The following is a 72,089-nucleotide window of genomic DNA, read 5'->3' as shown; positions in this document are numbered from 1 at the left end:
GCCCCAGGGTCCCAGGTTCGATTCCGGCTTGGGTCACTGTCGTGCGGAGTCTGCACGTCCTCCCCGTGTGTGCGTGGGTTTCCTCCGGGTGCTCCGGTTTCCTCCCACAGTCCAAAGATGTGCGGGTTAGGTGGATTGGCCATGCTAAATTGCCCTTAGTGTCCAAAATTGCCCTTAGTGTTGGGTGGGGTTACTGGGTTATGGGGATAGGGTGGAGGTGTTGACCTTGGGTAGGGTGCTCTTTCCAAGAGCCGGTGCAGACACGATGGGCCGAATGGCCTCCTTCTGCACTGTAAATTCTATGTAAATTCTATGAAAGTCTGCGTGGTTTCACATAAACCAGCTTAAGGCTTATGGCTCGCAGAACAACCATACACACCACATCGTGCTCGCAGCAGCAGACGAGCACGCCCCGTCCACAGATGCCGTTTTCCTACCCCCCCTCCCAGCCAGTCCAGCCCATCCTCAGACACGACTTCAACTCCACCCCCACAGGCACGACTCCGCCTCTCCCTTCCTTCAACCAGCAGCGACAGCGACAGTGATACCGACAGCAATGACGACAGCCACAGCACACCACGTTATAATTATACCCCCGCACCAGGCCCACTCCCAGCGAATCCAAGCATGATTCCAGCGATCCCTTCGAAATCACATACATTAAAGCCCCGATCCAGACCCACCGCCCGACGATTACGGATTACAACCTAACAACTCCAACCTCGACACACGATTCTGGCACCGAGACAATTCGTTCAGGCTCATCCGGAATGATGAGATGGACTCCAATTCACCCCAAGTAGCTTTAGCCAACTACTCCAGTCAAGAGTATGGCAGCCGGGAGAAGATGATGACTTAGAGTCCGACTCCCACCAAACGAATCCCTTTGCGACCCTGTTCGCTACTGAACAATGAGGTGTCCAGATGATGGAAAAAAGGAACCGATGGAGAAATACGGTGTCTTTCTGATGGAACCTGCACAATGTTTTGTTGTATGTTTGTTCGTTTAATGTACATGTTTGTTGTGTGTAAATTTGGACGTTTTTTGAAAGTTTTTCATGGCCCCACGCCACCACCCCTTTGATGCCCAATGCCTGTTAGAGGAACTAGTTTGTTGACAGACAACCGTTCAGAGGAACTAGTTTGTCGACAGAACACCACTCATAGCTACTCTCCTGATTCGATCACGAGAGGCAGCCCCCCACGACGACCACATTCTTACCCGTTCTTGTCGGTCGCTCAGGCAGTGGAGAAATGGCACTGGTCCCCGCCCTGCCTGAGGACCCCCTTTGGTCAGCTACGCTCAGGTAGAGCACATACGGCACTGATCACCGTCCTACCAGGGGATTCCACCCATTTCTTACCCGCCGCGGCCCATACGCACCCCATTTTAGCACTTTCAGTTCAAAATTGTTTTGTTTGTTTTTGGCGACCCTTAGGTTGCTTCCGTATGCTATTTACATCCTCAAACACTAGGATGGTAGATCGGACAGGCTGCAAGACAGCTCGTACTATGTCAGTATTTTTCTCGGATGTCTTGTCCCAAATATTTGGTTTAAAAGAAAATTTTTTAAATGAGGGAGTCACAGATGGTGACCAATTATAATGGGTAATTGGCAACAAAGGACAGACAGACATACGAGATCTTAAGCAAGATAATAACATATATTATGCTTGGGTCCATAGAACTCCGGAACCTCAGGAACCCCAGAGGAAGAAAAAGAAGAAGACAGAAAGACGGAAAGGTGAAGACAACCTTCATGTTCACCTGGATCTTAGCGGGATCCCTTCAGGTGCGCGCAGACGCTATCTCTCTGACCCCTATCACACAGGCCGTGAATGATTCCCACCCCTGCCATACACAGAACCCCAAGATAGTTAGCCCGAAGACAGTTAACGATACCGCGACCTGGTGTGATAAGTTTATCACCTGGTATTCACTATCCTACATAGTAGAAGCACTCTTAGTACTGGCGATACTTTGCAGTGTCGTGCAGACACTTAGAATCAGAAAATGGCGAAGGAGAGCCTACTGCTCTCGCACCCCGGTATATACGTTAGGTCCCCTATTTTTGGACTTCACCAAACCCCCGAACCCCTTGACATGAATTAAAGTGCATCCGCTCCTCTTTATGTGTGTTTTGTTCAATAAAGAAATGTAAACCTCTGTGTCTGACTGCCAGGCCAGAGACATTTGTGTTGCTGCTATTTTGTACATTTAAAGTGTTGTAGATTATTTTTGATTGTTTGAGTAAGGATAGTTTATTGAGGATAGTTAGAGGTTCCAGTTTTTTTTATTTTGTAATGCATGCCTGAATGTCATAGCACCCCGTAGAGTTTTATACTGATGTATGTAAGTAAAATGATTTTAGGTAAAGAATTGCGCTTCATAGGATAGGGCAGTATAGAGCCCATGAACTGCTTACAGGTGCCCCGCTTGGTCAGAGAACGAAGACGACGCAGTAATGTGATCCTTCACGCTTCGCATTGAGGATCACAAGGAGGGGGTGTAGCCATCTGGGATGGCCACTTCCCGATTACAAAATGGACACTTTGCAAAGATTGCAGGGAAAATGGACAATACTAAGAAAGCAAGCAGGTGCAAGGTTTGTCTATTGATTGGAGCCATAGCTCCCAGACAAGACCGATACTGCAAACCATTTCCATACTAATGAGCCATCCCCGGGAACAAAAAGCTAACATTTAAGTAAACAATACCAAGACAGACACCCCCAGAGGAGACCAGAACAAAGCAGGCCAATGGCCACCTACGACACGCCCAGCAATCAGGGCACCCACCCCTCTATTGGAGGAAATCGATCGGAACGATTGGGAAATGGCCTAATTAATTGGGGCCAAGTTCCAGGCCCGCCCAAAAGCGCGCGAAGCCCCTTTTGGGTAGAAGAAGAATCCCCCAAGAGAGAATCTCTCTCCTGTGGCTCCGGCTCTCAACAAGGAGAGACCTGCCCAACAGCAGCATCAGAACAAGTAAGTCCAAGGGCTACGCACGCTACGAGACAGACGCTCCTAGCTGTTATTCCATACCAATTCGACCCCAGTAGCCACAGAACCGAACAACGGCCATTGTTCCTCTGACTGAGTGGGCGCCCGAAGCTAGGTATAGGCTTTAGCAGTCGTGATAGTTTAGTTTGTAGAGTTTTATGCGTGAGTATATTTGACTGTGTGTGTAAATAAATGAGCATTGAGTTTGAACTTACTAACTGGTGTATCGAGTCTTTGATCAGTATTGGTTTTGAACCTTGTGGCGGTATCGAAAGATACCTGGCGACTCTAGACGAACGTAATTAGAATTAAGAAAGGCGACCATATTGGCCGCCATCTTCAGAGCCAAATTAAGAGAAACACAATTAGCAACAGGACTCAGTCCACGGCCGCCCTGTTGGGGAAGGGGGAATCAAGTACCAGGTGGGTCCTTATGGGCAGCTGGGCGGCGATCGAGTGGGTCAGATGGAGTGGCGCGGGGCAGATCAGTGGGACCTTGTTTGTTGGTCCAGGTCCGCCGGCTGCGTCCGCCATCGCTTTCGGCGCGGCGGCTGGAGGCCACCGCCATGCAAATGCGCAGACTTGGAACCAGAAGTGTGGGGGCCCGTATCCAGAGCCAAAGCTGCGTGAAGCTCCCCGGGTCCCTGCCAGCCCCATGCAGGTAAATTATTTGCTCTTTATTTTTTTCAGGAAAGTCTGAAGTGAAACGTTAGCGTTTTTACACCGGCGTGTGGACATAGCCCCATTTTTGGAGAATCCTTATCTTTGGCGTTGCACTTCAGGTATTATTTGGCTTTTTATTAATAGAATGACACTATAACACTCCCTCAGTGACTCATGCATTTTTCCAGCAGAAAGTCATTATGATAAAGAAAGAATTATTTTACATCTCTCAGGGCATTCCATGGCACTTCATATTCAATGACTCACTTATTTAAGTCAGTTATTGTATGCATCAATTAAAAGATTAAACAAAATATTGTGTACTTGTGGTGATGTATCCAGACAATTAAAAGCTATATTCTCAATACTAATGCTTCTCTTTGCAATTGGAGAAACGCATTGATGAGGCAACCACACCTTCCAAAGCAATTTAGCTAAATACAATAGGAACATTGTGGTAACAACGTTTAGAAGTGGAAAATTAAATCATGGTTAGGTTTAACCAAATACCAAAAGATACTCAAATATCCAACGAGGAGTACAGTGAAATGTTAAGTTTAACCCACTAGTGAGAAACTATCTTACCACTTGCTGCAAAGGACGGACAATCAACTTCAAAGGCTGATTCAATAATAATATTCCGTAGCAAAGAAATAGATCATCTGATTCCATGTTGTTATGAACTGGTAAAACGTGAATATTGACCTAAAACATTCATTCAATATGCTGAAACCCTAAGACCCGAGGAAGCAGCAGGTAATCTGTGGCAAATTAAGAAACCTACATGGAAAACAATACACTCAGCTTTAATAATACAAAAGTAATTGGGTAACACAAAAATTATTTGCCTTTTTTTTTGATAAGAAACATTATTTTAGAACCTATATATTTGCACTTGTAACCATCATCATTGGTACATTCCATGTCGTTCCTCTCCATGCTAACCTCTTTATATTTTTATCCCTTGTATATATGTGTGTCAATTTCTTTTAGTTTCCATACTTAGTTCAGTGCATTATTTCTTGATTGAAAAGGTGGGAAAGTAATTTATTCCTGTGCTCTCGACATAGACATAGAAGTTACAGTGCAGGAGGAGGCCATTCGGCCCATCGAATCTGCACCGGCCCTTGGAAAGAGCACCCTACTTAAGCCCAAGCCTCCACCCTATACCCACAACCCGGTAACCCCACCTAACCTTTTTCTGGACACGAAGGGCAATTTAGCATGGCCAATTCACCTAACGTGCACATATTTGGACTACGGGAGGAAACCGGAGCACCCGGAAGAAACCCACGCAGACACGGGGAGAACGTGCAGATTCCGCCCAGACAGTGACCCAAGCTGGGAATCTAACCCGGGACCCTGGAACTGTGAGGCAACTGTGCTAACCACTGTGCTACTGTGCTGCCCTTGCTCTGCTAATGTGTCTCATATCCAATCATCGGAACATGTCAGATTCTTATGCCTTCTCTCTGCTATTTATCTGTAAGCAGCACACTTTCCCCAATTGCATGGCATAAGGACATGCAGCTGGTATAATGTGCACAAATCGACATATATGAGAATTACCCCCTTTTTACAACCTTACCATAGATTCATTCATCGATAATCCATCCTTGAAAGCTTGTAGGTCGCTTTCACCAATGTTCAGGAAAATGGAGAACAAATATTCAGCATGCTGTCACAGTGCAGATTGGCTGAAAGCAGGAGTGTGAAATGTAAAGTCGCTGCTTTATTAATTCAGATGCTGCTGCCACATTTAAATTATGAAAACATGAAGACATCTACGTTTGAATTCGGAACTCACAAAACATACCCAAGTATAATTGAATTTGCTTTTAACAGCAGCTTACTGAATGGTATCCAAGTGTAACAGAAATCAACTAACCCCCTTCACAATGTCATGCGATGAGCCATTAGCCCATTGCACAAACAGAACTGGCCTGCAATGACTCATCTGGGTTTTGTTAAAAAATCACGTCTCTGGATTCTCATAAATTCAGATATCCATGGGCACACTTTGACCGCAGCTGCTGGTCTGAGGCGAGTAGGATAATGGATCTGAGGTAAGGTCACAGACCTGAAAGGTTAATTCTCCACAGATGCTGCCAGACCTAGTGAGGATTTCCAGCATTCTCTTTTCTTATTTCAGATTTCCAACATACGCAGTATTTTGCTTTCGTATTACTGATTTCTTGCTCCACTCACTCATCATCCAATCCTGTGGCTGCTACTTCCACTCTCCATTCAGTAGCTTCCTGCAGTGTGCCTGTACTTTGTAAACACAATTGCAAATTTTCAGCAAAGGCTGAGTCACAAAATCCGATGAAAGACAGAACTGAAACATTTGCGCCATTCCTCTCCACCAAGATCTGCAGAATATTTTGGTATATTTGAAAAAAACATTTTCTCTTCTAAGTCCTTTGTTGGCATTGTGAAATTTTATTTCTTTCTTTGCCAGTACCAGAAAATGTGTAATTCCTTGGCCATTGTATTTATAGGGAGGGATCAGGGATGTCGGTGGCCGGGGGAGGGGTGGGAAGCTGGGTTCTAGGGAAACCTGGAAATCCAGGAATGCTGAGATTATGCTAATGCGAAGCTGGTGGGAAAGTAAACTGTCAGGGGAACACAGAGAACACAGAGGCTACAAAAGGACATGGATTAAGAGAGTGGAAAACAAGGTGCCCGATGGAGTACAATGTGGGGAAGTGTGACGTTCTTCACTTTGATAGCGAAAATAGAAAGGCAAATATTTTTAAAAGGTGGCTGGTCAGATTGGGATAGGTGCTTGATGACTGGGGCAGACTTGATGGGCCGAAGGGCCTCTTTCTGTGCACTATGACTCTTATTATTGATGCTCAGAAAGATTTTAAATAGATATTTAAAGTAGAAAATAGTTAACAAAGTTGGTCCTATGGAAAGAGCATCTGCAAAATGAAAAAAAATGAAAATCGCTTATTGTCACGAGTAGGCTTCAATGAAGTTACTGTGAAAAGCCCCTAGTCGCCACATTCCGGCGCCTGTTCGCAGAGGCTGGTACGGGAATGGAACCATGCTGCTGGCCTGCCTCAGTCTGCTTTAAAAGCCAGCGGTTTAGCCCAGTGAGCTAAACCAGCCCCTTAGTTAACGTTTAATGGTGGAAAATAAGGAGTTGGCAGATGAACTGAATCAGTATGTGACATTGGCCTTCACTGCAGCGGATACAAGAAACTTCCGAGAAACAGCTGGAAATCAGGTATTGGAAGGGAGGGAGGAACTCAAGAGAGTTACAGTCACCAGGGAAGTGGTACTTAGCAAATTGTTGGAACTGGCGGTTGACAGGTCCCCACGTCCTGACCAATTTCACATCCTAGCTTCAAAAAATACGTGGCTGGTTAGATAGTTGATGTGTTGGTTCTAATTTTCCAAAATTCGCTAGATTCAGGGAAGGTTCCATTAGATTGGAAAATAGCAAACGTAACTTTTATTTGAAAGGGAGGGAAACTGAAAGCAGGAACAGGCCAGTTGGCATGACATCTGTCACAGGGAAAATATTAGAAGCTATTATTAACGATGTTATAACGGGGCATTAATAATAATAAAAAATAATAATCTTTATTGTCACAAGAAGGCTTACATTAACACTGCAATGAAGTTACTATGAAGAGCCTCTAGTCGTCCACATCCCAGCCCCTGTTTGGGTACACAGAGGGAGAGTTCAGAATGTCCAAATTACTTAACAGCACGTCTTTCGGGACTTGTGGGAGGAAACCAGAGCAACTGGAGAAAACCCATGCAGACACGGGGAGAATGTGCGGACTCCGCACAGACAGTGACCCAAGCCGGTAATCAAACTTGGGACCCTGGCACTGTGAAGATACAGTGCTGTGCTACCGTGCACTTAGTTAAATTGAAGGAAATCAGGCAGAGTCAACATGGTTTTGTGAAAGGGAAATAGTGGTTAACCAATTTATTGGAGTTATTTGAAGAAGACACAGGTACTGTGATAAAAGGAGATCCAGTGGATGTACTGCCTTTAGATTTTCAGAAGACATTTGATAAGATGCCACATCAAAGGCTGTTGCAGAAAATAAAAGCTCATGGTGCAGGTGTAACATATTGGCAAAGATAGAAGCTTGGCTAGCCAGCAGGAAGCAGAGAGTAGACATAAATGGTGCATTTTTGGCTGGCAGGATATGGCGAGTGGTGTGAACAGGGATCAGTGCTGGGGCCTCAACTTCTGACAATTTATATAAATGATTTGGAAGAAGGGACCGATGGTAGAGTCACTGCATTCACTGATGACATAACAGTAAGCAGGAAAATAAGTTGTGAAGTGGACTTGAGGCTGGCAAAAGATAAAGATAGACCAGGTGAGTGAGAAAAATTCTACCATATGGAGCATAATGTGGAGAAATGTGAGGTTGTTCCTTTTTGCAGGATGAATAAAAAAGAAGCATAACATCTAGATAGTGAGAGATTGCAGAGCTCTGGGATGCAGAGGGATCTGGATATCCTAGTGCATGAATCATAAAAGGTGCAATAAGTAATTAGCAAAATTATTGTTTATTGCAAGGGGAATTGAATACAAGAGTAGTGAGGTTATACTTCAATTGTTTAAAACACCGGTAGTCCGGGAGGTAGCATTACATCAGAAATCCGCAGTCCGTTGAATTGACAGGGCACTGGTGAGATCACATCTGGAGTACTGTGTACGTTATTGGTCTCCTTCGTTAAGGAAATAGGTAAATGCATTAGAAGCAGTTCAGAGAACGTTTACTAGATTAATATCTGGAATGGACGGATTGTCTTATGACAAAACGTTGGACAGGTTAGGCTTGTATCCGCTGGAGTTATGTAATAAAATAAAGTCGCCATAGTCCCAGATGACCTGAGGCTGCTTTCCCCGTTGAGGGGGAGAGCTGACTGGTGATTTAACCTGAGGATCACCACACCTCAGGCTAGGGACAAGGTTGGGGAGACGGGGCCTTCATGAATAACCTCAGCCGGTACGGAAATTGAACTTGACCTATTGGCCTTGCTCTGCATCATGAACCAGCTGTCCAGCCAACTGAGCTAAAGCAGAATAAGAGGCAACATGGCTGAAACATATATGATCTTGAGGAGTGGATGTGGAGAGAATGTTTCCTCTTATGTGAGAACTTGGGCTTACTGTTTCAAAATAAGGATCATTTAAGACAGAGATGAGGAAATCCTTTTTTCATAGGGTTAAGAGATTTTAAAATTATCTTCATCAAAAGGTGGTTAAAGCAGAGTCTTTGAGTAAGGCAGCGGTAGATAGATTTTTGATAAGCGTAAGGGTGAAAGGCTATCAGGGGTATGCAGGAATGTGAAGTTGAGGTTAAAATTAAGTCAGCCATGACCTTTTGCATGGCAGAGCAAGCTCGAGGGAGTGAGTGGCCTATATCTGCTCCAAATTTGCATGTTTGTATATATGTAAATGTGGGTGCATTAATACAAAGAAAACATCGTTAGCATGCAGATACAGCAAACAATTAGGAAAATAAATGGCATGTTGGCCTTTATTGCAGGGGATTGGAGTACGTTTAAGAAAGTCTTGCTATAATTGTATAGGTCTTTGTTGCGACTACACCTGGAGTGCTGAGTGCAGTTTGGCCTCCACGTTTAAGGAGGGATATATCTGCATTGGAGGTAATGCAGCGAAGATTCACTAAATTAGTTCCTGGGGTGATGAGAGGCTGTCCTATGGTGATGAGGGGCTGAGCAAATTGGGCCTATACTCTCTGGAGTTTAGAAGATAGCGAGGTGATCTCATTGAAGCATACAATGTCTTGAAGGGGCTTAGGGAAGACATAAATAGCTTGTTTCCCCAACTGGGAAATCTAGAACATGAGAAACCACAGCCTTAGGATAAGGGGTTGATCCTTTAAAACAGAGATACTAAGAAACTCCTTCACTCAAAGGGTTCTGAAACTTTGGAATTATCAACCTTCAGGGTTGTCCATGCACCATCGTTGAATATACCCAAGATTGAAGTCGATAGATTTTTGGTCTTTTGGGAAATCGAGGAATATGGAGAGCGGGTAGGCAATTGGAAATGAGGCAGAAGATCAGCCATGATCGTATTGAATAACAGGACAGGATCGAGGGGCTGAATGGTCTAGTCTTACATCTATTTCTTCCGTTCTTATGAATTTAGCAGCAGGATCTCATTATCATTTTAAAAAATTCTGTCTCTCAAATTGATAGGGTGGCTGGTGGACGGATGGGATTGGCCACTATCAGGGATTGATGGAGCCAGACCATGGCATTTGGAAACTATCGGGGCATAGTGCGAGGTGGGGCTTGTGGCATAGGAGTTCGCAGAGAGGGAAAGATTTTGATCTGGTTGGAGGGAATTGGAATATTGTTGGGAGGAAGGCAAAGATTGCAGGGTACACCATATGGACTGCAGCGGTTCAAGGTGGCGACTCACCACCACCTTCTCAAAGACAATTAGGGATGGACAATAAATTCTGAGTGAGTCAACGATTCCAACATCCCATAAATGAACATAAAAATAAGAGGGGTGGGCAGGTTGGACTGGCGATCGGGAACGAGGGAGTCATTGCGGGGTGGGGGCAGGGGAGACTCAGGATCACTGGTTGGGTGGAGAGGGTCGGCAGATTGCTCAGAGGGGGTAAAGATCATTGGCAGGTTTGCATGTGCCTGACAAGAGAAGCTATAAAAGTATTTGTCTGCTTGGTTTGACAGCTCTCGTCCCCATTTCACTTCCGGGTTTCCCGAGTCCTGGGAAACTTAGCTAGCCAGTGTCAAATTTAAGTCAGGCTCCCAACTAAAACGTGGGAATGAGATTTAAATATTATTAGGAACGGTCTCACGGTAGACATGTCATGAAAAATGGCAGCAGGCGATAAGTGCCAGGTTACGGTCGCTTTAAGGGATTTTAAAATTTTGATTCCCTTCCTGATCCTTTCCCATCCATCATGAGGGTTTAAATTTCCACCCCCACCTCCCTGTCTCTCTCAATTTTTTTCTTTAATCAACATACTTGGAAAAAAACAACTAAAAATAAAAGCCAGAAACAAAAAAAATAAAGACGGTCACAAACCATCTGATTTACATTGCCTCCTCTCTTTTTTGTTGTTGCTGATGCTTGCACTTTTGGCCTTGATCGGTCACTTCAGTTGTCAATTTAAAATATGAGCCTGAGTACCAGGAGGCAATGCCATTGTGATACTGTCACTGGGCTAATAATCCAGTAACCAAGGGTCTGGAGACCCGGGTTCGAATCCCACCACGGCAGATGTTAAAATTTGAATTCAAGAAAAATCCGAAATGAAAATAATGATGCTATTGTTGTAAAAAACCCATTTGGTTCACGAATGTAATTTAGGAGAAGGAAATTTCCCATCGCAACCTGGTTTGGGCTACATGTGACTCTTACGTGATTAAACTCAGACAAATACTCTGAATTGGCCTGGCAACCACTCAGGGCAATTGGGAATAGGCCCATATCCCACGAACAAATAAAAAATACAAACTTAATTCAGGCCAGCTGCCAACAATAAAGAAATAAAAGTCTTCCACTGCGAGACTGTTGGAATTTAGGAAGAAATCTGCATGAAATTTTAAGTCATGCTGTTAAGAATAAAAAACTTGTACATAATCCTAATGAGGCCATACAGTTTAAAAAAAGGAATTGTAACTGAGAAGCAGCACCGATTAGATATGACAGGGGTTCACGTGCCAAACACGAATGAGAGATCAAAAATAAATAGAAGCAAGAATGGGCCTTAGTTCTGAAGATATATCATTCTTTGGGCAAGTCAGCTCTAATTGGCTCACTTTTTTGTTTCACTTTCATTTTGTGGCATGGTGGCGCAGTGGTTGAACAGAAACCTTACGGTGCCAGGGACCCAGGTTTGATTTCGACCTTGGGTGACTGTCTATGTGGAGTTTGCACTTTCTCCCCATGTCCGTTTTCCTCCCACAGTCCAAAGATGTGCAGACTCGATAGGCTGAATGGCCTCCTTCTGCACTGTAGGGATTTTATGATTTAAAAAACATGTAATTGTATTTTCACAATTTATTGCTACAGGGAGTCGGCACACAGTGCACAATGTTACCCCTAACATTTGGTTGGCATACTTGTCATTGGTAATCAGTTTGTGATATTTGTACTATTGTTGGAACTGTTTAGATGTCAATTCTGGATTGAATCTCAATTAAATTCTGTATTTAATACAACGTTTTACCCATGTGAGTGCTTGACCCAATGATATAGAGACAAACATCAGAGACAAAATTCAAAACAAGGACTTGCCCACTTGGATCAACCAAGTGTCAATTAAATTGCCTTTTTAAGAAGAAAACGTTTAGAAAGAGAAGTGATTGTCAGTCTACGATAGCGTAGTGAATTACGTGGGGCTTGGCTCTTGAGTATTTCACAGGATGCCCTTCCCCCCCTTCAACAATGAACATTCAACTGTGGCTGACTCAAGGTGACAAATGCATCTTTTGATATTATACCAGGAAGATGGGTTTAGGGTGTGGTACATCTAACTAAAAATAAAATATCCTCATTGAAATGACTCAGTGATTGACAGGAAATATTCAACAAGGATTTCTATGATGCATTAAATGAAAAATGACTGACTCATTTGTCACATTTGCAGTTCAGCCAATGCATCGTATCATTGAAATTAATGTACAGCAACTTTGAGCACTGCAATAGGAGGTGCACTCTTTAATCAAAATATCATAACATTTGAATTTTACACTCAACTCTGAATGGGCCGCTGTTAATAATATGTTCTATGTCTGTGGTAGTTTTAAAGGATAGGCTTGCAGACCTCAAAGGTATCTTCTGTACTCATAGTCCCTAATCTTCTAGCCTCCAGAGTGTAACATTCAAATTTTGAAGATGCTCTTTTTAATTCTTTCCCGTAACTAAGATATCGAGCTGGATTATTCCCCCCCCCCCCCCCCCCCCCCCCGCCCCCCGCACCCTCACCTGCCGCAAGATCGCCACGGACAGGACACGGACAATGGAAACGTCCAGTGTCCTCGGGCGGGATTCCCCAGTCGCCAGGCGGGCGCAGCCGGAGAACCCTACCCATTGTCTCGGTAGCACTGGACTCCTTCTAGTCCACTTAGAATGTGATCAATGGCACGTTGGAACAATGCAGGTGTGAACATGGTGCCAAATAGAAGTCTTCCATATTTAAATAGCTCTATGTGTGCCACGATTATCAAATGTTGTTGTGAACCTGGATCTACATTTATCTGGGGGTAAGATATGATCAATTTTACTGAAATGTTGGCCTCCAGCCAACCCAGTAAATAAATCATGAATTAAAGGCAGAGGGTACTGCTCTGCACACAGTATCCGATTGATAGTGGCTTTAAAATCACCACACATGCTTACCAAACCATCGTTCTTCATCATGGGTACTATGGGTGTGCCCCAATCACTTACATTAACGGGTTCAAGGGCTCCTGTCTTGACCAGCCTCTCTAATTCCATCTCGACCTTAGGCCTGATGGTGCACGGCACTGACCTAGCCCATAAGCATCTTGCTTGGCCTTCGTCCTTTATCTTTAGCTTGACTGGGATCTCGATCATGCTTCCCAGCTCTCATTAAAGATGATGGCATGTTTCTTCAAAATCTTTAGTCTTTTAGATCTCTTTCGGGCGCTGACATGAAATTCACCCCGGCCCAGTTTAAGTTGATTCTCTCCAGCCAGGTTCTCAACATTAAGGCTGAGTAGTTACCTTTAACGACATGCAGGTAAAGGTTTGCAGTGTGTCTGTTTTGCTGCACATTTACCTCGACACCGCCCCTCAATACTTTCCCAGTATAGGTTTTAAGTGTTATCTTTGAGGGTTTTAAGGTGATATGTTGTAGTTTCTCTTGTTAAACTGCTTCTGGTACCAATGAAATGGCTGCATGAATGTCCACCTCCATTTTCAATGGTTGTCCGTTCAGTAAAGCAGTGACCCAATAACAGTTTGTTGTGCCTGCCATGGCCAGTACGTTCAACAACAATGGTTTGTCATCTGACTGTGACTCTTCTCCTTTTCAGCACCCTTTTTTGTATCACGTAGATCCTTTTCCCTCATTTGGTTTTCCATTTGATACACTTGGTTCTTGCATTTTATAGTTCTGGTTTGGAACGTGTGTTTCTTTCTCCGACATGCACGTTTGATGTGCCCCTTTTTACCACAATTTCTGCACTTTGCATCTTTGCACTAGCAGTCTGCTGTTGCATGTCCAGTTTTTACGCATCGGTGGCAATTTCAAACTTATGCCTGTGTTTGGGTGTCAGCCAACATTTTATGCATTTTGGTGCTCAAACTTAATTGTTGGGCTTCCTTAGCTGCTAATTATATGGCGGTCATGACCTCTAAAGCTTTCTTTAGGTTTAAGTTGATTTCTGTTAACAGTCTTTTTTGGATAGTTTCACTTCTTAACCCACAAGTTAGTCTATCTCTAATGGTGTCATTCAAGATATCACAAATTCACAGTATTTAGCTAATTTCTTCAAAGTAGCTATGGACTGTGTGAATGATTCACCTTCTTGTTGGTTACGTTTATGGAACCTGAACATCTCGGCAATGACCAAAGGTTCAAGTGGGAAGTGACCCTGCAATAGCTCCATAAATCAGGGGCTGGTGTAGCACAGTGGGCTAAACAGCTGGCTTCTAATGCAGAACAAGGCCAGCAGCGCGGGTTCAATTCCCGTACCGGCCTTCCCGAACAGGCACCAGAACGTGGCGACTAGGGGCTTTTCACAGTAACTTCATTGAAGCCTACGTGTAACAAAAGGCGATTATTATTATTATTATTTCATCACAGGTTTTCGAGTCTGGTTTTTCAGGAAAGTTGGATCTATAATATCTGCTGCAATTTTGTTTGCTTCGATAAAATAATCAAATCTTTCAGTTTATGGACCCCACCATTCGATGATCTCATAATATGGTTCCACATTGCGAAACAATCCCGCCAATTTTTACTATGGAAAGGGCTTGCGTAAGTGCCACAAAATATTTTAGCATGACCTCGATTCGTTTTTTCAAACATGGTACATCTGAGCTCAGCCTGTTTCCTTCCAGCTTCATCCAAGTAAAAGCAGTATATCTTACCAGCAGCTTTTCCAGGAGAGGTCTCTGGTTTCACATCAGCTTGTTCTTAGAGAGAGTTATCAGATTCCAGATTCTGCTTGTACAGACATTTCTGCAGAGAGATGTAGAGTCATAGAGTCCTACAGCATGAAAACGCCCTTTGGCCCCAGCTCTAAACTATTGTTGTAGGGTACTTGTAATTCACAGTGCTTCCTGTACGGTTCCAGATTTTTCCAGGCAGAGCACGTGGTGAGCTTCTTTTCAATATTGTTTCCTCCAAGATCTGTTTAAATTACGGTTCCTTCGATGGCTGCTACCGATATTTGGCATCCCTCCGTCGCCAGCTTTGATGCAGAGAAGTTTTTAGTTTCTTAATCCTTTCTGGATATCTGCACGCGGATCGACAATTTTTCTATATTTTTTTCTCTGGAAGTCTGCCAGCGTGGTTCCAACCTTCTTGTCACCAGTTTTCTCTGTGGTATATTTAAAGGATAAGTTTGCAGACCACAAAGGTACAAACAAGAGCTTTTACGGAAAGGTGTTTACTCTACAGGCTGTAAAGATAGCCTGCCTGTACAAATGACCGATGATGTCATCAATATATCACGTGATCAGACTCTTAAAGTGACTTTGTTCCAACTAGGAATAAACATGAATACACAACAATGACTATCGATGATTCTCCATAAAACATCCCCAATGCTGGAAAAGCTAATCAGACCATGTGCCAAGCTAAAGCACATTTCCTCACTATGAAGAACAACACCGATCACAGTCACAGCTCCCAGCAATTAGTTACAAATTGATTTAATGGCACCTTAAAAATTAAGTTCTCCCCATAAACGACAGGATTAATCAATTTTTCAATGCGTATGAAAGCATTGTCGGAAGTAGATTTAACTTGCTTGCATTTTTAAACATAGTGAGAACACTTTTCAAATGTGTGGCCACAGCCTAATTAGCTGGGTACAGAATTGATTTAGATTTGATTTTGTACTTCCAGTGTCACGGCATCCTGGTCAAGTCCGCGGTTGATTCTCGCCCCACCCGGAGACACAACACAAGAGAATTGAATAATAATTCTTATAAAAATAGTCAAAATATTTGGCCCTTAGCTTCCCAATAATTACAATCACTAGGTTTATAAGTTCAAACGTAATTACTGTTTATAACTGGAACAAATATGAAATATGCAATGAATACAATTGCTTAAATGCCCTATAACACCTGACCCACCTTAACTGCCCCACCCTCTACCACACACACAGGGCAGACAAATAAAGAGGGGAAGGAAAAGGGTGAAACATGCTCAGGATTAAGGTCAAAAGTTAAGTGTCCTTGCTTCAGAGGATGAGTTCTTCAGTGCTTGCTCTTCACAGTATGAATGTGGTTTAAAGTCTCTGGTGTACAGCTTGTAATAATCTTCTTTTCAGCTCAGCAGTATATCTTACTCACAGCTTTTACAGGAGATGCCTCTGGCTTCACATTAGCCGGGTCTTAGAGAGAGTAATCAGATTTTGGTCTCTGCTTCACAGAAATATTTTCTGGAGAGAGAGCGAGTTATCAGAATCTGGATTCTGTTGCACAGCTATTTCTGCAGAGAGATGTGATTTTACAGTGGTCTTTTGATGAGAATTACCTGGATATTTCAGGGGTGAGTTGGTTAGATTACTCCATCCAGCCTACAAAACCAAAAGTGAAACAAAAATCAAAAACCATGTGACACTGAAAAGCGTAGACATGTGATCAGATACAATCACCACTGTTACCGGGCAGAGCACCACCTTTTCTGGCCAATTAATTGGCCACCATCCACATAAATCAATCCAAGTCATCACTGATGTCAGTCTAAAACAGCAGTCTTCTGCTAGAATTAAAGGCACAGGCCCACTTCCTTAAAGACACATGTCCATAAATCATCCATGGAACCAAAACGTTATCGCAAAAATAAAAGGGGAAATAGGGAATAAACAGGAACACCAGCAATCTGGAAAAATAGGTTATAGTAGTAACAGTTTGGTTGAAAGATCATCTACTTGAAATTCTAACTCTCTCTCCACAGATGCTATCTGATTTCTCAAGTACTTCTAGCATCTCCTTTAGTTTCAGGCTAACATTATTGGTTGTGAGTCGGTACAAAGACATCACAAATAAATCTGGATATTTTCACATTGGATGGAGATAAGAAGAAATGTTTTATACTGTAAGTTTCCTCAATGTGGCAAATACAAAACACTCCAACTGTTTATTTTCATTTAGATTAAATTTCCTATCATTCGCCCTGGTTTAGGTGGCCTTGTGGCACAGTGGATAGTGTCTCTGCCTCTGAGCCAGAATCTCTGGGTTCAGGTTTCCAGGACTTGACGGTCCAAATAATATCAACTTGTAAATCCTTCCAACACAAGGCGGTAGGCAGTAAGAGCAGGAGAGATTCCTAGTCAACTGTGCGATGTACAAATATTAGAGCCTCTGCCATCACTATTTATAGCTCCAGGCTAAAACATACATGTATAAATGTATGTTGCTATGAACTCAGACACCTTGAGGGTCAGTTGGCTGCATGACCTGTGTGAATCAGATTGGTGCCAACAGTACGGGGTTCAGTCCCCTTTTTGGCTGGGGTAAGATTCAGCACCTGCCTCCTTGCCCCACCTGTCATGGAGATTGATGTGAGTCGGATTTTGGACAGGCGACTCAAGAAGCAGATTGTGAAACTGCAAGTCCAGTATAGGAAATCTACAATAAAAGGACGAGGCTAGCATAGCGAGGTTAAAAACACAAAGGGACTATGTAACTGCCAAGATGGATGCTGCATGGTTATCAATTACAACAACAGGTTGTATTTATTTAGTACATTTGAAAAAAGGAAATGTGCCAAGGGGCTATGGAGAGAATGAATAGGAATAAAGAAGGAAACAGCCAATTGTCAATGGAAGGAGAGATTCAAAAGAGTCACTGAACGTTTGGTCAAAAATATAGGTTTGGAAAGATGAAGTGAGGAGAGGTGCAGCGTTCAGGGCAAGCATTCCAGGAGAAGTTCTTGCCATTGAGAGTGGAGTGCAGGCAGAGGTGATGTACAAAATGCATGAGATGGAAGACTAAAGGCTGCAAGAGAGGATCGAAGATGCAGATTGAAGAGTTAGGATTGGATGAGGCCATGATGTGATTTGAGGAAGAGGACAAAGACTCAATGTGCTGCAAGAATGAGAACCAAAGAAGATCAATGAGACCAGTATGAACATGTGACTGAGGGCAGAGTGTAGGGGTCAGTGAGAGAGAAGCAGAATGAGAGGGGAAGAGAGAGAGACTAGGGTTTAGTCAGCAACAGGATCAAGGTGACTATGTTTTGGATAAGTTTGAATTTATGAAAGGTGGAGGATGTAAAATAAATCATGTTGAGAGGTGATAAAAGCATGGATAATTACATCACATTTCTGGGAAGTCACAGCAGCTGTTAGTCTCAACAGCTAGCAGAACACTCTACACTCCACACTGAAGTGAGGATTTTCTAGTGTTCAATACACCTCACACAAATAGTTTCACCCATGGCATGCACTTAACACTTAGTGTGCTTCAGGGAAGTTTACTCATTCTGTAAAGCTCTTTCATGATTTGGAAAAGAAAAACACATCAGAAACTCATTATGGCTGTACTTTAGTCGTGGTAATTTTCAAGTCGTCAGCATTTGGCACATTGATGAATGGCTCAAAGGAGGACAAGTGGTTGAGAGTTGGAGAGGAGGGACTGTCAGAGCTTGAGCCCTAAACAGCTGAAAACATGGTTGCCATTGTAGGGGTGAAGAAAATTGGACGTGTACAAAATTGGAGGAATGTGAAGTCCCCAGAGGCTTGTCGGGCTGGAGGTGAAACAGAAATATTGTGGGGCATGGTCATGGAGATATTTCAACACAGGAATGTTAATTTCAAATCTGAGGCTTTGTTTGACCAGGAATCAATGTAGATTAGGAAGCAGAAGGGTTATGGGTGATACAGGCAAGTATGTGAGCAGCAGAGCTCTGGACAAGCTCCTGTTTATAAAGTGTGGAAGATAGGAAGAATGGTCAGGAAAGTATTGAAATCATCGAGTCAGGAAGTAACAAAAGCATAGAGCAGCAGGCAGGTGGAGATAGGGTTGGAGCAGGTAGTTGTAATGGGGCTAAGACCGACACTCTACATTTAAAAAAATATCTATTTAATATATATATCTTCTCATAGCTAATTTCTAAAATTTTAAAACTGACATTCATCTTTTAAAATTGCTGAAGCTCTGCCTGTCTGTAACCTTCAAACAATTGGAGCTAATCTGACAGTGTCAGAGAAACTTGCATCTCGTTATGTCTGAAGACATGCAAACGTCCCCTGTGGGCTGCAGAGACCAAACTCATAGGGAATTATACCAAGGCCATCTGCATTTCAGACTGCAGGCTGGCCAACCGGAGTCATACATCTGCTAAGGCAAAACGCCCTGCGACCTTCCTTTCAAATTGTTATTGGCTGGAACATTAACAATCTCAAGAACCCAGACAAAGAGATGTCAAAGCCAAAGTGGAGAGTTGAAACTGAGATGTTATGAGGCCTACCGCATAGCTGGTGGAACCTGGAATATTTCCCTGTGGAACTGCAAAACTCAGTCTGTCATATTTCAATCTACCGGGCAGCGGCACAGAAAAGGGCCCTATCCAGGTTTGAATGTCTGGCCCCATTTGCCCTGTTTTGACCAGAACTTCTGAACCATTGCCTGCAAGACTGATTCATCGCTGTGTGCCTATTCCATCGTGGAAGTCAACTCTGCTAGAAAAGGCAATTATCCAGCGTCTGTTCAGCCTGCCGACCTCAGTGAAGGAGTACACCATCGCACTTTCATTCTGAACTCGATACACAGAAAACAATCATTCTTTTCTCTGAGGTCTTTGCCCTGTAAATCTTTCTTTATCTTTCCATCTTTTACTGTAATAGTGCACAAGGGGCTAAGTTACGACCCTTCTCTCATCTTTAAGTATTTGCAAATAAACTGAATTCATCCTATCCAGAGTTTGCTGTGGGGTTATTCGTAGAAATTGGATTGCCCCCAAACCAAAGGGGTTGGGAAATCATGCCACTATTTTTAAAGGAGGAAATCAAAATCAAAACACCTTTCTGTTTCCGGGTGGGTGGTGAAGAGAGGCTGTTTAAATGAACCCCCTTCTCCCCCCCGTCCGTAATAATGTTACAGAGGTGATATAGGTGGGTCTTGGTGTGGGAGCAGATATGGGGTTGGATTCTTCGCCCCGCCACGCCACATATCTCTTGTACCCTGCCGGTGGGATGCCCCGTTACGCTGGCTGGTCAATGGGGTTTCCCATTGTGGGGCAGTCCCACGCCGTTGGGAAACCCCCGGGCTGCAGGCAAAACGGAGCATCCGCCAACAGAGATTCCAGCCTATGGCCTTCGAATATCAGCTCAGGGTCAAATAGGATGGGAACGGTCAGGTCCAGCCTCAAACAGTAGCCAAGGATGGGGATGGGCTTTCCCAATATTTAATTGGAGGAAGTCTTTGCTCATGCAATACTGGATGTCCAATAAGCAGCTTGACAGAGATATTGGTGAGACAGAGCTAAGTTATTAGCCTCCAGGTTACTCCCTATTTTGAAGAAATTAAATATCCAATAAGATGAACTGAGGGAAGCTATTTTTGGGGTTTTGGCCTCGCCTGTGCTGCAGGCAGGGATGAAGGCAGTTGCCTTGTCTTTGTCTTGTTGATAGGCCGGAGGCGGGTTCTGCTTAGGTGGAGTTCTCCTACACCACCCAGTGCCTCGGCCTGCTAGAGAGATCTAATGAAATTCCTATGCCTAGAAAAGGTCAAGTACACGATTATAGGGTTGGTAGAAGGGTTCTACTTGAGATGGCAACCGTTCATTTCCTTTTTCAGAGAGCTAGTCACCATCAGTTGTTAGTGGGGGTGGGGTTGTTAGCCTATGGTTAGTTATTTAAAAAAAAAATTTGGAGTACCCAATTCATTTTTTCCAATTAAGGGGCAATTTAGCATGGCCAATCCACCTACCCAGCACATCTTTGGGTTGTGGGAGCGACACCCACACAAACACGGGGAGAATGTGCAAACTCCACACGGACAGTGACCCAGAGCCGGGATCGAAGCTGGGACCTTGGTGCCGTGAGGCAGCAGTGTGTGGCCAATCCACCTAACCTGCACGGTAGCACACGTGCCTAGCACTGTGGCTTCACAGAGCCAGGGTCCCAGGTTCGGTTCCCCGCTGTGTCGCTGTCTGTGCGGAGTCTGCATGTTCTCCCCATGTCTGCGTGGGTTTCCTCCGGGTGCTCCGGTTTCCTCCCACAGTCCAAAGATGTGCAGGTTAGGTCGATTGGCTAAATGCTAAGTTGCCCGTAGTGTCCAAAAGGTTAGGAGGGGTTATTGGATTATGGGGATAGGGTGGAAGTGAGGGCTTAAGTGGGTCGGTGCAGACTCGATGGGCCAAATGGCCTCCTTCTGCGCTGTATGTTCTATGTTCTAACCAGTGCTCCACCTTGCTGCCCCAGCCTATGGTTAGTTAGAAGGGGGTGGGATTGGGTTAATTTTTTGAAGGTGATATTCATGTACTGTACTTGTATGTATTTGTTGGTTCGTGTGGATTTATTTTATAATGATGAAAAATTATTTTAATTTTATGAAAAAAAATAAACTGAGGGACAAATTAAAGGGATGGCCCCTTAAAGAGACACTGCGCGAAGGTGCATATACCAATTTAAACATAGAACATAGAACATTACAGCGCAGTAATGGCCCTTCGGCCCTCGATGTTGCGCCGACCTGTGAAACCACTCGAAAGCCCATCTACACTATTCCCTTATCGTCCATATGTCTATCCAATGACCATTTGAATGCCCTTAGTGTTGGCGAGTTCATTACGGTTGCAGGCAGGGCATTCCACGCCCTTACTACTCTCTGAGTAAAGAACCTACCTCTGACATCTGTTTTATATCCATCTCCCCTCAATTTAAAGCTATGTCCCCTCGTGCAAGACATCACCATCCGAGGAAAAAGGCTCTCACTGTCCACCCTATCCAATCCTCTGATCATCTTGTATGCCTTAATTAAGTCACCTCTTAACCTTCTTCTCTCTAACGAAAACAGCCTCAAGTCCCTCAGCCTTTCCTCATAAGATCTTCCCTCCATACCAGGCAACATTCTGGTAAATCTCCTCTGCACCCTTTCCAATGCTTCCACATCCTTCCGATAATGCGTCGACCAGAATTGCACGCAATGCTCCAAATGCGGCCGCACCAGAGTTTTGTACAGCTGCAACATGACCTCATGGCTCCGAAACTCAATCCCTCTACCAATAAAAGCTAACACACCGTACGCCTTCTTAACAACCCTCTCAACCTGGGTGGCAACTTTCAGGGATCTATGTACATGGACACGCGATCTCTCTGCTCATCCACACTGCCAAGAATCTTACCATTAGCCCAGTACTCTGTCTTCCTGTTATTCCTTCCAAAATGAATCACCTCACACTTTTCTGCATTAAACTCCGTTTGCCACCTCTCAGCCCAGCGCTGCAGCTTATCGATGTCCCTCTGTAACTTGTAACATCCTTCCACACTGTCCACAACTCCACCGACTTTAGTGTCATCTGCAAATTTACTCATCCATCCTTCTACGCCCTCCTCCAGGTTATTTAGAAAAATGACAAACAGCAGTGTCCCCAAAACAGATCCTTGTGGTACACCACTAGTAACTGGACTTCAGTCTGAATCCAACCCCATCAACCACCACCCTTTGTCTTCTTCCAGCTAGCCTATTTCTGATCCAAACTGCTAAATCACCCTGAATCCCATGCCTCCGTATTTTCTGCAGCAGCCTACCGTGGGGAACCTTATCAAACGCTTTACTGAAATCCATATACACCACATCAACTACTTTACTCTCATCCACCTGTTTGGTCACCTTCTCAAATAACTCAATAAGGTTTGTGAGGCACGACCTACCCTTCACAAAACCGTGTTGACTATCTCTAATCAAATTATTCCTTTCCAGATGATTATACATCCTATCTCTTATAAACCTTTCCAAGATTCTGCCCACAACAGAAGTAAGGCTCACTGGTCTATAGTTACCTGGGTTGTCTCTACTCCCCTTCTTGAACAAGGGGACAACATTTGATATCCCCCAGTCTTCTGGCACTATTCTTGTAGACAAAGATGACTTAAAGATCAAAGCCAAAGGCTCAGCAACCTCCTCCCCAGCTTCCCAGAGAATCCTAGGATAAATCCCATCCAGCGCAGGTGACTTATCTATTTTCACACTTTCCAGAATTGCTAACACCTCCTCCTTATGAATCTCAAGCCCTTCTAGTCTAGTAGCCTGAACCTCAGTCTTCTCCTCGACAACATTGTCTTTTTCCTGTGTGAATACTGACGAAAAATATTCATTTAGCACCTCTCCTATCTCCTCGGACTCCAAGCACAACTTCCCACTACTGTCCTCGACTGGCCCTACTCTTACCCTAGTCATTTGTTTATTCCTGACATATCTACAGAAAGCTTTAGGGTTATCCTTGATCCTACCTGCCAAAGACTTCTCATGTCCCCTCCTGGCTCTTCTTAGCTCTCTCTTTAGGTCCTTCCTAGCTAACTTGTAACTCTTGAGCGCCCTAACTGAACCTTCATGTCTCATCTTTACATAAGCCTCCTTCTTCCTCTTGACAAGTGTTTCGACTGCTTTAGTAAGCCATGGTTCCCTTGCTCGACCACTTCCTCCCTGCCTGACAGGTACATACTTATCAAGGACATGCAGTAACTGTTCCTTGAACAAGCTCCACATTTCCATTGTGCCCATCCCCTGCAGTTTTCCTCTCCGTCCGATGCATCCTAAGTCATGCCTCATTGCATCATAATTGCCTTTCCCCCAGATATAACTCTTGCCCTACGGCATATACCTATCCCTTTCCATCACTAAAGTAAACGTAATTGAATTGTGGTCACTATCACCAAAGTGCTCACCTACCTCCAAATCTAACACCTGTCCTGGTTCATTACCCAGTACCAAACCCAATATGGCCTCGTCTCTCATTGGCATATCTACATACTGTGTGAGGAAACCCTCACATTGGACAAAAACGGACCCATCTAAAGTACTCGAACTATCGCGTTTCCAGTCAATATTTGGAAAGTTAAAGTCCCCCATAACAACTACCCTGGTGCTTTTGCTCCTATCCAGAATCATCTTTGCAATCCTTTCCTCTACATCTCTGGAACTTTTCGGAGGCCTATAGAAAACCCCTAACAGGGTGACCTCTCCTTTCCTCTTTCTAACCTCAGCCCATACTACCTTAGTTGACGAGTCCTCATAAAACGTCCTTTCTGCCACCGTAATACTGTCCTTGACTAACAATGCCACCCCTCCCCCTCTTTTACCTCCTTCCCTGAGCTTGACACTTGACAACAGCTCCTCCACAACAGCCCCTTCAACAGCCAATCAGCAGCTCTGCTCTACTGACCTCTGCTGGATGCTTGTCTTCACTTGAACAGCTAGGGTCTCTTGCTCAGGTACACCGTCAAGTTAGGGTGAGCAAAACAGGCGTATGCAAATTGCCCCCGCAACAACCAATCAGCATCTCCGCTCTACTGCCCTCTGCTGGATCATTTCGCTACATGGGTGGTCGTAGCAAATGACTTTCAAGACACATGGGCCAAATTGGCCAGGTTTCCATATCAGCCCCTGAACACCATAACGAAGCTACAGATCGTGAGCAACGCCATGGAAGATGAGTCAGTGCTCATGCTACTTGCATTTATACAAAACCTTACCACGATCCCAGATGAGGCAATGGAACCACAACCCTGTCCCAGTTACTGTGCTGGGAAAGGGAGTTCCCAATGACCGACTCACACATCTCATTCAGTTGGTGAACCAGCAGGATTTCCCTCGGTGTCCCCAGCTCCTAATTCTCTCTGTATCTATAAAGAATGTGCAGAAAGGGAGAGAGAGAAGTCGCCTCTGGAAGTGAGTCACTTGAATTCCACACAGCGCCTGGCGGGCGAGCTGATTCACCGCAGATGAATGTGTCCCTCTGACCAGGGCGGCAGGAACTGAGTGAGGTCCTCATGGTAACCGAGATGTTGTATAGGAAATCGATAACCAACCACCACCCCAACAATCCCCAGACATTAGACGACAATTGAATCATTCCCGCATGACTTTTTAAAACCACCCTTTTCACTGTAGCATCTGCAAGTTTATTTTTTAACCCATTGACTGCCGAATTGTTTCTCTCCTTTTGCAAGAAAAAAAACCCACCCGGCTGGTAAAACTGTGAAAATAAGAGTCATGCATAGATGTGGACAATCCTAATTTAAGGAGGCGAGCGTGCAATTCCTCAGATCCCAGCGAAAAGCAGTTGCAAAACCAGTGTGTATGTGTGTGTGTGTGCAGTGCTCCAGTCCAAAGCCTGCAGGGGAAAACTGCAGTAAATGTGTCGGAAACCAGTGTAAAATGTTGTTGGGGGGGGGGGGGGGGGGGGTGGACAGCAACTCTGCAAAAAAAAAACCATCCCCCCCCCCCCGACTGGCTGCTGCCTGTCGCCTCCCACTGGAGATTAGGTCAGGATTGAGGGTGACTGATGACCTCTAACGGCCTTGCCTCGGCCGTGCTTCACCCTCCCAACACTGGCTGCCAAGAACTGACAGCAGCCACACCCCGGGCGCCGTGCGTAACGAGGGCGTTGGTCTCTCTACTAAAGGGGCCACTTTATAACTTCAAATTTCTTCGACGGGATTTTGCCGTTAACGTCAAGCTCTCTCTCTGTGTCTCACCCTCTCTCTCTCAGATCGACTCTTAAGGATATCTCCCCAAGAGTAAGTTGGATCTCAGCTTTTCTTTTTTTGTTCCAAACCGACTGAAGGATCTGCTTTCAAATACAATCTAAATTTGTTGAACTTCCTGAGGGTGTGCAGGAGGACAACTTTGCCAAAAGTAAGTCTGAACCGAGCTACGTTTTAATATGGGGGAAAGGGGGGGGGGTTCGCCCGGAGGCCCAAGAAACGTCTTTAAAAGTACTTTTTGATCGACCACGCGCCTCAAAACAGTTGGGGAGGGTGGGGGGAGAGAAAAGGCAGAAAAGTTCGAGGGAGCCTGGGGGTTTAATTTTAGGTGCGAAGCTTTGAATAGTCCATGCTGCAGAGACAGCTCTGAGAGACTACACCAACTGGCTGCTCACAAGATCCATGTTTGCTTTTATATATATATATACACAAATAAATAGTCTTATTGACTAATATTCTTGTGTTTCCTCCCCCCTCCCCGAACAGATATGAATAGATTACTGTCTCAGTTAGAGTGTAGCGGCCCCACGAGCGGAATCTGAAACAGCTGTCCAGATGTTGCTGTTTTAGTTGAGCCGCGGACCGTAATTTAATTTGTATCATTTGACGAGTTGCTTCATTTTCACGAATGGGTGATTTACGTGAAGGTGGCCAGTGATTGGGGGGGGGGGGGGGGTCAATGTTTCTGGTTGAGTCTCGACTCTCTAACTGGTCAAATTGCCCCCGTCTGTTTTAATCGGCACCAAATGTTTAGGTGTGAAGAGTTGAATAGCGTCTTTGTGGAGAGCGGGCTGACTTCGGGACTGGGCGGGGGGGGGGGGGGGGGGGGGCAGAACACAGCTCCTGCAAACTGAATTCATGCTGAAACCACTGTCTCCCAAGGGACTCAGACCCCACCCGCTTGCACAGGAGTCCATCCGTGGTTAATTTAATAACTAAACACCCTGCGCTTGCTTTGATTCGTTCAAATCGACTTTCTTTTTCAAAAATCGCTGCCTCAAGTATAATAGATATACATTAAAAAATGAGGGCGTTGCAATTTCAATGTACAAAATGCAAAACTGCAAATGTTGGTCTTCAAAATATTTTTGAGCCTTTAGAGATATTTGTGGGACCTGGTGCCGCAGACAGTAAAGGTGGGCACTCCAACATTTAAATGCATATAAATATGAAGACAACGCACATCATTTGGTTTTTTAAAAAAACAGTGCTGTCTTTTTTTGTTAAACACTCAGTGCTCAGCATCATGTTTGGGGTGGGTTTACTGCATGCCTGGGCAAAATCAAACGATCACGATTTACTGACAGCATTATCGCAGTGGCAAGAAAATGTATGTACAAAAATGAACAGTCCCAGGTAGCGCTGCCTGCTCCTGGAGTAACGGTACTGCCCTTGGTGTCGGCCAGAGGCTCCCTCTGCCGGGGATTGCCTCCTTGTCAATGTTGCGGACACGCCCTGAGGCTTTAATAAGATCACTGCAGTGGAGAAAAAAAGCGTCAGAGATCGTCGCGCCTCTTTCTAAGCAGTTCACAGGCAACTTACCTCTTCTCTCTCGCTTTCCCCCCATCACCCCCCTCCCCTCTTTTTGTTTTCAAATTTAGTTTCCAAACTTGAAAAACCTCCAAAATGATCGTGTTGTTGGCGGGTATCGTTGTGCTGCATCTGGCTGTCCTGGTGTTGCTGCTCATCTCAACAGTTGTTAATGTAAGTACTGTCTAAGCAAAATAAAAATCTCTGAACTCAAACGGGCAGGGGGACCTGGGTAGGGAGGTGGGGGTAAGAGAAACAAAACAAACGCGTTGTTTTTCCGCGGGCCTTCGATGAGAAAATAAATTCCTACCGACCCAAGGTCAGATTGGACTGTCTTTCAATTTCCCAATGTATTTACTTTTTCTTTAAACAAACTGAAAGTTTACTCACATTGTGTGCTGTGTATTCGTTTCAGCGAATTGATGTGCACAAGTTTACTCATAAGTACCACCCATAAGAGATATTTTTATTTAAAAAATACCTGGATTACTTGTGACAGATGTACTGTTTTAAATGAATGGGTACTATTTTAATTTAAAAGTAATTTTTTTCAGGCAATCCTTTGGTGTTTGCGGAACAAAAATGGGATTTTAAATTAGATGGGATTTCCAGATGTTGGTTCCAGGGTAATTTTAAAATGGAGCGTAAATGGGATCCCTATTTTTTTTCCATTGAACTGAGAGTGGAATTTCATCTTCTGCAGACAATCTGTTTAATCCTTGTTTGTCTTTCTCTTTTGTAGTCTTGGTGGTACTTCAATGATTCTCATAGTATAGACATCTGGCAGAATTGTACATGGAATGACTTTTGGAATTGCGAATCATATACCACTAACGGTGAGTGTTTTTCCCCATCTTTCACCCAGCCTATTTGAGTGGAATGACCGGTTTTTATTTGAACATGATCACACCATAGATAATTTCCGTTGAGAATTTGCAGGGACAGTGAGGCGCCCCAGTCATGATTGTGCTCTCTGAGTCAGGAGTGTTTTTTTCACAACTTGCTCAAACATCGCCTGTTTTTTTGTGAAGTAGATGAATATGGGCGAGGTCCTTAGAGCCTGTGAAGCCTGGGGGCACCTAGTGGACAAGCTGCAAAAGTGCACTGGAATGGGCCAGGGTTGATTCTTGGCAACGCCTCAATGCTGCAGAGTCAGCACTTTGCAGCAAGCGACTGGGCTAGGATCAGCCATCAATTGCGCAACGTAGGCAGAAATTCCACATTCATTCAAGTCCACTCAGATTGAATTAATTTTTTTTCTAACACATTGCCTTTGTTATTTAACCTTGGCTATTTAATACAATGTTACTGAGTATGGTAAATGCCAGAAGCAGCTCAAATTTAAATCAGGTTAAATATTTATCCATCAGTTAAAATGGCGCAGTCAATTATATAGATTAAAAATCTTGCACCCAGTGACTTTTCAATACAAACAATTTTGGAAAGTTGTGACATGCAGATAGAGTTCACATTACTGGGATAAAACAAAAGTGTTAGTGGGATTTAATTCCTGAAACAAGGGAGAATACAAAAACATTACAATAACAGATATAAATTTGTGATATTTCATTATGAAGGTCTGAGGTAAAAATTATATGGCACTTCTCAAATAAAATCAGGGAATGTCTTCCAATCCAAATCCAATCCAATGTTCTTGTCATTAGCTCTTCCTCATTACTAAAACACATTGGGCGAGATTCTCTGGCCTCCCTGCCGGGGTGTGTTTCCTGGTGGTCCGCTGTTGGTGGGATCTTCTGGTCCCGCCGCTGTCAATGGGATTTCCCATTGAATCCACCATGCTGCCGGGAAATCCACGGGGGACTGGAAGATCCCATCAGTGTGAACAGCTGGAATATCTTGGCTACTGTCTCATGCATCCAAAATGGCTGCCAAAATGTCCTTCATTACAATAGTGATTGCACTTCACAAGACACTTCATTATTTGCAAATTTAAACCATTTGATTTCCTTTTAAAATTATTGACCATTTCAGGGAGAAAAAGCTAAATCCCTTGAACCTGATTTCAAACCCAGTGTATTAGATGATGGGTCAGTTATACTTGGTGCAATCACCATCAGGGCTGTAGATATCCAATAACAAAGTAAGTTCGCAGTTAGCTTTTCTGTTTGTGGTAAACAGAATGGTAATGCTGTTTCACTTTTATGTTGAATATTGTTTTGAGAGAATGTTAAATTGGGTGCAATTATATCACGACCACATGATCTGAAATTAAACCGTGAAAATTCAAATAATTTGTGTTCCAAAAGTAACTGACCAGTTTGTTTTCTTTTGAGACTCAAGTCAAAAATACCCCCCAATTTCTTTCTCCCAACACTGGCAAAGAATTTAGCTATAGTGCCTTATCCTGCTTCTATTCATTTCACAAGAGATAGCAGATTTTCTAAGCTGAAAAGGCAGTCTGGATCAGAGTTGAAAATAAAAATAGGATTTCAACCAATTCACGATTTCCCCCCCTCCCCCTCCCTTATTCCTGAGAAACAAAAAGAGTGGTTGGATGCAAGCTGAGGCACGTGCTATAACTTAATTATAGACTAGAGTGAGGCAGCTCATCGTAATGTAGTCTCAAAAATGAATGTATCAATGCTTTTAGATTCAGAGCTAGAAGAATCTAGCACAGAATGACCAATCTGTATGGAAAATAGGTTGAGCAGATTTAAATGGGAATGAGTACTTTCTTGACGAATACAGTTGGCAGAAAATGAATTGGTACTGATTTATGGAAAAGCACAGTAAATAAACAGTGGTGAATTTGGGATTTTGGCAGACCCCTGGTTAAAATATTAATGATAGTTTAGAGAAATGGCTTCCTGCTGAATTGTTGCTATCCGTTAAGGGACGGCATTCCTCGAATGGATCTCTTGGTTGGAGAGCCAGAGGTTAACAGTCTGATCATCAAAATTTGAAACCAATGCAAAAGAGAGAGCTTTTCAGTTGGCGTAACTTGAGCTGCCCTGGCAGAAATGCTGGTTGAAGGTGGATAAATAAGCAGATTAAAGATACATTTTCCTCCTTGCAAGCTGTTTAATCAGATTTCCCAAGATGCCAATGCTTAGCTCACTGCTGCATCCATCATTCCAGACCAAGGACCTGGCACATAGCTGGCCTTGCAATGCACCATTGTCAGAATAATTTTCCAACATACAACTTACAGCTTCAATTTCAATTTTTATTTAAAAAAAAGAAGAAAATGAAGATTTCTATCTCGTTTTAAAGTGCACTATGGGCTTCAGAAATATCATTGAACACTGGTGAGAGCTCAATACACAGTGTGGGAAAGTGTTAATAAAAAGAGGGGAGGAACTGAAGCAAATTAGGAAGAATTGATGAAGTAATGCCTCAGCGTTAAAAGACTTTAGATAGTACAGCCAGCTTCGAGGAGATTTACATATCGATGCAAATATTCTGCTGCAAGCAAATCTTCACACAGATACTCGTCCCTGCAGTTTTGCTTATAACTTATTATTAAGTGTGACTTGCTGCCAGGCATCAGGATTCCATTGCCTGCCTACTATTCGTATGAAATTAAATGAAATGAAAATCGCTTATTGTCACAAGTAAGCTTCAAATGAAGTTACTGTGAAAAGCCCCTAGTCTCCACATTCCGGCGCCTGTTCAGGGATAATTGTATGGATAATTGAAGTCTTACATGCCGGGCTGCAAGGGTAGGTGGGAGGTACTGTGACTGTGCCAGCCATTGTAGGGGGTAGACTGGCACCATTGGGGGTGGATGTGGGAATCTGCAGTGACCTTTAAAGAAGAGAAGCTTTTGTAGAACTTTGAAATTGTAATAGCCTATCTAAATAAGGGGGAGAAATTTCAAGCACTGGAAATATGAAACAGAAACTGCCGGTTTAAACACAGTAACTTCATCCGTGTCTAAAGAGGAGAAAATAATGCTTTGTTTGGAAAGTCATTAGAATTTAAAACATTTAACTTGCCTTCTCTGTCAAACACTGATAGATCTCCCTCATATATCCAATAATTTGTGTTTGTACTTTTTCTATATCATTGCTCACCACACACAAAGATCATGCTTTTAATCATACATGTAATGACCATGCGTCCACCTGGACGAAAATGTTGCTGATTTGTCCTGGTAGCAATCCATTGATAACCTCAGGCCTTTACTGGAACCTTCTTACAAGCTAGTACAAAACCTTGCAGTGTAGGATAAGGATTGGCGGTTTAACAGCAGAAAGTTAAATATGTAAAACTCGTGTGAAGTCTGTTTTATATTCTACAAACATATCACTGTCATTTAATTTCTGATGGCTGAAAAAAGCCAATCATAGGAAATATACAATGATTAAAAGATTACTTTTTATTGTGCTTCCAGCAGTCAACGGTGCACAGTAGGACTGCTAGTAGGACCAGTATGTGAATACTTTTAGCTTCTAGTTAACTTAATTAAAGACCTAGGGCAAATATTTCTGCCTCCAGCCCCCTCAGCACTAGACAACTACCAGCTTTTAGCCCACTGGTACCAGTGCTGCATCCAGAATTCACAGACCGCAGGTCAAGTGATCTGAGCACATGATCTAAGCTGGCACGTGAGTGCAGAGAATACAATAGTGTTGAAGGTGCTGTCTTTTGGATGTGATGTTACACTGGGGCCGTGTCTGCCCATTCAGGTGGATACAAAGGATTTCATGAGGTCATTTGGAGGAGAGCACAGAAGGTCTCCTGCTGTCCTTGCGAATATTTATCCCTCAACTCAATTAGATTATCTGGTTATTTATCTCATTGCTGCTTCTACAATATTACTATCTGCAAATTGGATGTCACATTAGCTTATATTACAGTAACTACTTCAAAAATACTTCCATGCCTGTGAGATGTTTGTGAGGCGGGAGGGGGGTAGGTGTGGAACACAACAAGCTTCTGAATAGGGAAATGAGGTAGGAGGCTAGCAACCAGATAGGGGGTGGGATGCTCTGTCCCGCTGCACCTGGTTTCTGGTGCGGCGCGCCCTCACCGGCAACGGGATTCTCCGTCCTGGCAGCCGGCCAATGGGGTTTCCCATTGTGGGTACCCCAACACCGTCGGGAAATCTGTGGGCGTGAGTGCGCTGACGTTGAAATGTAGGATCCCGCCGATGCAAAATCCAGCCCAATATGTTTCCAACTGGCTCAAGGCAGAGCTTTGGCTCCCAAGGAAAAGTCCCCAAAATGCTGAGGTAATGCAAAAAGAGCAGTGATCCAGGATTTTCCTTGACATTTGCACCTGGAAACTTGGGTCAGGAAAATCCGTCCTATATTTGTTCACATTACTCCCAGGCCATAGCCTGGACAAAGCGTTGCAAGTTAACTCGGGCATGCAACCTAATTTGTCCACTTTAACACTTAATCTGATTCACAAACCCAATAAATAGCAATTGTCAGTGATGATGGTGATATGCCCTGTATGGTACCAGTGTATGTGACGCCAATTCTGGATCTTGCTTTTTAAACATGATTTAGTTTATTACTGCAACGTCAGAGTGTTATTTATCCTTCTGGTTAAATTGATACTTTGTTTTAGTGCAGCATTTGGAGAATTGCCCCGTACAAGGGAGCCAAACTGTAAGAAATGAATTTAGATGCTGTTTTATTGCAATCAACTGTTTTTAATTTTGAACTGTATTTTCAGAATGGCTACAAGCTGTTCAGGCTATGATGATCCTGTCCATCATCTTCAGCTTCTTGTCGGTGATTTTGTTCTTCTGCCAGTTGTTCACACTCCAGAAAGGTGGTCGGTTTTACATCACTGGAATCTTTCAGCTACTTGCAGGTAAATTTAAAAATCGACTATGATGTTTTCACAATGTCTGCGTAAGAATGGTGAATCATTGAAGCTTCTACCTCTTTTCAGTTGTGGTATATAAATCATTTGTTCAACTGAATTGGTGGTCTTTTGTGTGGACTGACGCGCATAATTCACACTGAGCACTCAAAATATGTTGACCTTATTTTCCTCTACTTCTCTTATACTTCAGTTTCTGCTTCCTGCCAGTTTACTTTGGCTGAGGTAATAGGATGGTTTGGGTAATAGGATGGTGGATGTATTGACGAATGCGGCCTTGGCACTGTGATGTAATGAGACACTAGGAAGTCCCCTTCAATGTTGGTGCAGTGGAACTGATTTTAGTAGAATCTTTTCTTCTTTGTCAACAAGAAGGCTTTTCTTGAGCAAGAAGAAGCTGTCATTACAATTTTTCAAGTTTCTGTCTCCTCACGATGCATCTGTAGACAAATTGTGTTAGAGTGGAACTTTCCAGGAACAGATCAATGTAGTGGAAGAGAAAAGAGCAACTGGTCCATTGATGTCTGCCCTATACCATCACAATATAACTGGGCATCATGAATCCTGTGTCGCCAGTCACCGGCATCCAGGTCATTTCCTGTGAGAGGCACAAAGCTTCATCTGATCGAGGGGGAAACGTCTTGGCAATTCTTCAACTTTAAACGATGATCAAAACCAGTTCTGAGAGACTACTGTGAATATGAGACGCGCTATCTAATAACCACCTCTAATATCTTGGATGCTAGGATATTGGCCAGAGCCAGGAATTTGTTCACCATTTCTGAATGCTTGCAGCTGACCTGCGTTACCTCCACCTTGCTCCAGAGGTTGCCTCTCGGTGTGAAGAAAATCTTCCTGATATCTCGTTGGGTTTCCAGCTTACTGATCTTACATACACACCCCCTGCTATCTAAACTCTACAGTATCTCCAAATGGATGCAGTCCAGTCCTCGTTAGAACTTGATGATCCTTCTGTGTTGCAGATGTGTGTGAGCGTACATATGTGGGAGTAATATCCGCTATTGATGCGCCAATTGCTAGCCACGTAATTGAAGAAATATTCCTGAATATAATTCGGTGTTTTGTTTTTCACGATAAACTGAGAAATACTGCAAAGAAATTCAAGTTTGTAGCTCTGGATTTATGAATATAAGGTGGCATTTAATGATGTTGAGAATGTGCCATTAGCGGAATTCCTACTCCTTTTATTTGAAGTCTGGCATGTTTAATTGTCACTAATATTGCTACTAATTCTAGGTCAATATGAATGTTCAGTGAAAATGGAAATTGAACCAATTGACATACATGAAGAACTAAGTCAGATATTTCTGATGTTATAAACCTAGATAGGCTCACTCTGCATAATCATGTCCACAAATTTATTAATACTTGCAACTAAAAATCTGTTTTTAATTAGAGCTGATCTTGCTAGATAGTAAAAGGTCATTTAAGTAGACGGGGTGCTGACCAGGGGAATTAGACCCCGTCCAATTTGTATGCGTTCCCGTGATACATATGTATGAGCACAGATATATATGGCTGTCTGTTTATTACTGAACTGGCTGTTTATTACTGAACTAGTGAGAATGAGGTCCCTGGGTCTGGGAAAAATATTAAGCCAAGTATGGGAACAGTTACTTTAAAAAAATATATATATTTTTATTGGCATTTCTCATATTTATAAACAGTTGTATATATACCTATCACATTTTTCTTGCCTGCGCTAATTTCCTTTATTATACAGAGGTTTAGTTTGTCCTGCCTTTAACTGACCCTACATGCCTTTCATTGCCCTCTGGATCGGTCTATGGTTCCTCCCCCTTCCCCGTTCACATGCAGCCCCCCCCCCCCCCCCCCCCCCACCCCCTCACAGGCTTTGGCTGTGCTTTTCTTTTATTTTCCGGATAGAGTGCGATCATCTCTCGTGGTTCCCTGCCTTCCTCCTCCTCCTCCTCCCCCCCCCCCCCCCCCCCGGGGTTGCGCAGTCTTTTGGTAACTCATCTATCTTTGTGTTTTAATCATAAAAAATATAAATAAAAAATTCTTATTAGGTTACTCCTCATTGTTGGCCTCGAACAGGTTTTGGAACAGACCGACAAACTGCGCCCAAGTATCCAGGAAGCCTTCCTCTGACCCTCGGGTGGCGTACTTAATCTTCTCCAGGTGGAGAAATTCCGAAAGGTCAGCGAGCCAGTCTGCAGCTGTGGGTGGTGCTGCCGATCGCCAGCCGAGCAGGATTCTCCGGCGTGCGATTAGGGAAGCGAAAGCAAGGGCGTTGGCCCCCTTCCCCATGTGTAACTCTGGCTGCTCCGATACCCCGAAGATTGCCACTATTGGGCATGGCTTCACCCTCACCCCCACAACCTTGGACATTGCCTCGGAGAAGGCTGTCCAGAAGCCAGCAAGCTTGGGGCAAGCCCAAAACATGTGGGTGTGGTTGGCCGGGCCCCTCTGGCACCGCTCACATTTGTCCTCCACCTCCGGGAGGAACCTGCTCATTCGGGTTCTGGTCAGGTGCGCTCTGTGCACCACTTTGAGCTGCATTAGGCGCAGGAGGAGGTGGAGTTCACCCTGCTCAGTGCTTCGCTCCAGAGTCCCCATCCTACCTCTGTCCCCAGTTCGTCCTCCCATTTTTGTCTGATCTCGTCCAGTGGAGTCCGGGCTCTGTCCAGTAGCTGTCCATATATTTTCCCACATAGCCCCCCTTTCTCGTTGCTTGTGTCTATCAGGTCCTCTAATAGTGTGCTTTCTGGGGCCCAGGGTACCCCACTGTCTCTTTGCGAGGAAGTGTTTTATTTGGAGGTGTCTCATTTCCTGTCCATTTGCTAGCCTCCACTTCCTCGTCAGTTTGTCTAGTTTCACCAGTCTGTGCCCTACGTAGAAGACCCCGACCGTCAATGTGCCCCCGTCCCGCCTCCCTCTTTTGAAGGTGGTATCTAGCATGGCTGGGGGGAATCTGTGATTGCCGCAGATGGGGGCCATGGGGGACATTTTAGTTATCACGAAGTGTTGTCTAAGCTGGGTCCATGTTCTCAGCGTGGCCTCTACCATTGGGCTTGTTGTGTATCTTGTTGAGGGGGATGGGAGTGCTGCTGTAGCCAGGGCCCGGAGGGTCGTTCCTTTACAGGATGCCTCCTCCATTTGTACCCAATCTGTGTCAGGTTCTTGTACCCATCCCCTCACTCTTTCTGCTGTTGCTGCCCAGTGGTAGTATTGTAGGTTTGGTAAGGCCAAGCCCCCTTTGATTTTCCTTCTTAGCAGTGTCTGTTTCGGGATTCTCGGGTTCTTGCCCCCCCCCCCCCCCCACACACACACACACAAACGCCATGATTAGACTGTCTACGCTTTGGAAAAAGGCCTTGGGGATAAAGATCGGAATGGATCTAAACAGGAAGAGGAACCTTGGCAGTACGTTCATCTTGATCGTCTGCACTCTCCCCGCCAGGGCGAGTGGGAGTGAGCCCCACCTTTGAAGGTCTCTTCTTACTTCCTCCACCAGGCTGGTCAGATTCCACTCGTGGATCTGTGTCCAGTCTCTGGCTATCTGGATCCCCAGGTAGCGGAATCTGCTCTGGGCTGTTTTGAACGGGAGCCCCTCCAGCTCTCTCCCTCCCCCGTTTGGGTTCACTGGGAATGCCTTGCTTTTGCCCAGGTTAGGTTTGTAGCCCGAGAAGGTTCCAAACTCTTTAAGCATTTGCAGTATTGCCTTCAGTCCTTCCTGTGGCTTCGAGACATAGAGGAGCAGGTCATTGCATGGAGTGCGACTCTGTGCTCGCTGTCTCCTCTCCGGATTCCCTTCCAGCTTTTCGCATCCCGCAGGGCTATCGCCAGGGGTTTGATGGCTAGCGCGAACAAGAGTGGGGACAGAGGGCAGCCCTGTCTTGTTCCTCTCTGCAGCTGGAAGTATTTAGAGCTGGTGGTGTTAGTTCGGACGCTCGCTTTGGGAGCGTTGTAGAAGAGCCTCACCCAGGCGGTGAACCCCACTCCTAGCCCAAATCGAGGAGGTATTTCCATTCGAAGGCCTTTTCTGCGTCCAGGGAGACGATCACCTCTGGTGTTCTCTCCCCAGAGGGGGTCATTATTACGTTCAGCAGCCGCCTGATGTTTGCTGTGAGCTGCTACCCTTGACAAAGCCGGTTTGGTCCTATGCGACTACCTCTGGTACACAGCCCTCCAGCCTTTTGGCCAGGACCTTTGCGAGTATTTTCGCATCGACGTTCAGCAGTGAAATGGGTCTGCATAATCCGCATTCCGTCAGGTCTTTATCTTTTTTGGGTATCAGTGAAATTGTGGCCTCCTCTAGCGTTGGGGGCAGGGTGCCCCTTGCCAGTGAGTCCGCGAACATGTCCTTTAGGTGTGGGGCCAGGTCTGGTGCAAATCTTTTGTAGAAGTCTGCCGGGAACCCATCGGGTCCCGGTGCCTTCCCCGCCTGCATGGAGCTGATGCTCTCCATGATTTCTCCCAGGTCTATTGGTGCTTCCAGCTCCGCCCGTCTGTCTTCCCCCACAACTGGTAGTTCCAGTCCATCTAGGAACAGTTTCATCCCCGCGTCCCCGTTGGGGGGCTCGGAGGTGTACAGTCCCCGGTAGAAGGTTTCAAATGCCCGATTGACCTCCTTTGGTTCTGTTACCAGTCTGCCTCTGCTATCCTTTACCTGCGCTATTTCCCTTGTGGCTGCCTGCTTTCTCAGCTGGTGAGCCAATAAGCAGCCAGCCTTGTCTCCGTATTCGTAAAAGTTCCCCCCGTGTCTGACGGAGTTGGTACACTGCTTTCCGAGTGGATAGCAGGTTAAAGTCCATTTGCAGCTTTTTCCTCTCTGCCAGCAGCCCTACGGTCGGGGCCTCGGAGTATTTTCTGTTGACTTCCAGGATGGAGTCCACCAGTTGTTGCCTGGCCACCCTCTCTTCCCTATTTCTGCTTGCCTTGTAGGCTGTGATCTCTCCTCTAATCACAGCGTTCAGTGCCTCCCAGAACGTGGAGGGTGAGACCTCCCCGTTTTGGTTGTTACTCACGTAGTCGCCTATGGCCCGCGATGTTTTCTGACAGAAGGCCTTGTCGGCCAGGAGGTCCGTGTCCAGCCTCCATGTGGGGCGCTGGGCACGGCCTGTGTGGGGTACGGGGCACGGCCTGGGAACAGTTACTTTCTTAAATTCTCCAGCCTGTTGTGCTGGTTATGTGCCAATCACTATGAAAGCTGTACAGCTACGGTGTACTATCCTGCTCTTGGGGCAAAGGGATTATTATCAAAGGTTGCTCAGCAAACATAGAAAACTGACTAATGAGATTTGTTGAGCTATGGTTTATAGCCGTTAAACCACCAATTAACCAAGGATGATGCTAGGAATGAATCAACTAACTTCTGAAGCTAGGTCAAGAGACATTAAAAATAAAAGTCTATAAAGCAACAAAAATTTAATGCTAAGTGTGGTGACCAGCAACCAAACAGCAAAATGGATGAAGATCTGGCTTGTGAAGGCTCTTAAAAAAGAAAGCCAGAACCAGAGACATGACAAACGAAATGCAGTTGAAGATATGGGGAAAGCAAGTGTCCAAACAAAATTCAAGATCAGATTGCGGGAAATTCAAACTAATCCCGCACAGGATAAATTTAATGGATGAAGATCCAACTTATGAACCACGCTTTTAGTGCAGAAATCTTCAGACAGGAGGATTTTGAAAACCATTGCTACAATTTCAAAACTGAATGTCACTCAATCAGAATGGTTAAGAAGTCCTGGTGACATTGGGTTACTTGGCTATCAAAATGGTTCAACCCACTTGTTACTAGTCCTATCCATTTACTTCGACTGACTTTTTTTCTGATGCTGTTCACCATTGTTTGAAATGTATGATAACAGATAGCTGTTGATTTCTGAAGTAGCAATATTTTTTTTTCCCAATGGAATATATTTACATGCAAAAGTAGCAAACCCATGGATTCCTTAATTACAACTTGTGTTAATTAAAGGGGGGTCTGACTGAATGAATCATCAGTTTCAATGTTAGGTTGACTTTAAAAACTCCATTTTGTCAACTCTTTTCTTCAAAATCATGGCTTGATCTCGTGAAACTGAGACCATTGTTCCATTCTTCTGGATTTTTAGCTTCCCCTCGGTACCTTGCGAACTATTTTGCCGACATGAGCAAACTTCGGATAGTTGAACATATATATTCTTTTTACATCAATGGTTTGTGTAATGCACTTCACTGTGGTAGGAGATTCTCTGGTCTTCTGTAACATTTTGGAAACCTGACCATTTTATTCATGTAGGTAATGTTCTATGGCTCCTGCTTTCATTAGTAACAACCACCCAGGATTATAGTAACTGAATTATATGAATCCAAACTGCAAAGCAAACTATAGTGCCCAAAAGTACAGCAAACAACCTCTTTAACGTTGAAATTTGCAACCAAGTTGCTACAACAATAATTTATTCTAACATGCTGTGGTATTGAACTATTACAACAATGTGATTATGTTTACTTTGGCCATTGAAATGAAAAACAGGTTAATTATTTTCACTGGGAGGCTGAATGCAGTCAGACTCCATCAGTAGCTTTTGTTGTGGCTTCTGCTATGAACAATACAAAGACACTCTCTAGGTGAGTGAAACCTGGTTTGGTTAGTTTCAATTAGTTCAATCATATCTGGACTTGTAACAAGATGTTCAGTGCTTTAGCAAAAGGAATTCCTTTATGTCCGAAGCTTTATAGTACAACAGACTGACATAGAAACGTGCCCTTGCTTGCAACACAATATAGCTTCAGCTTCCTGTTGTGTACACTTTGTACATAACAACATCAACATACACTTCAATAATTCCCATTGTAAAATGTCTCAAGGCACATCACAAGTGCATTATTAAACATCATTTGACATTAGCAGCACAAAAAGGAATTTCTAGGTCATATTATGAACCGGAATAGAATTTTAACTCCAATAATTATTTTTATAATCTAATTTGCCCTCCACCAAATGCCTGGCAGCTTCATAGTCATTCATTGTATGAGTAGTACTTTCATGAAGGCCCCACCTTCTCAACCTAGCCCCTTGCCTGAGATGTGGTGATCCTCAGGTTAAATCACCACCAGTCAGCTCTCCCCCTCAAAGGGGAAAGCGGCCTGTGGTCGCCTGGGACTATGGTAACTTTACCTTTGGGACATATGAGAGAAGCAGCAAAGTATTAGAGCCTTTTTATCATTCTCACTCAGGAAGAAATACCCAATACAATTATTAAATGATTTTTGTTTTTGCAAGGATATTCCTAATATGAATTTCCTTTTAAAACTATTGTGCTTGATCAGTGGTTAGCACTGCTGCCTCTCTGCGCCAAGGACCCGGGTTCAATCCCAACCCCGGGTCACTGTCCATGTGGAGTTTGCACATTCTCCCCGTGTCTGCGTGGACCAGGGTAGGTGGATTGGCCATGCTAAATTTCCCCTCAGTTGGAAAAAAAAACTTGTGCTTAATTGCTGTATTTTAAGATTGAGACTGACCACTAAGTTAGATTTAAGTTTAATGCCGTGTTCACAGTTTTTCATTTTCCTTTAGTTAATACCCCACCCCAGGCTATTTAGCAGCATAGAAATTGGTTTCAGTCTTCTTTAAGATGCCAGAAGTTGAATTACATTAAATGCCTCATTAATTGATGGCTAGTACCCTCTAAGGATCCACTGGGGATCGGCATGGTGAAGTTGCCTTTCTGTGGGAGAACAGGTGTTGTAGTCGGGTATGTTTTAAAAAAAATTTAGAATACCCAATTCTTTTTTTTTCCAATTAAGGGGCAGTTTAGTGTGGCCAATTCACCTACCTGCACTGGGGAAGTTTTAGCCAACTGAGAATGTGTACCTGTAAAATTTGAAGTTTAACTTTGTGATACGATTTGGTTGGTTGAATCAGGGGCTGGGCTAAAACAACTATACCCAGAACTTTGTTATGTACTGCGACTACCTTTGAAAATCATCACTGATTTAGTTGTGACTCATCATTCACAGAGTTGTACTTGGAAGATTCTGATACACCAGACTTTTGTTTACTAAGTCTCCGTAAACTCTTGCTTTAGGTTCTTACTCTGAAAGCAGTTTTCACAAGAATGGTTACTTGGAGAATTTTTCAGGAAACTATTGTAAATCTACAAAATATTTGTAAAGAAAGAACTTAGCTGGATGGAACATTTGTTCTTGAACTCTGTAAGGCTGGTAATAAAACACATATATCTCAGGTTTCTATGAAATTGGTTTCCTCTATTTATGAGACAAAGAATTTGGGAGGAGACTTTCTTCAAGAGACACCGCACTAAATGGGAGTATTTTGCTATATTTAGACTGAATTTCATTTCCAGCTGTGTTGGCCCCTAATTTACAATACTAGCTGGAAGGAGTCAGGTTGCAGCCAGGCTGGGAAACCTGCTCCTGCATGGGTCACATGTTTTCACAAAATTTTCATGTTAAGATGTTGGTAAGTTATGTAAATTAATGCTGAAAAAGGTGCCGTTGGGCTATTTCAAAATCCTGTTTAATGCTGCACATTGAAGTGTGATATCACTCCTTCCAGAGAACCTCTGAATGCATTAGGGGAGTCAGTTTAGGCTTACACTGCAGTATCAGCAAAGTGGACTCCATGGGGCGGGAGGGAAGCTTTTATCTATATTGCCATTGAGGAAATTGAGTCAATTGACTGCAAGGTTAGCTTTACACATGACCCAAGTTTACTATTTTCATTGAAGTCAATAGAGAATAACATTGGGTAAGTAGTAAACTAGGTGTTCTACCTGATCCTGCATTAGGTAATAGTTGTTCCAACTGAGTCAGAGTCCAACAGCTTTTCCTCTTTATCTACAAGCCCAAAGTCATTCAGCCCAGGATCTCCCACCAGGATGCTGCACAGTTTTCCAGGACTGGCGCGCTAATATGTGCGTGCATTGTGTTATCAAACCTGCGTTGTCTTAATCTCTGGGTGCAATAGCTTTATGAAATAAATTGGATCTAAAAAAAACAACTTTTGTTTTACTTTGCAGGCATTTGTGTGATGTGTGGAGCAGCAATATACACAGTACAGTACCCACATATTCATAGTGAGCAGTACGCTGGCAGCTATGGATTTGCCTACATTTTGGCATGGATTGCTTTCCCTCTGGCCTTGTGCAGTGGAATCATCTACGTCATTCTAAGAAAGCGTGAATGAGGTGCCAGAGATTACGACAATCCAGATGATGCCATCTTAGAGGAATAAAAGAAACATTACTGTTTTAATTTGAAGATGTATATAGTATCTATGGTTTAAAACCTATTTATAACACTTTTTACACATATGTACATAGTATGTTTGCTTTTTTTTGACTGAAACCCTGTTTTGCGAGCTAATTAAAAGTGCCTACAGAACATTCATTTTTAACAGTTTATTAAAAAAAGACAATTTTTTGCTGAAGCCAAATTCTGCAACAAAACTTTATTTTGAATAGAATATGTTAACCAAAGCGCATGTATAAATTATAGCTAGTAAGCTGTTTTAAAAAAAAGTGGCGCAGCTTGTACAAATAAATTGCTAATAGCTGATAAGTTTGAATAGTTTACTCATGTAGATATAAAACATTTACAATTTCAATGGTGCTATGTACTTACCATTCCTTGTAATGATAACCTATAGCGATCTCACTGAAGAGTTACTATTTGCAAGAAGGTAAAATAAATGCTTTAGTTTTACAGGATTTACTTTGTCTAAATATTTCTGTATGGAAGGAGATTTGCTTTAGCATTGATGTGGAGGTTTGGAAGTTAATATAAGCTAGGGACGATAGTGTTAGGATGGGTGTGAGGGGTGACTTGAATGCCCAGAATTAGACACTGTCCAACATAATGAGGCTGTACACGTGCTTTTCTTCCCAATTTGTAGTCCAGTTCTGTGCTGGTGGTCACTACTCTTGTCCCTGATTTGGGGGTCTCCCTTTTTTCACACTTGTTCTTTCCTCCTCATTGGTAAAATGAGCCATAACCTCGACTTTCTTCCTGGGCTGCCATTTCTAGCTTTGGGAAGGCGTAATGCCTCAAAAGTGCAGCTGTAGGCAGTCACTGTTTCTCTGCAGTGTGGAGTCTGGAGGGCTCCCCTGTTGCCAACAATGTGGACAGCACGAAGCACTGACAGCACCCCCATCAGTTCTGTTTTCCCGGTTGAAGGGGTGGGCAATGGACAGCAGCAAATCACAGTATGTTGGGTGCAGTATATCATCACCACACTCCACTAGTCCCAAGCTGCAGAAACCAAACCCGTGTTCCAGAACCAATCCCCCATGTTCCTTTCTTCACTTCCCGAATGCTAGGGCGTTGTCAGACTGCATTTTCAATGTTATTCGGTTTCATTAACTTGTACTATTGGTGGAGGTGTCAGAAAACTAGTATTGATAGGCTTTGTTTTGACTGTTGAAGACCTTAGTGTGCCCCACTAAATATAAATGTAATGTTCAGAACTAACCCTATCCACACTTTGCTGGGAGTATAAAATAAATGCTAATGTACCATTATATTGACAGTGTTATGCTACTGAGCAGGTATGCAAACATGAAAGGGGACCACACACAAAAAAAAGTAATCAAATTAAAGAAAATACTTCAATGAAAACGTTTTCTGAATACAAACAGGTAACAATGCATTTTTGGTTCATAAGTAACCTTTCTCATTATTTTGTAAGAGGAGTAACATTCTACCATGCTGTAGTAACGATTAAACAACAAACCGCATTAATAGTCTAAATATATCTGTAGTGCCCATTGCATGAACATCTTCCCTAACTGTGGCCTCAGAAACAAGATTTAAATTTTCTATGCGTTCAGAAGCTGGGCATTGGCATCCCTGGCTTGTGCACTTGGAAACCAACTTTTTCTGTGAAGCTGGTTTACGTTTTATTGATTTTTATTTTGTGTGTCTCTTTTAACAGAGCCATTGTCATCACCCTTTTAGGGACTGAAAGTAGTTTGGTATTTTCACAATTGTTCTGTGACGTTGACAAAATTAACGCACGGGTTCTCAATATTTTGTCAGTGGTGTGAAATGATCAGTGGACGCTTCAACAAGCTTGAAATAAAATAGTATGTGTGCTTTGTTGAGACTGCTGAGATTCTCAGCCATGCAGTGATGCATGAGCTTTGCTGCTTTTAAGGCTGCAGACCCTTTCTGATGTGGCAATGATTATTACTTATGAATGACATAGCTGGTATCTTTAGAAGAGAAACTAATGCATTGTCCTGTTTAAAATGAAATATGCGAAATGGTTTGCAAGGAAACCAATTTTCACAACGGGGTAGATGCCTCACCATTCAATGTCTTATAAAGCTGCCCAGGCCTTTTTACAGCCAACAAGGCCCATCTTTCTCAGACAGACACCAGCTGCACGGGTTCCAGATGTCACGACATCAGCAGCTCGCTGAATACACTGTCACTCACTGGACAAAGGTGGTTACAATGCAACACCTAGCTGCGAGATGCTTGAAAAGTTGAAAACACAAATATTGTTTTCAAACTGCTCCCCCCCCCCCCCCGCCCGTTAGTAGCTGTGTCAAAGCAACATTAAAATAATTAAAACTGGAAGTTTAGTTAACTTGAGTAATACTCTCAATACGGCTTGAGTACTACAAATAGCTCGAGTGCAACAAAGGAAGTCCTAGTGAAAATGGCTGAATGCTATTCCGGGTGGCCAAGTTTTACTTCAAATGATTGAGTATTGTTTGTTTCCAAGAGATCATTTGTGGGTCCCACTGCAGCTTTAAGCAGGATATTTATTACTTTGCTGCACCAGGAGTAAAATTATACTGGCTAGTGTGGTTCACAGCCACTATCCAATGCCAAAGTTAACCACTGTTGTGAAGGAGTTGTGGAATAAACAAAATCTGGCACTATGCAAAGAAGAAAATGATGTACTTATGGCTATATAGCCCTTTGATCTAATATGAAACACGTAGGTTACTAAATTTATTATCCCTTTGATGAAATCTGTTCTTGTTTACATAGTACAGTATAATGAAGTATGATATAGTTCTTGTCCCATTTGCACAGACCTCTCCTGCAGATTTCTTTGTGTAACTGCCATCCAATGAGGTCTGCAGAAAGGTTGGTGGGGGGGGATTTGTGTTTGATGTGCTAACAGAAAATGCCTTATTGCGTGTAAGTACAGTCAGATGTGTTTGATGTACTTGAATAATGATGAAAATAAATAATACTGGCTTATCTGTGCAACAAATGGTCCTTTGTTACTATGTTACCAACTTGTACCAAGTGTTCGCAGCTTTTTAAAGGATTATTGTCACCAGCTCCTTCAACGAGAAGACAAAATTGTGAAGCTCCGTGGTACCTGAGTTTCTGCCATTTATGCTTTACAGGCACCCAGCATGATGAGCACTTTTAAACTGGGCGGCAGTAATCACTTCATCCATGCATGGGTGTAGTGGAGCATTCTTTGTCACCATACACCTGAGATAAGATTGTGTTTTCTCAACTAAAGTACAAGTCTCCGCAACAAGCAGGGTTACACTTGCCCCGAGTGCAGTTTTGGTCTGCTTATCTAAGAAAGGATATAATCGCCATAGAGAGAGAATGCTGCCAAGGTTCACCAGACATGATATCTGCATGGCAGGATTGTCCTATGAGGAAAGATTGGGTTGACTAGGCCTGTATTCATAGGAACTTAGAATGAAAGGGAATCTAATTGAAACCTATGAAATTCTTCCAGGGCTGGAGAGACTGGATCCAGAAATGTTGTTTCCTCTGGCTGGAGGGCCTAGAACAAGTGGTCACAGTCTCAGGTTACTGGTTAGACCTGAGGAGGAGAAACATCACTGAGAGGGTGGTGAACCTATGGAATTCTCTACCACAGAAGTCTGTGAAGGCCAAATCGCTGAGTATATTTCAGAAAGAAATAGATTTCTAGACACTAAAGATATCAAGGGGTATGGGGCGAGAGTGGGAGTATGGTGATCAGACTGGGAATCAGCCATGATCATATGAAATGACGGAGCAGGCTCAAAGGTCTACTCCTGCTCCTAGTTTCTATGAAGTGACAAGGAAGAGCAGCCTAACCTCCAACTGGAATCAAAGCACAAAACTAAACTCAACCACCATGGTTAAAAATAATTCACTTGTTCTAGTGCTTGACATTTGCCTGATGATACTGAGCTGTATTTTCAACCTTGGATTCTGCATTCTCAGTTATAGCTATGTAACCGTGGCTCAGAATCACTGCGCGATTAACCACAGCTGCTATAAGTTTCATCGCTATTGTTAGGGCCAGGGTTTAGAGAACCCCAAAGTGTAACATTGAGTTCACCTGACCCACAACTTTTAATAGATTGTGGTATGGGGAGCACACGGCCCAATTTACAGGTTTGGTACAGCAGAAATGGAAAAGTATATTTTAAAGCAAAACAATGTTTATTCTATGAACTCAAGTTAACCTTTTTAAAACATACAGTGAACATCTTAGCAACCATCAATTCATATACAACCCCCAAAGAATACAACACTTAAGTAATCCTTAATAACTTCCCAAACAACATCCAGAAGACAGGAGAAACACCTTTCAACAGAAGCACATTAGGTTTACATTCACTACTGAGAACATTTATAATTCTGAATTCACCAAATGATGAAGAGATAGTCTTTTGATGGCAGAGAGAACAGCAGTACACCTGCTTGGTCTGGCTTCAGCTCCAACACTGAAAACTAAACTAAAACCACACCTGCAGTAAACAGCCTAAAACGAAAGTAAAAAGCTGACAGACAGCCCAGCTCCACCCACTCTCTGACATCACTGCAGTAGTAAACACCTATTTCTTAAAGGTACTCTCACTACAGATATTTATATACACACCCATTTATAAACACCCATTTCTTAAAGGTACTCTCACATGACGCTATCCTCCACGCTATTGGATGTTATGTTATCACTCCATACAAGGTACATGATGCATTCCCTCGAGTCCACAAACTCAATAGTTACTGCAGAAATAAGCAATTGCTTCTGGAGCATTACCACATGGGAGCGGTGGCCGTAAGAAGTTAGCATGTCCGAGAACATGTGGACAACATTTTATGCACACAGCTACACGTATTCCATCTTGTGCACAGATTGCACGCTGAAATCCACCTCATTGTCTAGCAACCAATCATCTTGCTTTAAATGGTCAACATTAGACTGACCTGAAAGTCTAACCAATTTCATGTTTCCGGCACTTCAAATGTCTGCGTAATTTCATCCATGTGTGAGAAATGTATATTATTCACACTGAAAAAGAAACTGGCACAGACACATGTGGGGGTGTGATGAACAGTTACTGCCTTATCATCATGTAAGGTGATGTCCCCTTTAAGACCGGGCTTGGAACCCTGGGGACTCCGCCTCTGGCTCCGCCCACCTGTGAGCCATACATAAAGGGCAGCCTCATGGCCTGTGTAACAGTCAGCTCTCGTCTCTAGCTCTAGCATAGTCATTAGTCTAATAAAACCTTCTTTTCAGTTTAATCTCTAAGCGTCATTATTGAGAGTACTTCAATTTATTAGACTAAACTAGATTCAGGATGGACGCAGGCCTAAAACCAGAGAAGCTCAATCTGGAAGCATGAACGCCGGAGGCGAAGGAAATTTTTAAATACTGGCTGCAGTGCTTCGAGGCCTACCAGGTCTCCGCAGAGACTCCCATCCTGGGGCCACGCAAGCTGCGTCTACTCCACGCCCGGGTGAGTCACAGAACCTCCGCCACGCTCGAAATGGCGACGATTTATGAGGAAGCGATCGAGTTGCTCCGCAAGTGGTTTGTCAAACCCATCAATGAGGTGCACACCCGGCATCTGCTCTCTACCTGCCGGCAGCACTCAGGGGAATCGCTCGACGGGTTTGTTGAAAAGCTCACCGCGCTTGCCAGGGACTGTGACCATCAGGATGTGACAGGGGAAGTCCATATGAACCTGCACATCAGGGACGCTTTCGTGTCCGGCAACCGCTCGAACTACATCCGGCAGCGGCTGCTCAGAAACGGGGCAAACGACCTCCAGGAGACACTAACGCTCGCCTCCTCGCTGGCGGTGGCCCGACATAACTTGGGTACATACCCCGCGGACTCTGCCAGCCCCCTCCGGACTTCCTCAGATTCAACCGTATTACAGGCCTGCGCCACACGGCGACCCGCTCACCATGGGGGCACACCATGCTACTTCTGCGGGCAGGGCCAGCACCCATGCCCACGCTGCCCAGCCCGCTCCGCGATCTGCAGCGACTGCGGGAAGAAAGGGCACTTTGCGAGGGTCTGTCTGGCCAGACCCAGGGGCCAGAAAAACAAAGAACAGCCGGCCCGAAAATCAGCCTCTCGGGCCCGCAGGCCTCGCAATGCTGCTGCGCACCGACCCGACACGCCCTCTTCTGACGCGTCATCAGCCTCGTGCGAATCATGGGAGCGGCCATCTGGGCGGCGGCCATCTTCTCGACCTGACACGCGCAGCCGGCGGCGGCGGCCATTTTATGAGTCCGACTCGGCTGAGGACTCCAACTACCCGTGACTGGGTGCGATCACCCTCGATCAAACTCGGCCAAAACACCTGCAGAACTCCATGATGCAGGTCCAGGTCAACGGCACGACACTGCATGCCTCTTCGACTCCGGGAGCACGGAGAGCTTTATCCACCCTGAAACGGTAAGGCGCTGCTCCCTACGCACCCATCCCGCATCCCAAACCATAGCCCTCGCATCTGGGTCCCACTCAGTACAAATCACGGGGTACTGTATTGTGGATCTCTCGATCCAGGGCGCCAAATACATCCATTTCAAATTTTATATCCTCCCTCACCTCTGTGCCCCCCTGCTGCTCGGACTGGATTTCCAGTGCAGCCACCAAAGCCTGACACTGAAGTTCGGCGGACCCTTGCCCCCCCCTCACGGTGTGCTGCCTTGCGACACTGAAAGTCGCACCCCCCTCGCCATTCGCGAACCTCACTCCTGACTGTAAGCCCGTCGCCACCAGGAGCCGGCGCTACAGTGCCCAAGATATGGCTTTTATCAAGTCAGAGGTCCAGCGTTTACTGGGAGAGGGGGTCATCGAGGCTAGCAACAGCCCTTGGAGAGCGCAAGTGGTGGTAGTCCGGTCCGGGGAGAAGAAACGGATGGTCGTGGATTGTAGCCAGACCATAAATCAATTCACGCAGCTTGATGCGTACCCCCTTTCTCGCATCGCGGAAATGGTAAATCGGATCGTCCAATACCGAGTCTTTTCCACGGTCGACCTCAAATCCGCCTACCACTAGCTCCCCATCCGACCAAAAGACCGCCCCTATACTGCCTTCGAAGCAGCCGGCCGGCTCTTCCACTTCCTCAGGGTCCGCTTTGGTGTCACAAATGGGGTCTCCGCCTTTCAAAGGGCGATGGACCAAATGGTGGACCAGTACGGTTTGCGGGCTACATACCCGTAGTTGGACAATGTCACCATATGCGGCCATGATCAGCTGGACCATGACGCTAACCTCAAAAAGTTCCTCCAGACCGCCCGAGCCCTTAACCTGACCTATAACGAGGGCAAATGCGTTTTCCACACCACCCGGCTGGCCATCCTCGGCTATGTCGTGGAAGGCGGGGTCCTAGGTCCCGACCCCGACCGCATGCGCCCCCTTAAGGAACTCCCTCACCCCCGCAGCCTCAAGGCCCTCAAACGGTGCTTGGGACCTTTCTCCTATTACGCCCAGTGGGTCCCCAAGTATGCGGACGAAGCCTGCCCACTCCTAAATACCACCGCTTTTCCCCTCTCGGCTGAGGCTCAATTGGCCTTCAACCGCATCAAGGCCGACATCATCAAGGCCGCCATGCAGGCGGTGGACGAAACCATCCCTTTCCAGGTAGAGAGCGATGCACCAGACATCGCCCTGGCTGCTACCCTCAATCAAGGAGGCAGACCAGTAGCATTCTTCTCCCGAACCCTCACCACCTCCGAGTTTCGACACTCTGCAGTCGAAAAGGAGGCACAAGCCATTGTGGAGGCTCCTAGCCGGTAGGAGGTTTACCCTCGTCACCGACCAACGGTCGGTCGCCTATATGTTCGATAACACGCAACGGGGCAAAATAAAAAACGATAACATTTTGAGGTGGAGGATCGAACTTTCCACCTACTCATACGATATCAAGTATCGTCCAGGGGAGCTCAACGAGCCCCGCAGATGCCCTGTCCCGCGGCACATGCGCCAACGCGCAGGAGGACCGCCTGCAAGCCATCCACAATTACCTCTGCCACCCTGGGTTACCCGGCTCGTCTATTTCATCAAGTCCCGCAACCTACCTTACTCAACCAAGGAGGTCAAGGCCATGGTCAGGGCTTGCCAAGTCTGTGCGGAGTGCAAACCGCACTTCTATTGGCCAGACAAGGTTCGGTTCGTGAAGGCCTCGGGCCCCTTTGAGCGACTGAGCGTGGACTTCAAGGGGTCCCTCCCATCCACCAACCGTTATGCCTATTTCCGCACCGTGATCAATGAGTTCTCCCGTTTCCCATTCGCCATTCCCTGCCCCGACATGACCTCAGCCACGGTGATTAAGGCACTGCACAGCATCTTCACCCTGTTCGGTTTCCCCGCTTATATCCACAGCAACCGGGGTACATCGTTCATGAGCGATGAACTGCATCAGTATCTGCTCAGCAAAGGCATCGCCTCGAGCAGAAAGACCAGTTATAACCCGCGGGGAAACGGGCAGGTGGAGAGGGAGAACGCAACAGTGTGGAAGGCTGTCCTTCTGGCCCTGCGGTCGAGAAATCTCCCAACCACCCACTGGCAGGAGGTCCTACCCGATGCCCTACACTCCATTAGGTCACTCCTCTGTATGGCCACGAAGGAGACCCCTCACAACCGATTGTTTCTCTTCCCCAGGAGGTCTACCTCCGGGGTCTCGCTTCCACCTTGGCTGATGGCTCCGGGACCTGTTCTTCTCCGGAGGCACACGAGGAGCCATAAAACGGACCCCCTAGTTGAAAAGGTCCGACTGCTCCACGCCAACCCCAGTTACGCCTACGTGGAGTACTCCGAAGGCAGGCAAGATACGGTTTCCCTCCGGGATCTGGCACCCGCTGGATCCTCCACCACAGACGCCCCTTCCCGCGCCGCTCCCCTGCAGGACCCGTCGCCCCCTACAACTCACCCCCTTCCGGCCCTACCACCCGTTGGTGAGCCCCTTGCACCTTTACACACCCCGCCAGCGCCGGCGCCCTGCCTAGTTCCCCTGCCCCGACCCGGACCGAAGCTCCGACCGCTGTGCTCCCGGATGTGCCCTCAACCGGGACGTCCATGCCCGCCGCACCACCGCCCGAATTGAGGAGGTTGAGGAGGACGATCCAGCCACCGAGACGGATTGACCTATGATGGCACTTCGCCCCCGCCGGACTCTTTTTTAAACAGGGGGTGAATGTGATGAATGGTTACTGCCTTATCATCATGTAAGGTGATGTCCCCTTTAAGACCGGGCTTGGAACCCTGGGGACTCCGCCTCTGGCTCCGCCCATCTGGGAGCCATACATAAAGGGCAGCCTCATGGTCTGTGTAACAGTCAGCTCTCGTCTCTAGCTCTAGCATAGTTATTAGTCTAATAAAGCCTTCTTTACAGTTTAATCTCTAAGCGTCATTATTAAGGGTACCTCAGGGGGCTATTGCTTTAATGATACCTTCTTGCAGGACGAGCATCAAGGTGAATTATACACTTTGAGTGATTTTCATCATCTACATGTAAAGATTTTAAGAGGAACTGGTCCCTTAAGCCCATTTTCTATTTACTAATCCAAATCTGATTGGACAACAAGGCTAGTTGCTATGCAGTTTCACAGATCTGAAGTATGACAAATGCATTTTGTCATTTTACTCTTCTTTGGTTCATGAATGAAACATGTTTGTGTTTGGGAACATTTTCTCAGAGCCAGTAAAAGTAAACTTGTTGAGTAAGTGATCCTTCCCTTACTGGCAGTTCCATAAGACCACAAGACGTAGGAGCAGAAGTAATCCATTTGGCCCGTCAAGTCTGTTCTGCCAGTCAATGAGATCATGACTGATCTGATAGATTTTCTTGGTTCAGCCGTACTCCTACCTTTTTTTAGTTTCTATTTTCAACGTTAATGCAAACCTTTTTCCTCAGAACTTACCTCTTTAGGTCCAAATCACTTTTGAGCGACATGCTGAGAGAGCAAGTACATGAAAGAAGTGTTATTGAAGGAGGAATGTCACAGTTGCAATCAAGGGTTCAGTCGACAATTTACAACCCACTCAAGCTTTCTTTCTGTTTTTTTGTGTAGTCAATAAGACTAACCATTCACAGATGCGGAATGTTTCTCACACACTTGATTCCCCATGTTGTGTATTTGATCAGAACTGGAAAGCATTAAGCATCTGTCCAATATTAAGAATCATTTCAGTTCTCATTTTAGACTAGCAACCTTGATTGTCTGTGGTCCTGCTGGGGGGAACTGGGTTGGTAGAAATGCACGCTGGCAGTAAACTGATTTTCCAGCTCCCGCCACATTGACCCCCTTGCCGCCATTAAGCTGGAAATTTCCACCCAATATGTTTTAGTCTCGCTGGCTGAAGTGCTTACCGTCGCTTCTGGAATTTTCTGTTGGACTTCATGGCAGTCACTAAACAGGGTAACATTAGGATTGTGCAACTGGTGCTACTCAAGCACCTGAGGAAGTTCAGCTATAAATTTAACCATTTGACTTTTATCAATGTCGATCATTTACAAGACAAACACCCTTCTGCCATTCAAGCCACCTTCCTAATTAGGGTTGGCCATGTTCATTGCGAAGAAATGATAGATTGACTGCCGAAGCAAGGCAAGATGTGAGTCACCAGTCAGCAGGAGAGGATATCAATTTAAAGGTACAGAACAATTAATTACGCTCCTCAGCACTGTAACATTTAGAACTTTTATAAAAATTGGACCACCTCTGATGCTTCCTACAAGCAGCCAGCTTGAACTTCACTGCTGCAGTCCACTGTATCAGGTAGCAAGCACCTACATCCCTGAGACGGTCTCCCGGCAGAGATGCAAACATTGCTGTGAGCAATCACCCTAGGAAATGTGTTGCAGTTCCATTTCTGTGGAAAATCCTAGTGACAGCGTTCTTAATCTGGACTTCAGTCAGTGTGAATTATCATTTCAGTTTCATGTGACCGGTTTTATTTCGTGTGAAATCAGATTTTATTTGAATTGTGCCATATAAGATTAACAAATACAATAAGTGTGAGTACCAAGTCAAAATTGCTAACCATGGCGCCAACCGAGTACTTGCACTCGCACCACTGGGTTTGACGGTTGTAGTTTGAGTCCGATCCTAGAGACCAGAGCACAAAATCTAGGTTGGCACTCTGGGGCAATATTGAGGGTGTGCTGCATTGTCCAACATGCTGTCTTCTGGAGGAGATGTTAAACTGAGGCCGCATTTATTCTCTCAGATGGAGGTTAAAGATTGCATGGACACAATGCAAAGAAGAGCAAGAGAATTCCCCATGGTGTCAAGCCCAGTATTTGCACGTCATCCAGGGTCACTAAAACATATTGGGCGGAATTTTCTGGTTAAATGGAAAGCGAGGGAGGTCAACGTGGCAGGAGCAGGAAAACCCATTGCCGGCCAGCATGAAATGATGGCGGGAATGTGTGCTAATCCCATCATGGTGGATCACCATTCCCATTAGAGGCTGGCATGAGATCATTTTTCATCCTGTTCATGGGGTGCAGGTGAAGGCTAGACTGGAATATTAGTCCCTGTCCAATCATCCGCACTGCCAGTGGGATTGTACGCCAGTCCAGAACACGTCTGGACCAATGTGGCATGGGCATGTCGGTACTCACCTGCAAGATGGCCTGGGCCAGCCTGCGGAGATCAGGATGGGGGCCTCCAGTGACCGTGGACCCTGGAATAACCACATGCAGATGTGGGTGCGAGATGCTTCCATTATGCAGATCTTCTCACCACAGGAGCATCCAGAAGGTCAATCTTCGACCTTGGTGTTGCAGGTGAACGGCTGTCTGAGGTACCGTTGGGTGGCGGGGTCTGAGCTGGAGGAGGGGGGGATTAGATGAGGAGCACAGGAAAGATGAGGAGATAGAAGTCTAGAGGGAGGCAGGGGAGGTAGGGTGCATTTGGTTAAAGAGAGAGGTACTGCTGAGGACTTGGAATGATTGAGATAGTATGGAGTGCAAGGGTGGGAAGGGACATGCTGAAGTGCAGGCAGTGAGGGGAGGAAGTGGGGGGGGGGGGTTATATTGATGTTTCCCCATCACCTGTGCAAGTAGAAATGGACATGGGAGGAAGAGGGGAATACTGAGGGAATTGGTGATGGGAAAGGATGGTGAGGGTTAAAAGGGGCAGTGGGAACCAATAGGGTGGGAGGGTGCGGGTTCAGCAATGGCAGGTGAAATATAATTGGGGGTTGTTTAAGGCAATATGGAAGGGGAAGCAGATTCTGAGGGCCAGCAGAATGAGAGGGTGGGCTCCTCAGGAAGGTAGGGGACATGCATATTAACCTTCACGGGATGGACAGTAATGGCAGCAGTGTTGAAGGATAAACGTGGTACGGTCAAATGTTACACCTGGAGGGTCAATGGTTATGGCAGGAAGAGTATGGACCACGGGGACAGGTAACGGTTTTGGATTGCACATCGAAGGTTACATGGGAGTTGGGCCAGTCGGGTGGGTGGAGCGACCGGTCATCTTAAGTGGACAACTGAAGGGGAACCCCAGCATGTGGGGGTATTGGTGCAGGTGGTGTGCTCAGAGGTTTAAGGACTACATCACAAATAAATCATGTCATACCTCTTGCAGTGCAAATGTACTCTATTTACATAAGAGTCATAACATTAACAATCATAGTGCACCCATGCAACCACATGTAAAATCAAAACCTCCCTGCCACTTCTTTTAAGTGCTCCCCCAGCATCCACAACAGCAATGGGGGTCTTGGGATGACCTTGGAAGCTGTCCTCTGGAGGCCTGAGGCCTGGAGGGCCCTGGCTTACTTTGGCTAGCTAGCTGTGGAGCAGCTACTCCCTCTGTGGTCACATAGGACGGAACTGAAGGGAGTCACAGGCAAAGGGGACCTCCAAAAGGTTGGACACCCTCAGTGAGCCCTGAGTGGAGGTCCCCAGGGCATCCAGCAGCTGTCTCCCTCCCTTTGGGTGACTGATGGCCTCTGCCTCATTCCTTGAGTGGAAGAGCTTTTGGAGTGAGGTTGAGATGCCCCATTTGCCCCCCACGTAGCCACTGGCAAATCTCACCCGTGGCTACAGCAATGGAGTGCAGTTCTGGGCACATTTCCAGCAGAAACTGGGTATTCTGTTGGACTACGTTCTCCATGCTGTCTGCCACCCTCCGCCTCGTTGTGCGTAGGTGTCGGTGCTACTTCATCAGCAAGCAGGCGGCCTTCACTTCCTCACATGCCACTCTGTTGAAGGCCTCCTACATCTCTGCCTGATGTTCCCCCACCACTTGCAGCTTTTTAAAATTCATTCATGGGACATGTGCCTCACATGCTGGACCAGCCATTTATTGGCCATCTCTAATTACCCTTGAGGAGGCAGATAAGAGCCAACCACGTTACTGTGGATCTGGTGTCACATGCAGGCCAGACCAGGTAAGGACAGCAGATTTCCTTCCCTAAAGGACATTAATGAGCCAGATGGGTTTTTACGATAATCGACATAGGTCATCATTAGACATTTAATTCCAGGTTTTTATTGAATTCAAATTTCGCCATCTGCCGTGGTGGGATTTGAACCTGGGTCCCCAGGACATTACCCTGGGTCTCTGGTTTACTGGTCCAGAGACAATACCACTATGCCACCGCCTCCCTCAAAGAGCATGAGATGCTTCCTTGGCATCTCATGCAGGGCCCATCCCAGAGTCTCGTCACCCGACTTGGATACACAGATATCCATCCCCAGCAGTCTTCCGAGTGTCGGTGAGCTTGGCTGACACCTGCCTCCTCCTGTTGTGGATATGCGTCTATGCGGCTACCAGAATGTGGACACTGCCTGAACTTTATCTAGTACCCACCGAGGTGTGTATCTCTGTGCCAATGGAGGGTGTAGCTGACTGTTGTGATAGCTCTCCCTGTGTAATTTCCTCCTCCTTCCTAGTGTTCTTGGTCCTCTGTGGGCTGGAAACACGCTGGACAGATCTCCTCTTGTTCACTTGCCCTCTTCCTATTGGCATCTGTAAATCAGAGAGGAGAGAGTGAGTGACTGCATGAGCTACCTTCAACATGAAGGAATGCATCAACCTTGGGTTTTGATGTGACTACATTATGCGTGGATCCGTACTAATGGGAGGCCGGCCACTGACCTCTCCATCTGCACAGGCTCGATCTGGTTCCTCCCCTGCCAGCTGGGCTGCCCCCTCCTCAAACTCAGCCAGATTCTTGAGGCCAGGACGGTCCCCTTCCGACTTCTCTCTCTGTCCAGTGGCCTCACCTTTTCCCACGTAAAGAGAGAAGATGGGGTTGTGAGAAATTGGGTATCATGCATCTTTTTCGTGCTTCCAGTCTTACAAATAACCCACTGGATTGTGTGCATTTTCCACAAGGATTCTGGGGCAGCACCCTCCAGAACAGTGAGCCCATGTAGATAGAGGGCTAAGGCTCACAGAAGCATGTCATTAGCAGTGCTTGCTGGTGCTCTCAATGCTTAACACCCTTTCAACACCTGCTCCCCCAGACACCATCTGAGCTCTTTGTGTGGAAACGTAAGGAGCCCACAGTGGCCTCACCCCGTGCAGACTAAATGGACTGACTGGGGCAATGAGGCATCACTGGTATAATGTTGAGTAGGTTGTTTTTGCGTAGTCTGCATGGCTGGTGCCCAGGTCCCCGATATCATTCAGTGATGTGGGTGTGAGGAATTGTGGGTTCACATACCCTGGCAGCGCGGATGAGGTCATTCATCCATTTGCAGCATTGCGGGGCAGCCCTCTGATGGAGGCCCTGGGCACTGACCACCCTGGCGACTTCCTCCCTGGCAGGTTTGGTCTGAAGGCTCGGCCTCCTTCACCATCGTTGAGATGGACAACATCCCTCCCAGCCCCCGCTGCATTGAGCGTCACTGAATCTGGAGGCCGGTCGGCCACCTCCTCCTTCAACAGTGGGCGCATTTTAAATATGGGGTGCGATTCTCTCAGCCCGGGGCTGGGCCAGAGCATCGGCGTGACCGGCGCGAATTGCCCCGACGCCGGGACGCGATTCTCTGCTGCTCTACAGGACCCCCCCCAGCGATTCTCGGCCCGGGATGGGCCGAGTGGCCGCAAAAAAAAAAAACCGAGCCCCGCCAGCGCCATTCTAACCTGCTTTAAGCCGGCGGGACCTCGGCGTGGAAGGGTCCGGGGGTGGCCTGTGGGGCGGGAGAGGGGTCCGATCTCGGGGGGGGGGGGGCACCTTTGTGGCCTGGCCCACGATCGGGGCCCACCAATCGCTGGGCCAGCCTCTCGTGCTGGGGGCCTCCTTTCTTCCATGCCAGCCCCTGTTGCCCTATGTCATGTAGCGTCGGGGCCGGCGCGGAGAAGGGAGCCACTGCGCATGCGCGCGTTGGCGCCGGTGCCACTGCGCATGCGCGGACCCCGCAACGCCCAGTTGACGCCGGGATCAGCAGCTGGAGTGGTGAGGGTCGCTCCAGTGACGTGCTGGCCCCCTGTAGAGGCCAGAATTGCTGAGCCTGAGGCCATGTTGACGCCGTCGGGAAACGCAACGGCGTTTCCGGCGGCATCAGCACTTAGCCTCAGGATCACGGAATCCCACCCACGGTTCCTGGATAGGACAACGGGGCACACTCTACCCAACTGATCCCCGTTGCGCAAGGCATCAGGAAACTCCCAACTGCATAATTAATTCGGCCAGCATCACAGGATTCTGGCCGAGTTCCCATTGACCTCCTCAGCGGGAAACACTCCCGGTTCTCGCCCTCCACGGGACTTAGTTCCGGAATGGAAAATTCCACCCATTGTCTGTGGCACCTTGCTGTGCACAAATTGGCTTTTTCTATATTACAATAGCGATTAAAAATCAACAATTCTTCATTAGTTGCAGAGTTGGGAAAGGTTCTATATAAATACAAGCACTGTTGCTTTGACAGAAACATTCCCTACAATTTAAATTCCACAATAAAAAATGGAAACAAAAATCCACAATATTATCATAGAATCATAGAATCCCAACAGAACACAACAAAAGAAATAAAGACAGGAGTAGACCTCTAGGCCCTTCAAGCCTGCCTTGCCATTCAATACGATCATTGCTGATCTATGCCGGCTCCCAGGGCAGAGAGAGAGTCCATTCAGCCCATCGAGTCTGCACTGACCCTCTGAAGGAGCACCCGACCTAGGCCCTTCCCCAGCGCTATCCCCATAACCCCATCTAGCCTGCACACATCTGGAAACTAAGGGGCAATTTATCATGGTCAATCCACCTCACCTGCATATCTTAGGATTGCGGGAGGAAACCGGAGCGACCAGAGGAAAGCCACGCAGACACAAGGAGAATGTGTAAACTCCACACAGACAGTGACCCAAGGCCAGAATTGAACCAGGTTCCTGGTGCTGTGAGGGAGCAGTGCTAACCACTGTGCCACCGTGCCACCAGGTAAGCGGATCTGGTAAGCCTCGCGAAACGCGCCAACTTACAGTAAGGACTGCAAAGCCTTTACTTAGCTGTTGCTGTTTGTTTCCCTCCCATCACCCTTAAAACACCTTGAGACATTTTTCGCATTAAGATATTCTACTAATCAAACTGTTGCTCTTATGTATAATTGGAAGATGATTAAAATGTGATAGATATCAACATCTGGCACAAGATGTGTCCTAAGTTCTGATTAAATGCCTATATGAATGACCTCCAGATTGGATGCAAGATGCAGAATCAGGAATTTGCTTGAAGAACCACAATCATTCACATTGAATTAAAAATTGAACTGATATTTATCTCAGTTCTCTGATAATAAAAAGGCAATTTTGCAAAACGAGCAAAACGTGCATTGTTTATCTACAAAAGTCATTGTACCTCAATAATAATTCACTGAGTGAAGTACCTTGAATGTCAGTACTCATTTTTATTAACCTTCAACAGCACTGACAACACCTTAAAAAAAAGGCTATGGATGTTTCAGTTCCACTGTAACCTCCCAGATATTTATATACTGAGGAGCTTTTGCAACTACCAAAAGTCAGGGTTTCCAAGAACCGTTTTGTCGAGATTTAACATTTAGAACTTGTAAAAGTTGATGTGAAAATCCTACTCATCCAAAATAGTGATTTTCCTCCAGCTTTCAACCATGAGCAGAATTATTTCAGCAGCAAAACACAATTCACTCAACCAATAAGCTACCACAAAGATGTGCCTACAGCTCAACACCCTCGCAGTCTTTATGAACCTCCCACAAAACTGTGCCTTCCACAACTTCATTCTTTCAAACATCCAGTCAGCTTTTCTACTTGCAAAAAAAATTCTCAGCTCTGTCGATTCACCGTAGTGTTGTTAGGTTTCTGTGGGCGTAGTTCACTTCAGGGAAATTGGTGGGTGCAATTATAAAGATAATAAAAGAATATTTTTACAGTTGATTAGGCTTTGCAAAAGCTTTGGGGAGTAAGCTATCAGGAGTGTTTTATCAGCCCATCACCCTGCCAACTCAATGCTGACTGTGTTTAAATGCCAGAATCATTTTAGGACAGTGATAAGAATGAAGCATTATTGTCCAGATAAATTATGCATTCTTTACTTCCTTCCTTACTTCTTTATTTCCTTGCTTAGTTTCACTTACAAAATACAAAAAACATTTTAGTGAAGCGAAGAGAGTCCGATGAGTTTCTTAAAAGTATTTTTATTCAGCAAACGTTACCGACAAGAGGCCCAGTACACCTCACCGGGTCCTCTCTCCTTTCAACTCAACTCCACTGGCTGAACTTTTATATCAGTGTCAATAAGTTACCCCACCCATAGTGGGGGAGCTTGCAGCACCAATTGAGCACAGGGAAACAATCATCCCCAGTTTGTTATGTGATGCACAATCAATGACCACTAAAACGAGGTTGTAGTCCAACTGAAGGCTTTAATAAGCTAGATGTTTCCCCCAGCAGCTCAGGTACAGAATGAAGGCTGCTGAGGCGGCACGGGTTCTTATACCCCGTCTAGCAGGGCGGAGCTATCATACATTCTAACCAATAGAAAGCATATAGTTTCCACCAATGGTGCTTTAGCCTATCAGGTACCGTAATACCTATAATACCACATTATGTAAGACGTATTTGCATGTAGGATTTCGGTTTTACGCTTAGTCTTGACGCTGGAGGCGTAACTTAGAACATAGAACATACAGTGCAGAAGGAGGCCATTCGGCCCATCGAGTCTGCACCGATCCACTTAAGCCATCACTTTCACCCTACCCTCAGAACCCAATAACCCCTCCTAACCTTTTTGCTCACTAAGCGCAATTTATCATGGCCAATCCACCTAACCTGCACGACTTTGGACTGGCGGAGGAAACTGGAACACCCAGAGGAAGCCCACGCAGACACGGGGAGAACGTGCAGACTCCGCACAGACAGTGACCCAGCAGGGAATCAAACTTGGGACCCTGGCGCTATGAAGCCACAGTGCCACCGTGCTGCCCTAACTTGGTTGTTTCTATACCATAAGGACATGGGGCAGAGTTTTACGTCACTCGCATGTGTTCCGCGTCATCGCGCCCTCATGTGATATTTCAGTTAGCGGGAGGCAGAAATGCACCTGTTGACAATCAAGAAGCCAATTTAAATTAACTAAACAGTAATTGATCGGGATTTTACCTTGCCCGTCTGCCTTTACGGGCAGGCCGATTGGCCCGGTGGCCTTTACCCTTTAGCTGCAACTCAATCCAGGGTGGGATGGAAGGTCAGGGCTCAATAAAATTAATAAATGTGTCGGGGGACTGAGGTTTGCATATGCTTGTGCTGCCCAGGCACTCACGGCACAGCTTTTCCACTGATATTTATTTTTTTACAAGTTTACAGCCTCCCTCAGACACCTCCGCAGTGGCTATGCCCCTGAGGGAGCACATTGGAAGTTCCAGCCCACACCCTCCCTTTGTCTCTGCCCCCCCTCCCCCCCCCCCCCCCCCCCGCCCCCCCTCCTCCCGTCCTCCCCAACAGCACTCTGCATTTTGTTGAGCACATTTCACACTGGATGGCAGTTAATTAATAACGTGATGTTGGGCGGGTTTCACAACCCTCGACCCATGGTGTGAGGTAAATAGTGACTGTTTTGCTTGTTCTAGCTACTGTTCCCATATTTCTTACCTGCTGGACAACATCTAACCCTAGTTTAGAGCCAAAGCCATGAGCTGATATAGTTCTGTCTCTTGTGGTATTTTTAAAGGATAGGCTTGTGGACTATGAAAGTACAAACAAACAGGAGTTTTATTGCTCTACTGGCCGTTTGCCGTGCAGGCGGCCGAAGATGCCATCAATATGTCATGTGATCGAACTCAAAGTGACCCTGTTCTAATTAGGAATAAACATGAACACACAATACCTATGCATCTTACTTTTAACTGGATTTGACAAAGTAACTAATGGCAATCCAGTAGATATTGAGCCCTATTCAGCGGATTTAAAACTAAGTCCGCTTTCGGGTGCGTTTGGCAGGGTGTTTGTTGGCGGCTGCAGCGTTGAGAATTACCCCGCTATGCAAAGGCACTGTGCCGATTCAGCGAGTGTTAAGGGGCTAGCACAGGCGCCACGTGTAATGCAATCGATTCCCAAGAGAAACAGTGCCAGATTTGCCAGATTCGCAATTGACACTCAGGAGGCTGACAAGCTGCAGCTACATACACACATTACAATCCCTACACACACTCAGGGAGGCTGTGGCGTGGTGGAATTGTCACTGGACTAGTAATCCAGAGACCCAGAGTAATGCTCTGGGGTCCCAGGCTGCCATCTTCGACGCCACCCGCCACGTGCGATCCGTGGGGACCGCCATCTTGGAATCACCCCGGAACCCCTGCTCACCAGATCGTATGCTAGCCTCTGCTACCCTCGATCAGCCCACCCACCTTCTGAAGCTCGCCTTCATCACCCTCGACCAATCTCGACCTCATCACCTCACTAAATCCATGATGGCCGTCTGGATCAACCGCCATGAGACGACCTGTCTCTTCGACTCCGGGAGCATGGAGAGTTTCATTCACCCAGATACTGTACGGCGCTGCTCCCTCCCAATTTTACCCGCGACCCAGAAAATCTCCCTGGCTTCCGAATCACATTCCGTGGAAGTCCGTGGATACTGTGTCGCAACCCTTACAGTACGGGGCGTCGAGTACAAAAATTTCAAGCGCTACGTCCTCCCCAAACTCTGCGCTGCCCTACTACTAGGTCTAGATTTCCAATGCCACCTCAAAAGTCTTCCCTTGGAGTTCGATGGACCCCTGCCCCCATCACCATCTGTAGCCTCTCGACCCGAAAGGTCGCCCCACCCCCGCTCTTTGCTAACCTCACCCCAGACTGTAAGCCCATTGCCACTAGGAGCAGACAATCAGGACAAGGCCTTTATCAGGTCGGAGGACCAGCGACTCCTTCAGGAAGGGATCATAGAGGCCAGTACTAGCCCCTGGAGAGCCCAAGTGGTGGTTGTCAAGACTGGGGAGAAGCACCAGATGGTCACCGACTACAGTCAGACCATCAACCGGTACCCGCAGTTCGATGCGTACCCTCTCCCCCGCATATCTGACATGGTCCATCAGGTTGCGCAGTATTGAGTCTTCTCCACTACTGACTTGAAGTCCGCATACCACCAGCTCCCCATCGCCCGGAGGACCGCCAATACACTGCCTTCGAGGCAGATGACCGCCTCTACCATTTCCTCAGGGTCCCCTTCGGCGTCACCAATGGCGTCTCGGTCTTCCAACGGGGGATGGACCGGATGGTTGACCAGTACGGGCTGCGGGCCACGTTCCCGTATCTGGATAATGTCACCATCCGCGGTCATGACCAGCAGGACCATGACGCTAACCTCCAACATTTCCTCCACACCGCCAAGCTCCTTAACCTAACATACAATAAGGAGAAATGCGTTTTCCGCACAACCCGCCTAGCCATCCTTGGCTATGTTGTGGAAAACGGAGTCCTAGGGCCCGATCCCGACCGGATGCGCCCCCTCCTGGAACTTCCACTCCCCCACTGTCCCAAGGCCCTAAAGAGATGCCTGGGGTTCTTTTCCTGTTATGCCCAGTAGGTCCCCAATTATGCGGACAAGGCCCGTCCACTCATTAAATCCACCATTTTTCCCCTTATGGCTGAGGCCCGACTTGGCTTCAACCGCATCAAAACAGATATTGCCAAAGCCACGATGCACGCAGTAGACAAGTCCATCCCGTTCCAAGTGGAGAGCAATGCGTCGGACTTTGTTCTGGCTGCTACCCTCAACCAGGCGGGCAGGCCCGTGGCTTTCTTCTCCCGTACCCTCCAGGGCTCCGAAATTCGACACTCCTCCGTCGAAAATGAAGCCCGGGCCATTGTGGAAGCTGTGCGACATTGGAGGCATTACCTGGCCGGCAGGCGAATCACTCTCCTCACTGACAAACGGTCGGTTGCCTTCATGTTTAACAATAATGGCAAGATCAAGAATGACAAGATCCTAAGGTGGAGGATCGAACACTCCACCTATAATTATGATATCTTTTATTGACCTGGGAAGCTCAATGAGCCCCCAGATGCCCTATCCCGCGGTACATGTGCCAGTGCACAAGTAGACCGACTTCGGGCCCTCCACAATGACCTCTGTCACCCGGGGGTCACCCGTTTTTCCCATTTTATCAAGGCCTGCAACCTGCCTTACTCCATCAAGGCCAGGACCATGACTAGGGACTGCCAGGTCTGCACAGAGTGCAAACCGCACTTCTATCGGCCGGATAGAGCACACCTGGTAAAGGCCTCCTGCCCCTTTGAGCACCTCAGCATCGATTTCAAAGGGCCCCTTCCCTCCACTGACCGTAATATGTACTTTCTCAACATCATTGATGAGTACTCACGTTTCCCTTTCGCCATCCCGTGCCCTGACATGACCTCTGCCACAGTCATCACGGCCTCTTCACCTTGTTCGGTTTCCCCACTTACATCCATAGCGATCAGGGTTCCTCCTTCATGAGTGATGAGCTGCGGCAGTTCCTGCTTAGCAAGGGCATCGCCTCAAGCAGGACTACCTGCTACAACCTCCAGGGAAATGGACAGGTGGAGAGGAAGAACGCGACGGTCTGGAAGGCCGTCCTTCTTGCCCTATGGTCTAGAAGTCTCCCTGTCTCCCCTGGCAGGAGGTCCTTCCCGATGCGCTCCACTCCATCCGGTCGCTCCTGTGTAGCGCCACCAATGTGACTCCTCATGAGAGGATGTTTGTCTTCCCCAGGAAGTCCACCTCACGGGTCTCGCTCCCATCCTGGCTGATGGTTCTAGAGCCCGTCCTCCTCCGGAAGCATGCGAGGAGTCACAAGTCAGATCCCATGGTCGAATGGGTCCTTCTTCTCCATGCTAACCCCCAATATGCCTACGTGGCACACCATGACGGGCGGGAGAACACAGTCTCCCTTTGGGACTTGGCATCAGCAGGTTCCCCAGCGACTATCACCACTACCCCCAACTCTCCACCGTCTCCCTCCGTTGCTACTTATCCGGAAGTCGACACGCTCCTGGATATGCAGGCCTCAGCACTTCATCCGACACCAGTGTCCTCACCACAGCCGGGACTGAGGCGATCACAGTGGAAGGTCAGAGCCCCCGACAGACTCGATCTCTAATTCAACCCGTCCACTTCACCCCCACCGGACTCTTTTTTAACAGCGGGTGAATGAGGTGAACCCCTGTAATATATTGTACACACTGTTCTTACTTATGGTACTTACTGTTCTTACTGTTTGTTGCATGTCTGGGTTTGTCCCTGCTGGCTCCTCCCCTCGGGCTCAAGTATAAAGGTGGCTAACCTCCAGCCCTGCCCTCATTCTGGGACCGGCTGCCAGCAGGTGTCTTTTAGCTGATTAAAGCCACAGTTTACTCTTCCGACTCTTGTCTGTCGTCATTGATGGCACATCACCGCCACTGCAGATTAAATTTGAATTAAATAAAAATCTGGTGATGACCATGAAATCATGGATTGTCGTAAAAACCCATCTAGTTCACTAATGTCCTTTCGGGAAGGAAATCTGCCGTCCTTACCTGGTGTGGCCTACATGTGACTCCAGGCCCACAGCAAGGTGGTTGACTCTTAACTGCCTCTCAAGGGCAATTAGGATGGGCAATAATTGCTGGCACAGCCTGCGATGCCTACGTCTCATGAAAGAATAAATCTCATCCCAGCCAAATCTCATCCCAGCACTGGGTTGCGCTGGAGCACACCCATCCTGCCGATGTGTCAGCTGGGACCAGTGGGGGTACATCCATATGACCTGTGGCCCTAAGTTCACAGTGGACAGTCAGTGGCATGCACAGCTGTTCCATGCCCGACCCCACAGCCCACGTCCTGGCCAACCCCTCGCTACTCCTCCCGGCCCTGGCAGAAGCCCCCCCCGGCCAGCAGCACAACTATCAGCAAACTATGGTGATGTTGGACACTTTCTGTACCCCCTCCATCTTCCTCATCAGCCACATGACGGTTTCACGATTTTCAAAAGTTCAAGTGAACTGCACCGTCGGGAATTCAGCCCATCAGAGGCGGAGACTACCGGTCAGGCCGGCTAATGATATGCAAACTGTGTTTACTGTACGTACGTTCCGGAACGCCTTGGCGCTGCTGTTGAAGCGACGGAGAATTGCGATTTGACGTCAACTCGGTGCCCACTGTGATTTCCGGCTTTGGAACCGATTCTCTACCCAATTGTGTTTCCCGAATTTGGCATCGACCGACGGAGAATCCCGCTATATTTTTAAAGATCAATATTGTTCAGTTTCAAAAGTCACACCAGAACTTTTAGCCCTGATACAATTACACAGGAGAAGGAATGAAATATTTATATTTCCTCTCATTTAAAATCCCTGCTCATTTGTTTTCCCTAATTTACCAGATTGTCAATGTAAATGAATGCTTGAGGCTGAGAACAAAGCAAGAGAATAGAGACAATTATATTTGTTCTGAAAACCGCAAATGCAGGAAAAACTCAACAGATCAGGCAGCAAATGTGCAAAGAGAAACAGGGAGAATGTTTTGAGTCCAATACGACTCTCCTATGAAGCTGACCTTTTTATTATATTTGCTCACCAAATTTCAACATTTATCCTACTCTCATCCAACACTGAGGGCTGAAATTTCATTCTTGAGGGAGGAAAACAGAGCTGGGTCTGATCATAGAACCAGAGAATCTTTACAGAGCAGAAGGGGGCCATTTGGCCCATCTAGTCTTCACTGGCTCTCTGAAAGAGCATTCTTCATAGTCACACTCCCTTGCTTTGTGCAGCAAATTTGCACATTTTCTTTTCAGATAACAATCCAATTCCCTTCTAAATCCCTCAGTCGAACCTGCCTCCACTTCCCTCTCAGGAAGTTCATTTCAGATTCTAACCACCCTCTGGATGAAAACATTTTTCCTCACATCAATTCTATTCCTTTTGCTCATTATTTTAAATCTGTGCCCTCCAGTTCGTGATATACTCTTCAGAGGGAACAGTTTCTCACTATTTACCCTGTCCCTCAGCATCTTTAATACCTTTATCAAGTCTCCTCTCAGCTCCTTTTCCTCCAAGAAAAACAGAAGCAACCTCTCCAATCTATCCTCATACCTACAGTTCTGTCTTCCTAGAGTCATTCTTGTGAATCTCCTCTGTACACTCTTCAATGCCTTCACATCCTTCCTCAAGTAGGGTGTCCAGAATTGGAGCCAGTACTCCAGATGAGGCCTAACTAGTGTCTTATACAAATTCAACATGACGTCCTTAAACTTGAACTCCATGCCTCTTTTAACAAAACCTAGGCTACTTTGTGTTTTATTAACTGCTCTCTCAACATACCCTGCCATCTTCAATGACTTTTACATGTACACCAAAGGTCCTTTTGTTCCTGCATCTTCTTTGCAGTTTCCCCCTTTATTTTACACTGACTCTCCACATTCACTCTGTCAAAACGAATCACCTCATACTCCTCTGCTTTGAATTTCATCTGCCATTTGTCTACTCAATCTACCATTATGTGCATGTCCTTTTGAAGTTCAAGGCTATCCTCCTCACAGTTGACAACGCTTCCAAACGACATGATTTTGAGGCAGAAAGCCTCCTCTGGTGGGCAACTGACCAAAGTTTAAATTTTCACAGGGAAAGGTGATTAATTAACATGGCGATGGGTTTCCTGTCCAATGAGAACCTGAGTGATGGGAATGAAGGAGGGCCAGATGATGAGTAGGACCAATTTAGAATTGTAAGGCAGCCATGGTTGAGACTGTTGGCGATCCAGAGAGAGAAATCTACTGACTGTAGAGGCAAGTGAGATGTTACGGGGTGTGGTCGTCACCACTGTTGTATTATATTGTATATATGGGTATTACGGTAAGGCCCCTGTACTACAGGTACGGGGGTAGATCCCTGACTGCTGGCTCCGCCCAGTAGGCGGAGTATAAATGTCTGTGCTCTCCGAACAGCAGCCATTTCGTCAGCTGCTGTAGGAGGCCACACATCTCTGTGTAATAAAGCCTCGATTACATTCTACTCTTGTCTCGTCGTAATTGATAGTGCATCAATTTATTACACAGAGATTTTTCAGAGATGGACCTCCACATCAAGCCGGATCGCCTGCAGCTGCATCCTCAAGCAGACAACGCCAAAAAGGACTTCCAACATTGGTTAGCTTGCTTTGAAGCATACATCGGGTCTGCGCCAGAACCAATCTCAGAAGCACAGAAGCTCCAGATTCTGTACACGTGGCTGAGCTCCAACGTTTTTCCCCTCGTCCAGGACGCGCCTACCTACGCAGAGGCCATGGCGCTACTGAAGGAGAATTACGCTCAGCAGACCAACAAGATCTACGCCAGGCACCTCCTGTCCATGCAGCCCCAACTTCCCGGTGAGTCTGTGGAAGATTTCTGGCGTGCCCTGCTCGCCCTGGTGAGAGACAGTGACTGCCAGGCCATTTCGGCCACTGAACATTCGAACCTGCTAATGAGTGACGCTTTCATTATGGGAATAGGGTCTGACTATATCTGCCAGCGCCTCTTAGAAGGGGCCACGCTTGACCTCGCAGCGACCAAGAAACTAGCGCTCTCGCTCACGGTCGCCTCGTGTAACGTACAGGCTTATGCCCCTGACCGCACGATCCACCCCCCCTGTGCATCGTGGACCCCGCCAGCGGCCACCCCATCGTAGACCCCATCAGCGACCGCCCTCAGCCAACCCCATGCCTGCACCGCATGGCAGCCAACCAACCCCGGGGGACCCAAGTGCTACTTCTGCGGACAGACAAAACACCCCCGGCAGCGCTGCCTGGCGAGGAGAGTGCTCTGCAAGGCCTGTGGCAAGAAGAGACATTTCGCTGCAGTGTGCCAGGCCCGCTCAATCGCCGCTATTGTCCCGGCACCCCACACGTGCGGCCAGTGGGCGGCGCCATCTTCCTCTCCTCAGACCACGTGCGGCCTGTGGGCGCCGCCATCTTGCTCCACTCACAACACGTGCGGCCCGTGGGCGCCACCATCTTGCTTGCCTCAGAATCAATGGGCGCCGCCATCTTGCCTGCCCCAGGACACGTGCGGCCCCAGGGCGCCGCCATCTTACCCGCCTAAGGACCCTTGCCCTTCGGGCACCTCATCGGGCTGCTCATTGCCTGCAACCGCCGACGACCAGCTGCGCCTCGCCTCGGTCATGATCAACCAGTCTCAACTGCACAACCTCGCGACCGCTTCGACAAAGGGGAAGGTCGACGCGCACATGATATCCTGCCTTCTGGACTCTGGGAGGACTGAGAGCTTCATCCATCCCGATACGGTAAGGCGGTGCTCCCTCGCGGTACACCCCGTTAACCAAAGAATCTCCCTGGCCCCCGAATCCCACTCTGTGGCGATCCGGGAGTACTGCATCACCACCCTCACCGTCCAAGGCGTAGAGTTCAGCGGCTTCCGGCTCTATGTCCTCCCCAACCTCTGCGCTGCCTTGCTACTCGGCCTGGACTTCCAGTGCAGCCTCCAGAGCCTAACCCTGAAATTTGGTGCGCTCCTACCACCCTTTACTGTTTGCGGCCTTGCGATCCTTAAGGTCGACCCGCCTTGCCTTTTTGCAAACCTCACCCCGGATTGCAAACCCGTCGCCACCAGGAGCAGATGGAACAGCGCCCAGGACAGGATCTTCATCAGGTCTGAGGTCCAGCGGCTGCTGCGGGAAGGTATCATCGAGGCCAGCAACAGCCCCTGGAGAGCCCAAGTGGTAGTGGTGAAAACCGGGGAGAAAAACAGGATGGTCGTTGACTACAGTCAGACCATCAATCGGTACACGCAGCTCGACGCATACCCCCTCCCACGCATATCTGATATGGTCAATCAGATTGCACAGTACCGGGTCTTCTCGACAGTGGACCTGAAATCTGCCTACCACCAGCTCCCCATCCGTAAGGCAGACCACCCATACACTGCGTTTGAAGCAGACGGCCACCGTTACCATTTCCTTAGGGTTCCCTTCTGCGTCACCAACGGGGTCTCGGTCTTCCAACGGGAAATGGACCAAATGGTTGACTGGTACGGGCTGCGGGCCACATTCCCGTACCTGGATAATGCCACCACCTGCGGCCATGACCAGCAGGACCACGACGCTAACCTTTCTAAATTTCTCCACACTCCTCTACTTAACTTACAACAAGGAGAAGTGTGTGTTCAGCACAAACCGATTAGCCATCCTCGGCTACGTGGTTCAGAACGGAGTTCTAGGGTCCGACCCCGATCGCATGCGCCCCCTCATGGAACTCCCCCTCCCTCACTGCCCCAAGGCCCTCAAACGATGCCTAGGGTTCTTTTCGTATTACGCCCAGTGGGTCCCAAACTATGCGGACAAGGCCCGCCCACTCATTCAATCCACTGCTTTCCCACTGACGGCCGAGGCTCACCAGGCCTTCAACCGTATCAAGGCCGACACGGCCAAGGTCTCGATGCACGCGGTCGACGAGACGCTCCCCTTCCAAGTCAGAGCGATGCGTCAGACGTCGCTCTGGCCGCCAACCTCAACCAGGCAGGCAGGCCCGTGGCATTCTTTTCCCGCACCCTCCATGCCTCCGAAATTCGGCACTCCTCCGTCAAAAAGGAGGCCCAAGCGATTGTTGAAGCTGTGCGACATTGGAGGCATTACCTGGCCGGCAGGAGATTCACTCTCCTCACTGACCAACGGTCGGTTGCCTTCATGTTTAACAACACATAGCGGGGTAAGATCAAAAATTATAAAATCTTGAGGTGGAGTATCGAGCTCTCCACCTACAGTTACGAGATTTTGTATCGCCCCGGTAAGCTCAACAAGCCCCCCCGATGCCATGTCCCGAGGTAGATGTGCCAGCGCACAAGTGGACCGACTCCGGACCCTGGGATATCAGGGATATCACCAGAGACTGCCAGGTCTGCGCGCAGTGTAAACCGCACTTCTACCGGCCAGACCGTGCGCGCCTGGTTAAGGCCTCCCACCCTTTTGAACGCCTCAGCATCGACTTCAAATGGCCCCTCCCCTCCACCGACCGCAGCACGTACTTTCTTAATGTGGTTGACGAGTGTTCCCAATTCCCTTTCGCCGTCCCATGCCCCGATATGACGCCTACCACCAAAGCCCTCAACACCAGCTTCGCTCTGTTCGGTTTCCCTACCTATGTCCACAGCGACCAGGGATCCTCATTTATGAGCGATGAGCTGCGCCAGTACATGCTCAACAGGGGCATTGCCTCGAGCAGGATGACCAGCTACAACCCCAGGGGAAACGGGCAGGTGCAGTGGGAGAATGGGACGGTCTGGAGGGCCGTCCAGCTGGCCCTACAGTCCGGAAATCTCCTGGCCTCCTGCTGGCAGGAGGTCCTCTCTGATGCACTTCACTCCATTCGGTCACTCCTGTGCACCGCGGCTAATGAAACCCCCATGAATGTCTCTTTGCCTTCCCCAGTAAGTCCACCTCCGGGGTTTCGCTCCCAACGTCGCTGGCAGCTCCAGGACCCATTCTCCTCCGCAAGCACGTGCGGCTCCACAAGGCGGACCCGTTGGTTGAGAGGGTGCAGCTACTCCATGCAAACCCGCAGTACGCCTACGTAGCGTACCCCGACGGCTGCCAAGACACAGTCTCCCTCAGGGACCTGGCACCTGCTGGGCCCCCATACACTGCCCTGGCACCACCCTCCCACCCCCCAATGCACCCCACCGCAGCCCCCGCTCCAGGACTACCCCTCCTCCCCTTGCTCCCACCCGGGGATGAAGAGGATTTCGACATGCACCCGGAGTCACCGAAGACCAAGCTGGCGCCTGAGTCGGAAGGCGCCCGATCGTCTAAATTTGTAACCTTCTCTGTAATTTTAAAAACAATCTGTATGTATATAGTTTTCCACCATCCCCACTGGACTCATTTTTAACAGGGGGTGAATGTGGTAGTCACCACTGTTATATTATATTGTATATATGGGTATTACGGTAAGGCCCCTTTACTACAGGCACAGAGGTAGATCCCTGCCTGGTGGCTCCACCCACTAGGCAGAGTATAAACGTGTGTGCTCTCCGAACAGCAGCCATTTCATCAGCTGCTGTAGGAGGCCACACATCTCTGTGTAATGAAGTCTCAATTACATTCTACTCTCGTCTCGTCGTAATTGATAGTGCATCACGGGGAAACTGGTATCTTGCACCTGGGGCAAGCCTGTACCTTCCTTCATCATGGCCAATCGATCTAGATCATACTGCTCTTGTGTTTCACATTGCCATGGAGATGTGCTTTGAGAAAGGTAGGGTTTCAAAGATATTGCTGACATTCTCAGACGCAGTTAATCTGCCAACATTCGGGGAAAAAGGAGTACCTGGAGGCTGAAACTCTCCTTGCTTCACCGACAGGAATACAGCTGGGAGCTCTCACTCAGATTGAAAAGGACAAATTTGTGAGGATTTGAAACAAGGCTGGAAGATTCGCTCAGCTTGCACTTGAGGGAGAATCTCAAGGAAAAATTCTCACTGTGAAAGACAATTCTGGAATTAAAGGTTACCAG

General features: G+C 46.5%; 1 protein-coding gene and 2 long non-coding RNA genes across 4 annotated transcripts; 1 reads left to right on the top strand and 2 right to left on the bottom strand.

Moving 5' to 3' along the window:
- Positions 1-15,281: 15,281 nt before the first annotated feature.
- Positions 15,282-25,019, bottom strand: LOC140394840 (uncharacterized). Its single transcript, XR_011936032.1, has 2 exons — positions 24,562-25,019; positions 15,282-16,437 (listed from the first exon to the last, which is right to left on the bottom strand). It is a non-coding gene; the product is annotated as an uncharacterized lncRNA (long non-coding RNA).
- A 409-nt stretch (positions 25,020-25,428) lies between these two features.
- Positions 25,429-45,136, top strand: pmp22b (peripheral myelin protein 22b). Of its 2 annotated transcripts, none has more exons than XM_072483163.1 (5): positions 25,429-25,608; positions 27,177-27,279; positions 27,848-27,941; positions 32,755-32,895; positions 41,925-45,136. In XM_072483163.1, exons 2-5 carry the CDS (start codon positions 27,202-27,204, stop codon positions 42,089-42,091), a joined length of 480 nt encoding a protein of 159 aa, XP_072339264.1. In that variant the 5' UTR covers positions 25,429-25,608; positions 27,177-27,201; the 3' UTR covers positions 42,092-45,136. The 2 variants fall into 2 exon arrangements, with proteins under 2 accessions (XP_072339264.1, XP_072339263.1); XM_072483162.1 differs by having other exon boundaries at positions 25,431-25,726.
- A 10,477-nt stretch (positions 45,137-55,613) lies between these two features.
- On the bottom strand, positions 55,614-57,296 carry LOC140394839 (uncharacterized). The gene is made up of 2 exons (XR_011936031.1): positions 57,239-57,296; positions 55,614-56,116 (listed from the first exon to the last, which is right to left on the bottom strand). It is a non-coding gene; the product is annotated as an uncharacterized lncRNA (long non-coding RNA).
- Positions 57,297-72,089: the final 14,793 nt, after the last annotated feature.

Source organism: Scyliorhinus torazame, chromosome 18 (assembly GCF_047496885.1).
Source record: "Scyliorhinus torazame isolate Kashiwa2021f chromosome 18, sScyTor2.1, whole genome shotgun sequence".
NCBI classification, from domain to species: Eukaryota; Metazoa; Chordata; class Chondrichthyes; order Carcharhiniformes; family Scyliorhinidae; genus Scyliorhinus; species Scyliorhinus torazame.
The sequence above is the reverse complement of the archived record's forward strand: the minus strand, read 5'-3'. Positions and strand labels throughout refer to the sequence as shown.

Excerpts from the sequence above, each read along its gene's own strand:
- pmp22b (XM_072483163.1), top strand. The coding sequence starts at position 27,202 with ATGATCGTGTTGTTGGCGGGTATCGTTGTGCTGCATCTGGCTGTCCTG. Across the intron at positions 27,280-27,847 it reads TCATCTCAACAGTTGTTAAT|TCTTGGTGGTACTTCAATGA; the intron begins GTAAGTACTGTC and ends TCTCTTTTGTAG. Across the intron at positions 27,942-32,754 it reads CGAATCATATACCACTAACG|AATGGCTACAAGCTGTTCAG; the intron begins GTGAGTGTTTTT and ends CTGTATTTTCAG.